The sequence below is a fragment of the Drosophila albomicans genome, chromosome 2R (assembly GCF_009650485.2).
Source record: "Drosophila albomicans strain 15112-1751.03 chromosome 2R, ASM965048v2, whole genome shotgun sequence".
NCBI lineage: Eukaryota > Metazoa > Arthropoda > Insecta > Diptera > Drosophilidae > Drosophila > Drosophila albomicans.
The window spans coordinates 1,428,892-1,499,940 of record NC_047631.2 but is presented as its reverse complement, the minus strand read 5'-3'; the positions used below and the strand labels follow the sequence as shown (position 1 = coordinate 1,499,940).

Sequence of the window (71,049 nt, the reverse complement as noted above, 5' to 3'; positions counted from 1 at the left end):
GGCGAAGATAATACTTATTAAAACATTCAATTTTTTTTAGCGATTATTAATGCACATAAATGAAGCTTTTCATAACGCTTCCGAAAGTATGACAACTCTATAAAAAAAACTCTATACCCGTGGTTTATTTTAAAAATCAATATTATTATATATTATTATTATTGTTTATTCTCAGAGGATACTTTACTTACATTTCGTATACTTAAATTGTAAAAACACAGCGTCATCAACACAATAAAATTCATTTTGATCAAATATTTTTTTATTGAATTTAGCAAATGTATATAAAATTCAAGGGATCCAAAACACAAACAGCTATTCGTGGTGGCCAAAAATAATGATCATATATTATGTTTAACATGCTAAATGTTGATCGGAAACTTTTTTATATAAATATTTTTTAATACATTTATTAATATGCATTGAATAGTGTGGGGCAGCTTTACCTATCGCACTACTGGTATTAATATTTATGTATTTATGATAATGGTATTTAACCCTATAAATCGAGCTTTCAGTATTTAAAGTCCATAAGATTAATAACACATTTAAGAGCCTCTTTCTCAATGTCTAGCTAAAGCGATAGTAAAAAACTAATTCGATGCTCAAAATTTTTTAAATGAAGAATTTATCTTCGTTGACGTTTTGAAAATCGTCAAAAATATTTATAATAATCATAAAAAAGAAACGCTACAGTGACTTGGAGAAAAAAATAAAATTCTGCAGCTGACTTCTGTCTCAATTTCGTCAGCTTCAAACCAATAGTTTAGAGGAAGAAAATTGTTAACTAAAGATAGCGAAAGCAGCCCAAAGTTTTTTAGACATCGATAATTCTCGGTTACTAAAATTTACCAAACTTGCACAATTTTATCAAGTTCCATTATTCCTGCATGTTAATACATTTTGTTGTGAAGTAAAGCTCGCGTATTGATTTGTGATCGTTTGCTTGTCTTTATTTTTTTCTAAGTTTAATCTACTTTCGATAGAAATTTAGACAAGATACAACATATTCCTTTAATTTTAGAATGGTTTTTAATTTCGCGTTTTAATATTCGTAACCAATAGATACTATTAAAAAATAACAACGTAACTAATTGTTTGGGATACTGGACTGCGACAAAAGTACATATACACTTAAGTGTTTCGCTCTTTTTAATGAACTGTTTTCTGGTTGTATAAGTTAAGCTTACCGGCAAAAATAGTCGTTGAGCAGCACATGGTTTGAAAAGCGTTTTCCATTCCGACTCACTTTGGTTTGGAAACTTTAAGGGTAAAAGCTGGAAGTCAAACGTTTGTGGTACAATCTCACTCCAGTCTGACAATTTTTCCTTAAGGGTATCAGTTAATGGATCCTCGGTGAAAATTATGAACCTAAGATATTCCTGATAATAATTGAAAAGTATAGCTGACTTTATCATAATTAGAGTTTCTTGAGATCGCTGACCGCAGGTAACAACAACAATATGAATTATTCCCTTTTCATTATTTCTAAAAAAGATAAGGGACATTTTAGTTATTAATACACACAAAGGTAATAACATTTTTTTTAATAATAATATATATTTTATTGACCTGACTAAACTTACTTATTGACTGCCTAAAATCAATATATTCGTTTATATTTTAACATACACACCAAGCAAATGAATTACATTGATAGACGCTGCCGGTGCTGGATTTGCATCAAATAACCATTCATTCTAATTAACATACGTATATACATACATATGTATGTAATTCAATTTCCGAAATGTTTTTACGTGTGTGTTTAATGATTTGATTAAAACAAAGAATTTAAGTAAAGCTGTTGTGAAGGATATAAAAAAAAATATAAAAAAAAGTAAGAAAGCTACAGCGTTTTTGCCCATTCAAAAGTATTTCTTTAATAACTTAAACAATTTCGTGACTCTAGCTTCAAAACTACGCTTGTTATTCGATTTGTGTTGATCTGCGGGGGCGGAAGTGGGCGCGGCAAAAATTTGAAACAAACTTGATCTGCGTGCAAACATAACAAATGCTGCCGAAAAAAAATTATAGCTTTATCTCTTAAAGTCTCTAAGAGCCAGTGTTTCATACGGACAGACTCGGCGGCTGTTGATGTTGATCAAGAATATAGATACTTTATAGGGTCGGACATGCCTCCTTCTACCCGTTACATACATTTCCTGCCGGCAGAAAGTTATAATACCCCTCTACCCTATGGGTAGCGGTTATAAAAATAAAAATGATAACGTCTCGCCTAATATCACATTATATTCAGGCAACAGATACATTTAATCGTGCCGATTTTGTCTATCCGTCTGCAAGTATGAACACCTATGTAGATCCCACAGATAGATAAAAGACAGTTAAAAACTTTGTTTTCTAACTGTAGGTTTTTGTGTGGTGTTGGCAATAAATTATTTTTAAAATATTTTAAAGTTTTTAAATTTTGTTTAAAATTTTTTTTTTTTTAAGATAAAAATGAGTAAACGATAGGCGATTACCATTAAACAATTATGATTGGCAGTAAACTACAGTCGCTGCACTATTTCTAACATTCACAACTTCAATTCAAGAACTTACATTTTATTAGTCTGCTTTAAAGGCTCTAAATAATCCCAACGAGGTCTCTCGTTGAATATGTAAAAGAGCGTTAATAGTGCTGTCATACATAAGAAGCACATATGTAAGTGCCGCTAAAATAGAAACAGCATATTAAATTCTTTTATTAATAAAACCGATTTTTATTACCATTTTGTATACATATATTTGAAAATTAATCTTCCAATTACACATGCTCAAATGCTAAAGTATAAAATTCCATCATATTGTACAAACAAGATGTTCACCCGCAGAAAATGCAGCCATACATGCATAAATACACATATGCATGTACACACATGCATAGATATAAGGACATTGATATAAAACGAGATTTTTGGAAAAAACAGAAACTCTTGTACGCATTAGAAAGAACACACAATTGCAATTAAACTTTTTAATAAACTCTGTATGTTGATTTACTGAAATGGTGGATGGACCTCCTAAGTGAAATTCGCAACAATAATGTAAACAACATCAATGACAACATTTGAGAAGATCAAAACACCAGATACATATGAATATTAAATGAAACTATCGACAATGTTTTAGTAGTTGCTGTTGCTAAGCCTTTTCCAGCAATGTGCGTCCACAGTCTCGAAATGTTTTTTTCACAATAACTGGTAACTCCAATTTATCTTGTTAAAAATATAGAATTTTATTTTATTTTTTTTTTTTTAATAAAAAAATTGATATGGCTATGAAAATTGTTTGCGACGTAATTTCGTTCCGTTGTATCGATATTCCGATACTGGATGTCAAGTCAGCTGTTCCACAGACAAAAATATACAGGCATGCTCCGGTTTTCACTTTCAGTTTTCGTTTTCGTTTTGAAAACGAAAACGAAAAAATTGGTGCTCTCGTTTTCACTTTCACAAGATTTTTTCGAATTGCAAAACGAGAAAATTTGACTTGCCGAAATGAAAAGTAAATGCCTTTTTCTATATTAAATCGGATCTTATTTGCAAAATGAAAAAAAGTAGTTGACTCATTGGTTTATTGTCGTTCTTTTAAGACCGCCAGCAGATCAATTAGACTTGTAATTATTTTTAAAACGACTAATATCTGACCCCACCTCAAATTTGGATATCAAATTTTGCCGTCGGCAACAACAATTTTCGTTTTGGTGAGCGACCGATAAGTCCGACAGCAAGTTAAAAATACTTGTGTAATCAAACGGATGGCGATAAATTTGTTAAAGTTGGGTAAACTATGTTTTTTAAAAATTAATTAATTTAATTTAATTAGTTATGTGCTAAAAGTGTATAAAAAAATTGTTGAAAACACCCGAATGAAATACATTGAAAATGTGGCATCCCCATTTTTTGTGGGAAACAGCTGATTGCCGTTCAACTGATTTTTTTTAAAGAAAGTTTCAAATCTTTCTTTGCAAAAAAGACAAAAGCAAATATATTTCATTCAGGAGAAGCATAAATAAACAATGCAGGATAAAAATATCCTTATGTGAGTTCAATCCACGCACGAAATTGGACATACAAAAGACATTTTTTCGCGTTGTTTACTTTTAACCAAAACACAAGTCAGCTGTTTTAGCAGTAAAAAATGAAACGTTCCGATAGCAAAACGATGACCAAAAACGTGTGAAAACCGGAGCACCTAAAAACGAAAATCTCGGTTTTGGTCCCAAGACGAAAACGAAAACCGAAAGTGAAAACCGGGGCATGCCTGATAGACAACCTATTATTCCGCACTCATATCTACAAAACAAAGAGATTAATAATTTAAACAAAAATTAAAGAGGAAGCATGTTAGGCATTTTCTCGTGCTGAGACGTAGCATTAATTAAAATTGCGAAGTCGCAAAACTGCAATTGAAAAAAAATGTGTTTGTTTGAATAATTGCATTTTTTAATAAATGCTTGAGTGGTGTATCTAAAACTTCTTGTTTTTTTTACCAAATTTAATGTCATTTAATGTCAAAACGGACACTGTAAAAATTTTGTTATTTGGGAACAGCGCTTAAAAAAAAAACAATAGAAGAAGCTACTAAATGGAAATGGATATAAGAATTATATATAAGAATTATATTTTATATGTGTGGTTAATTTATTTATATAAGCTTTTGTGTTCTATTGATTTTCAGCTGTTCTAATGTTGGGTGTACAAATTTGCATCATAGAATTGTATTATTCAAGCAGATGCACTTCGAGTATACGGTTATAAGGTTAACCAACATATAAGCGAAAACTATACAGTAACAAATGTATATGTATATCGATATATTTTAAGATGATCGAAAATACAACCTCAGAGCATCTGTGTGTAGGAAAATATCAAAGCAAATGACAATATTTAATTATAATTGTAGACGGTTTCATTAGTACTGTTTAGGTAGCTTTATTAATTGTTTTAAAAACGTTTGACTTTACAAGTATTAACGATTTGGTAGTTAAGATAATATAAAATCTTTATTCTAGTTTAACGAAAATATTGGTGAAATAATTTTACTATGGGAAGTATTGAGAAGGCTTGCATTTCCGGATTTCTTTGCCGCCTATGCTCAGAAATGCACAGAACCGTCATTCACATCTATGGAGATCATGGTCAGCGGTTATGTCTTGTTGAGAAAATCAATGGATACTTGCCAATCACCGTAAATAAAATTATAAATTCATGCACATATACGAAACAGTTTGCAAGTGTTACTTTTAATTTAATAGATATCACCAACTGATCCATTACCTAAAACAATCTGTAAAACTTGCTTATATCGGGTTGAACAGCATTATACACTTTTAATGAGACTTACACGCATGAGAGAAGAACGCAAGCTAAAGTTGTTGGGCTACAAACCGCAAAGGGAAACAGTAAGATTTAAATATTTGCTGTTTGCTTGATTGTATGTTTAATTATATTCAAATTTTATTTTCAGGATAATTTTTCAATATCTAGTGTCGAATGTTCTGATGACGAGGAACCCTCATCCACGGGAAATAACGATTCTTCCAACTCAGCAGCTAGTAAATCGAGCTCTACAACTAAGTCCACAACTTCAAATAGAAATAGAACTACAAACAGTAGTAGTTTAGTTAGCGCAAGTACAAGTTATGATCAGGGTTTATCCAGCGTTACTACCATTGCATCCAGTGCTGCAGAACTTGGACCTCAAGAGCTATATCCAACGACTTAAAACCCAAGTACATTTAATTTGTTAACCTAATCAAACATAATATTCATATGTACGTATAATTCATAAATTAATTTAAATAATGTATACAAGTATGGCATCTATGTACGTCTAGGATAAACACTTTTTTACATACACATATGTTTATGTATTTTATCTGATTTGGAAAAGATTAGTTGTGACACGCTAAAGCCATCGTCAAATGTTTTTTTTTTTTTAGTTTTTGACTTAGCACCGGTTCTTTAATTTTAAGTTTTAGCCTCTTAAATTGAATTGTGATATCAAATGATTCTAAATGTTTTAAAACTATTAAAATCAGAGGGCATATTAAAAAATCGTGTTTTATTTTAGTTTTTTTTTAAGAACAATATGAATGTCGCGACAATGTGAATGCTAATTGCAAACTACATATGTATGTATGTACGTACATTATAGATTATGTTCAACCACATAATCTATAAATATATACTAGCAAGCAAATACATACATACATAAGTATCTGAAGCGATTTTATATGAACTGACCCTGTGTGATGTAAATACTGCACAATTAAATTAAATTCCGCATGGCTAAAATTCTTTGAGACAAATGAATAGGTAGCTACTATTATTCAATAAAATATATTACATGATGGCTAGTGGTAGAATCAGACATTAGCCTCAGCAAGTCCTCTTAACTTTGATATGCATCGTTTGACATACATAGTATCTCAATTTTACTCAAAGATCATCAATTATCATTGATTATCATTAATAATTTAAATTTATTGTCGGTTTTGTTGAAAACCTAGCTGAAAACATAAATGCTCTCATTTTGTGCGGTCAGAGGGAACGCTTTCCGATTGGTTAACATATGGTATAATGTACCAGAGTGATCATGAAATTATTTCGAGCAGAATCAGTCGCGACGGAATCAGTTTGTTTAGTTGTACCAGACTTCAGAACTTCGCCATCAATAACGACATGCCATCAAACAAATTCTATTGTGATCCAAGAAAGATATGCGTCGTGTGCTTTACGTTTGGCAACATTGACTCCGATTATATTGTTCATATTAACGCACATTTAAATCTTCTACGAACGTAATTAAATGGTGACGCTGACTAACTCTAAAACGTATTTTCAGAGGCCCACATTCGAAAAATACCGTGACTAACAATAGGCTAAAAACTAGGGTATTAGATTCATGGATTCTAAGGGCTTCGAACTACTTAAAAACAATATTCCCTATGGAGTTAATTACCTAATTCAGTATCCATTTAATTTTTTCATAACAGAGCTCAAATGATAAACTTGTTTTTGTATTTCCTAATTTTTTTTATTCACAATCTTTCAATACTTGTTTTTTTGACCGGATTCATTGGAAATAAAAATTACATTGGACTGATGTAGGCAAAAAAAAAGGCAGGGTGAGATCTTTAGGAGAAAAACAATTTTTATTTAACTTTCAATTTTTGCAGAATTCTTGCAAAACATTTCAGAATTTCAAAATTTTGGAAAATCTAAAGTTTTTCAACTTTTTTTGATTGCTCATTTTTATCGTTTGGCCGCCCTTTGGAATTTCAAAATTTTGACAAATTTCAAAAATGTTAAAACTGTATTGACTGCGTTTTCCGTTTGCCCACCTCTTAAAGTTTCAAAATTTTGTCAAACTCCAAAAAATATTTTTACTTTTTTAGATTTCCAAAAAAAAAAATTGATCTTTTTTGACTGTTTCTGTTTGCTCATACATATTCATCGTTTGCCCAGCCTTAGTCTTAAAATTTTGTCTTATTCCAATAATATTTGTTTTTTCAGATATCGTCATCGTTACACCCACTACCCATAGGGTAGAAGGATATTATAACATTATGCCAGCAGGAAATGCATATATAAAACAATATAATAATATTATATTTATATATAATATATTATAGTATATTCTTGATGACGACATAGCTGTCTGTCTTTCCTTATGAACACCAATGTTATATCTCAAAAACCATAAGAGAAATATATTTTCGACAGCACTTGTTGTCTGCCCGCAGATCAAATTTTTTGGAACACACACTTTCGCCCCGCAAATTCACAAAAATCGAATAGCAAGCGTAATTTTGAAGTATTTGGTACATAAATAAAAAACTACAGTATTTATGATCTCTAGTTTATTTGGTTGCGGGTCGGATAAAAATTGTCGAAGTTATTGAGGAAATACTGGCACAAAACGAATGCAATCGGGTCTTAGTGCCTTTGGCTGACAATCTCAAATACTTTGTACTATGTCTTAAATTTTCAATGGAAGGTCCCCAGGGAAAATCTCTGCAGAGCGGTGACGGTTGATCCACAGTAGGCTGATCGACGCACTGTTGTCAGGATGGATAATGCGCCAGACAGCCAAATACCCATCTTTGAAGGTGCGGGCTGGATAAACGGCGTCAAGATCCTGATATGCAAGGACGACACAATGTTGCTTTGGTTGAAATCGCTGACGATCTAACAGTACTGGAGAGCTGTGAAGGATGTATGCTGCTAGCATCCTACGACGGACCCGCTTCACGGCAAGAGATGCGGAGATTGATGGATATGGTCTGCTCCTTCAACAAGCAAATAATTATTGGTACGAACGCCAACGCCCACCATAGCGTTTGGAAGTCCTGACATTAGTGAAGGAGAGACTGTGATTAACAAACAGAGATCTACATTTGTAGGTTGCACTTCTCGCAACGAGCTAGATCTTAGTTTTGAGACTGATTGCACCCATGTAGGAGAGTGGAGAGTCCAGAGCAGACCCTTCTTTGATCATAAGTACATTCAGTTTAATATTCCATTTAACAGAGTCTCAACGGCTGAGCTGTTCAGAAACCCCTGTAACACGAACTGGCTGAAATTCTCCAGTCTGACTCGCCAGGTCTGCCGAGTACAATCAACTTGGTACAGGACAATATCTGTAAACGCCCTCTTAGAAGGGCTACATCCTGCGTTTCGCCAATCCTGCAAGCTCTCCAGACCGACGAGAAGATCGAAGTCACCCTAGTGAAATCCAGATCTCTCATCGATTCGAGGTGTGGTTACTAGTTTGATTCAACTTACTAAGAGGACGAACAACGTCTATGTCTGGGACGATTATATGTTTCTCCTAAAGACCAACAAGCAGGTGATCCGCTCATCCAAAAGGACCTCATGGAGAGTCTTCTGCTCAGATCTGGACAACATTAAAGACACCTCCAGACAGAGGAAGCTGCTGTCCAAGCAGGATGCTAGCCCAAGTCTGCTCAAGACGGGCGACTAAGTGTGGACGGAGAGCAGTGCTGAAACTCTTGAGGCACTGCTCAAAGCCAATTTCCCGGAATGTATTGGACCAGAGTCATGTTACCCCCCGCCGGTCTAATTAGCCCAACAAAATAAATTGAGTTAGTCAAACACTCGACTGTAGCTTTCATACTTGTTTATTTGAATATAACAAAACATTTTAAAAATACAAAAGCAATTTTATATTTATTATTTTTTTGGGTTATTTGAAATAATAACTTAATGTGTAATTTCTTCCTTTAAATAGGTAAATCGGTCTCTGTGGCGTTTTTGATTTAAAGTGCTGACTATCCCAATTCAGAATGTATTGAGTTGGCATTGGGTTTTCTTTTATTGAGTTAAGTTTTTGGAAAGAAACGATAGTTGAAACTGAATTTTTTGAGAAGTGTGGGTAACAACAATATGGTTTTTAGTGTCGAGTGTGTTTTCCCCATGGACAGTGCTACCTCTGATTCTCTTTTCCCAGACTTACTCCTAATCAAAGTTCTTAGAAACTTACAGCTCAATATTTTAGTGAACATTTAAAAATTACATTTTTGGAAAAAATTAACATTTAAATATAACAATACACAAATATAAAATTTAACTAGGTCAAGGGCGCGCTTAAAAATAACATTTTCAGATTCACTTAAGCGGTGCACCAAACAAAATAATATAAAAATTACATTGTGTTTCCTTCTGCTATACAGATACGGGCAGGACATTTCTGGTAGGCTTAATATATTCGATTTATTGAAGTTACAGTTAAAGAACAAGTAATTTAAAAGTGAAGCCCGATAACTGCATATATCTTATGTTATAGTATATATTTCATGAATATGAAAGGTCTACTTGACTGCACTTTTTATTTCAGCAACGTATTCTTATTAGTGTGCAATTCATCTCATTACGCGTACCTTCCATTTTGCAAAAGACCTGTGACGTGATGGTTTGAATTGTCTGTTCTTTAATGCGATACACTTTAGTTTTAGTGTAGACATGAAGTCGTTCAACATACTCGAAAATATATTTATAAATACCTTCTCCTTACTTATATACAACAAATTTAGTTGTGTTACTGTTGGTGCCTGTTTTTCAAAATAAGTTACGATATTTTATTAGTACTATACTCAAACTCTAACTTTATTGACGGCGGCGAGTATTACGTTGTTTATCAAACCGCATTTCCATTTCTTCAAGAACTTTCGGAGTATAACGTACTACAAGCTTTACGGATCCACTTGCTTGTTTAAGCAATTCAACAGCTCTCTCATGATTTTCACCTTCAACGGACTGAAAGAATAGTTGTAAAACAAGAATTAGAATTGGCCCTTAAACAACACCTTTCCTTATTATAAGGCGCTTAAAACTTCGGGTGAATACGTGTAAACATATATTCTGGAAAAAGAAAAATATTCTTATAATTATTTAGAGAAAATAAATACATCATTGGACAAAGGTTGAAAAGGATTTTTTGGACTTTCTTTAATTTTTATCAAGTTTTTATATTTCTTTCTTAATAAAACGATTATTGCATGGTCAAAAGAAAGTACATGTTGGAAATTCCAAACAAAAAAGGATGAAAACGTCTGCTAACTGAAAATATTTTGATATATACTCATATACATATATAAATCAACCGCCTTATTTGCTTTAATGTTTGACGCAGTTTGATCTATTTCCACAAATTAATTTGAAAAAACAATGTGTAGATACATATTCCAGTACATACAACAAGAAAATAAAACAATCTAGTGAATACCTATGAGAAAATTTAAAAAAAATTGTTTTTAATTGCAAAATAACATACCACGCCATTTACTGAAAGTAACTGATCTCCCCTTTTTAGTCCTCCATGTCTATCTGCTACTCCACCAGGTATAATTCGTGATATATATATGGGAGAATTTTGCTCCTTACCTCCCATAACATTGAATCCTAGACCTGCAACGAAACATGACATTTACATATACATACATATATAATGTAATTATATAATAATGTAATTTTTATAACATTTTACACTTTTTTTAGAATTAATTTTAGCCGTGCCTTCTTTTTCAGTGACTTGTAAACGAAAAATAAAAAAAATCTCAATTAGAGTAATTACTTCCTGGTTGTTCTTGTGGAAAGTGTCAAATATATTGTAGGTCGTCGAAGGTCTGCCGCAGATTCGCAATTTCATAAACAAGCGGCGTATCTTCTCCATTATTAGACAACTGCTCACTGCTGTCTCGTCTACTTCATCTCCTTCCTTAGCTGATAACTTTTAACAGGTTAACTTAATTTGTTTATCAGATAACCAATCAAGCCATAGTTATCATACCCCCTACCTATCAGATAGAAGGATATTATAACTTTGTCTGTAGGTAGTAGTCACCTCCGACCCCATAAAATATATAAATTCTTGATAAGCAGAGATGATGGTATAGCCATGTCCGTCGGTTCTTCTATCCTTGTGAACATATACATAGATCTCAGAGTATATTGTTATATATATAACAAACGGTTAGTAGATAGCTTTTTTACTTGTTAATATCAATTAAAATACAAATTAATACTTCAACACACTTGCTGTATCAATAATTAAATGTTTCCCACGATAAATTTACATTGTTTGGACATATTTTAGTTTTAGGTATTATTTCCAAAAGCTATATTCAACATACCTTCTTCAGTTTTTGGCAATTCGACGACTCGTGGATGAGCATGCCCTTCACTAGCAGCAAAAGCGGCTACGGTTGCTTTCGCTGTCGCGGATGCACGAACATCATGAGAGCCTTGGATATCAACTGTTTCGTAAACGTGTTCATAGACTTCACGAACAGAATTTAAGAAATCAGAGTTGAGGACCTTTTGCAGTGCAGCTAACTTTGTAGTCGGAAAATCTCCACTGGACTGAAGCTTTTCTAACAACTCAATGGATCTTTTTACATCTGCAAATTATTTTGATAATGATAGTCTGTACTAAGGAAGATCAATGTAGATTTACCTCTGGCCAACGTCAGTGGTTCAGAAACTTCGGCCATTTTAACTATGAACTCTTCTATTTCAATAGAAAAATGTGTTTGCTTTTCCAAAACCTTCAGCTGTCTATATTGTGGTAGGGATGAAAGTAAAATCAATATTTTCGATAAATTTAGAAAATTCTTAAATATCCTCAACATACAAAGCTCTGCAACTTATATGCGTCAAGATAGCTCCGCAACTTCTGCGTTACCTATCGATACACAAATATCGGATGCAAAAACATTTTTATTTTTACCTTTTTAACAGATATTTAGTCTTTAAATTTAGTTTAAATGCGAATCAATAAAATAAGATTCTCCTTCTATTAAATCCGTGTTCGTGAATGAAAAATTGGGGTAGTAACATTTTTGATAATGTCTTATCTTTCTTAACCGATAAAGGAGCGTACAATGCGTTTGTCGATTCATATACATATATGGAAGATAGACAGCAATTTTAGTTGAAATCCTCATATTTTCTCAAAAACCGGAAAATATACTTTTTTTAACCTGCCAAAACAAGTTAATTTCGCATCGAGTAACCCGATCTAGTGCAGAACCAGCTCCGCAGAGCCGACTCAAAGCGGAGTACAATACTGTTAAATAAGACACTTTGGGTTTTGGCGGAACTTTAAATACTTGCAGAATAGTCAAAATGTTGAAAACGGATCTAACGGGCATGCTCCGGTTTTCACTTTCGGTGCTCCCGTTTTCACTTTCACAAGATTCTTTCGAATTGCAAAACGAGAAAATTTGTCTTGCCTAAATAAAAGTAAATGCCTTTTTCTATATTAAATCGGATCTTATTTGCAAAAGGAAAAAAAGTAGTTGACTCATTGGTTTATTGTCGTTCTTTTAAGACCTCTAGAAGATCAATTGGGCATGTAATTATTTTTAAAACGACTAATTTCTGACCCCACCTCAAATTTGGAAATAAAATTTTGCCGTCGGCAACAACAATTTTCGTTTTGGTGAGCGACCGATAAGTCCGACACCATGAGTTATCGCCTAAGTTCAACTGATTTTTTCAAAGAAAGTTTCAAATATCTCTTTGCAAAAAAGACAAAAGGCAAATATATTTCATTCAGGGGAAGCATAAATAAACTATGCAGGATAAAAATATTCTTATGAGAGTTCTATCTACGCAAAAAATTGGACATACAAAAGACATTTTTTCGCGTTGTTTACTTTTGACCAAAACACAAGTCAGTTGTTTCAGCAGTAAAAATGAAACGTTCCGAGAGCAAAACGATGACAAAAACGTGTGAAAACCGGAGCACCTAAAACGAAAATCTCGGTTTTGATCCCAAAACGAAAACCAAAAGTGAAAACCGGAGCATGCCTGTAAGTATTTGAATAAAACAAAAAGCAAAACTTATGTATATATGATTCGAATGGAACATGGTCGACTAGTTGGGAAAATAAAAAGAATAATTTATTAATAAAAATTTAATATACATTTAAATTAGTTTAAATTTATTTTTTCATTTTGCATACAACATGTCGGGTGAAGCAGACAGCTAATGTTATTGTAATGCTGTGACAGCGTCTGCCAGCAGCATGATACAATAGGGAAAAAATCGTCCGCATACAACCTTTCCCTTCAACAAGCACGAGCGCACTGACGATACCGGCTCGAAGCCGAACGTTAAGGCACGCGACGAGACTACCTTGTATTATTGTATCATGGCTATGGAATGGCCAGCAGCGTCGCTTCTGTCGGCAGCACTGCATGCTCTCTGACACTGTTCACGATCGCTGGCATTTCGACCGGCTAATTGCTTTCTTACTTGTATTCTTACTATTATTGAAATAGTGTCGGTGTCGAAGCTTGATAATTGTTCAAGTCACAGGCAAAATTACATGTGATTACATATACAAACATATGTACCACGAAAATAAACCTTAAATTTTATAAACAATAGTTTAACGCGTGAAAGCTAGAAAAAAAGCTTAGTAGCTTTTGCCGACGAGACTATTATAATTGTATCATGAGACTACCTTCTATAATTGTATCATGGCTCAGAGTACTTCACACTCTCAGTTCAGTTGCAGATCGGTTGCGGAACGATGAGCGTGAGCTATTTCGTTGCGCTGTGGTTTCGTTTGTATATATGCGTTTATGTATCTACATGCTCGCCTTTATTGAAATGTATGTACATGCATGTGAAGTTTTGCTACGCCCAGTTGCCGCGCAGATAAGCAACTAACGAACGTAAATTTTGTTCAGACAAGACGAAAGTCTCGAAAGATGACAGCAATTGCTTGTGTCTTAAATTTTTGCAGAACACAAGAACTGCGTTGTTTCTGCTGATAGTTTGTGGTGTGCGAGTTTAATTCGCGATCGTGAATATGTATTTACATAGCTTAAAAATGCGATTTAGCTTAGTGACAGAATTAATAACTAATTGCGCCTTGATTTTTGATGATTAAAAATTTGGCTTACATTTAAATGTGAAAGAATAGCCGGTAATTTTTTTGCAAACACTACTTAAAACGTTTCTTCTTCAGGACTTGAAGTATCTATGTATATAAGTATATATAAGTATGTATATAAGTATATATATATAGTTAGTAAGTGCACTTACTCAGAGTAATGCCCCTTTCTCACCGTACCAAAAAAACTCGGTTTTTCTCGGTTCCTTACCGAGCAGTTCGAATGTTACGTTCGTCCCATGTAAAGAAACTTATAAGAAAAAAACCGATATTCTTTTTAGAACAAATTTCGTGCAATATCGTGTAGACTATTCACGAAGAAATGTTGTATGAGTTTTGGGAGGAAAATTTAACGACATTGAGGTTTTCATTTCAGAAATACGCAGTTTTGTAAATTTTTCGCCATCTTGTTTACATTTTCCCATTATTTTCGGTTCGTGGCGGTGGAAGCGCGAAAACAGGACTTGGACGAACGTAAAAGAGCTGAATGTGGAAAGTTATAGCCTATTTCCACTGCACCCAAAACCTCGGTTTTCTTTGGTTTTTTGCCGTTCAGGCCGAATGTTACGTTCGCCCCATGTAAAAACCCATAAGAAAAAAAGTCAATTTTTCTACGTTCGCGAGCTACGTAGAAACAGCGAACGCACTTTTTGGGTAATTACGCGATATTTTGATCGATAAGACAACGAAAAAAAGCTTACCACTAACAAGTGCGCCAAGGTATGAAAATAGGAAAATAAAAATTTTATTTTGCTTTTTAAAGCAAATTTGTTATATTTTAGATGAGCCAAAAAACTCGAAAGCCGTCAATATCGTGGAGTGGCATCCACGAGGCTATGTTGCTCGAGTTATGGGAGGAGAAATGTAGTGGCTTTTTTGGCCAATCCACAAAGGCGCACAAGGGTGCCAAACTCCTCCCTATTAATTCGAAAATTATCTTCAAAAAATGATTCGTTTCAAAAAACATCGCGATCCCAAAAACACCCATGCCGTTGCTAAAAGTAAATGTATTTATGTAAATATTACATTGCTGCCCGCAAATCTACTTATGTACATAGCCCCAAACTGATGGCGATTTCTTTACTATTGGCAATGGCCTATACTCTATACTCCGTTAATTTTCCCTCCACTTCGTCAAAATCCTCATAAAAATCCTGCAATTTAAGAACATTTTCCATTTTAGATATGCGCGTGCTGTTTTTTGAATTGTTCGCCAACTCGTGTTTACATTTGAACAGCTGACATTTCAGAGCGGCCATATTGAGAATTTTACCGTTGCCGATATTTCTCGGTTCGTGCCATTGGAAACCCCGAAACGGGACTTTAAAAAACGTAAAAAAACTAAGTGAAGTGGAAATAGGCTATTAATCTTTTGGCACATTTTTGAATAGTTTTCGATATTGGCCAAAAACATCGATGCATTGATGTTGATATTACTGAAAACATCGAATATTTTTTAGTTTTTCTGAAATATCGATACATTGATGTATCGTAAAGGCTCTAATAGCCACCTCATCTCAGTTACAATTTTCATTCTTCTTTCATTCATTGTGAATTTAATATATTAGGAAAATGATAAAAGTATTGCTTGGTTTTTTAACAATCGTGGGTTGTTTTTGGTCACTCGAGAGTGTCATGTTTCATTTGACACCAAACACACAAAAGTGTCTTAAAGAAGATATACAGGCAAATCAATTGGTAATGGGTGAATACGAAGTCTCTGACGTTCCCGGCCAAGTTATAGATTATGTTGTAAGTACAACTTGTAAGAAAATGCACATATGTACATACATCATGTATAACATTTCTAATTTAAAAAGGCTCGCGATACGAAAGGACATATATTGTCCCAAAAAGAACACATCACCAAAGGGAAATTTAGTTTTATGTCGGAAATTTATGACACGTACGAGATTTGCTTTATTTCCAAAGTGCCACCTCGTAAGTGAACCATAAATAAACAAATATTATATTACATATTTTCTATTCAATATTGAATGATTATTATAGATCAACGTGGAATCGGTCAGGAAGTCTCTCTTGTCACAAAAAAAGGAGTTGAAACAAAGAGCTATGAAGGAGTAAGTCTTACTACCACATATCAATATTCATATATATAATTATATTTTGACACTATCCCTGCATTTTATGTGGGGTTAAAATAAATACTGAATTTGTTTTGTAAATTTGAATGAATTGACGTAAACTGCCTCTTTGCAGATTGGCGAGGCTTCCAAATTGAAGCCCTTAGAAGTTGATCTTAAACGCCTTGAGGACCTTTCCGATTCAATTGTGCGAGACTTTGCGCTAATGCGTAAGCGAGAGGAGGAAATGCGAGATACTAATGGTGATAACATAATGACATCCACTCATAGTTAAAATATACTAAAGGTTGTAAATCTTGTCTATGTTTCAGAAAAAACTAATAGCAGGGTGCTATTCTTTAGCATTTTTAGTATGTGCTGTCTTCTTGGATTGGCGACATGGCAGGTTTTGTACCTAAGAAGATATTTCAAAGCCAAAAAACTTATCGAATAATTTAAATTGCTGTACGAAAAGTGTCTGTTGGGCTTCAAAATTAATATCAGCCTCATACTTAACTTTCCAACTCAATTTACAATAAATTAAAATAAATATTTTTTGTTTATTGCATTGCTTTGGGTTATATTAAAAATTTGTGGAATTGTGATCATATTTCAAGGTATACTATTAATTTAATCAACACACAATAGCTATTTTATAACCTTAGATAATAATTGAGATGTATTAAACACGGTTAACAATTTGTATCTGATATTGGCATTGGCGACATTTTGAACTGCTTGTTTAGACGGTTGTCTCTTTTAATAGTACTCCTGAATGATCTGTATTTAGCTTTTCAGGGCAAATACTTTCATCCTTTCCCACTTTACTGATGTTAGGAGATATAGCCTTTACCATTATGTATTGAGAATTAAAAATCGATTTCGCTGAAGTACTGGCGTCCTCCACATTTGACTGTTCCATCCAAAGACTATCGTCTACCATTGTGTTTTCCATTAAAGTCTTCAATAAATTCGGTGCCTTTCGAGGGCTCATGGAACCTATAATAATATTGTAAAATTATTAACAATCTCACATTATATACTAAAATATAGTAAAGCATTATACGAGTAATCTGAAATATGTAGAAACGCAATATTCAGGCATAACATTCTATGTAAATATTGAATAATCATAATTTAATTAATAATTCATAAATTTTGAAACAATATTAAATGTTAGCAAATTAAAAATAAAATCTCTAAATATGTGATTGACAGAAACCCATTTGAAAAGACATACATCTACAAAAAACTGCTGGGATATATTTCTTTTCAAATATAAAATACGGTATTTGCAGTTTTTTTTTCTTTTCTTGAACAACTAAAGAGTTATTCGATCGTTAGATAACTTTCGATGTAACTATTGTTTACAATAAAAATCATAATTCTTTTTCTTAATTGAAGATTAAGTAGTTTTTGATTTTACTTATTGTTTCCCACATCTTCCTGAGTTTTCTTAAAGGGTCTTTTACAAGACTTATACTTTGTTACTTAATATTAGATATTTTCACGATATTAAAAAAATTTGGTGTGAACACAAAATAAAAGTAAAACAAAATCTTTAGTTTAAATGTGTGTTTTTTATTAAAAAGAAATTCTAGAAAATAAATGAAAGAAATAACAGAAATTAATATATAATTATAAAGAAAAAATTTGATCATATTCAGAAGATTCATGCCATTAATAAACATTGATTCAAATAATGATATAATATGTTATGAAAGATTTATAACTCGGGGTGACCAGAAAATCAATTATCATAACAAAATAAATTTTGTATTTTACATTTATTTACAGCTTTAAGCATTTTTATCATTATCTTAGTAGAAAATTAAAATGCGTAAAAAATTTAAAAAATAAATTTTACATCTCCAAATATTGGGTGTATGAATGAGTTCGTGAAGAATAAGTCTTAGAGACACCACTAAATTATCATTTGAATGAACATACTGTAAGCCAGTCTGTCAAAATCTGCAGCGCGGAAGCCAGTTTTTTCATGTAATTATAATTTCAGTATTTTAATCAGAAATTATTAAATTCGTCACCAATGACATCACGGTTCTGTTCTTAAAATGTCTAATCATTATCGATAATAATGGAACATATTTGATTTAAATAAATTCATTTTCACATTGTAAAAGCATAAAGTTCAATTAAAAGATAAAGTTCTCACATGATTTTTTAAAACGAAAACGATTACAAATTTTTATAAAAATGTATGTATGTCAATCGAGCAGATTCATACGTTGCTTAAATGCATACAAAGAGATATCAACCATTAAGTAAATACAGGAATTTATTTGTCGAAGCAATATTAATACTTAATAACATTCTTATATTAATTTAATAACAAAAGAACTTAAGCATATAAATTTACAATAAAAATTACAACATTTAACTTAAATTAGTGAATGCTACAACACATATGAAAATTACTTGTGCTACGATTTTGTCTATTTAAAATTTTCTTAGATGAGCAAACAGCTACAACAGGATGAACATCGTCCTCTCTTATTGTATTTTTATCCCTATCTTCGTTATGCTTTCGTTGTAGATCTTCTAGTCGCGATTGCAATTGAATAGGTGTTACAGTTGTTCTTGATTGTTTTTCAGATCTTAAACACAAAAGATCCTTCATGCAAACTTGCTTAGAATTATGATTACAAATTTTGTTGTTCAAACAAAATTCACATTGTATAAGCTCGACATTACAACTACTGCTTGAGGTAGAAGTGGTAGAGCACAGTTCTGGATATGGTGAACGAGACTCATAACTTTCAGGGGTGTATGGATCGACATGTACGTTACACACATTAATAGTTGATAAGTGCTGCAAATCCATTTGATTTACTAGCATAGTTTCTGTTATATTATTTGATGTTTTTTTTTTTATATTTTTGCAGATAGGACAGATATTTTGTGTAGTTTGAGTTGCATACTGGGTATTCAAAGACTCACTTATAGATGATGGAGTGCATTGGCACACATATGGATCGTCAGTATCAACTATATTTATGCTAATGTTTGGGAAGGTAGAGGTTTCATACTCAAATGTACTTTTGTCTTTTTTATGTAGCTCGTAAGCGGATTGATTGTAGTCAGTTAAATTTTTTCCACAATAGAAAGTAGAGTCTGGGGTTACGTTATTGTGGTTAATATAACGATCTTCTTTTATGATCTTTTTATAAAGATTATTCGAATACTGACAAAAGTTGCACTGAGTGGGCGATGTCAAATTGTTGTTGATGTTGTTTGCTTGAGAGTATGAACAGCTGCAATCACATGATCTATAAGTACCTTTATTTTGCTTTAGTCGAACAGTTAAGTAAATAGGCTACATGATAAAGAGAGAAGAAAAAATATTAGCAATATAAGAAAATAAATAATAATTATCACACAGACATATAATGAGCTATATTAAACAATTGCCTATTGTTGTTGTAAGTATTTGTCGGCAAAAAGTACACATACATATGGCTGGAGAATATGTGGAGTGTAGTAAGTGTATTAGTTGTACTGCTGTAAAAACATTGTTCGCGATCAGATTTCAGTAATAATAAAAATGGCTAAATTCCGCTACCTTTTTACTCGCCATTAATATGCTAAATAAAATTACTAAAATTTAAACAACAAAAATCTCCTTCCTGAGACTGAATGCCACAATTTTAACATACATAATATTATACCCGACAATTAATCACATTAATTTGAGTTTCGCAAAAGCATAGAACTATTAAGTAAGTCGCGAAATATCAACAATAAGAAACGCTGTCGAAAAACAACCACATTTTTTGATCTCTCTCAAGAGAGTTCGGTTAAAAAGTTTTTGTACGAGGCAAAACAAGGTAAATAACACTTACAATATTTTCTAGTCTTATCTCTAAGATATGAAATTTACAGTGAGATTCAACTCCGGTGATTATACGATTGTAACTGGAGTTTCACAAGGCAGCAGCTTAGGACCAACATTACCACTACATACCAACAACTAGAAAACTAAGAATATAATTATTTGAACACAAACACAACTGAAACTAAAAGCAAACAACCTCCATTGTATAATCAACAATAAGTGTTTCACATCCGTACTGCAAAACCTGTACTATCAAACCCATACAGCCGTAGGACCGATAAAGATCTGAAGATGCAACCTGTCAGAGATGGTTGGCATACTAACCATTGTGAAGGAACGCACAAGGTTGTTGTCTCAATTTCATCGTACTGATGTCATTTCTGCGATAGTATTTTATTTTATTGAATTTAGTTCAGATTATGTTAAATAAATATGTGAATAAAATAAAGTGAACCCGATGCGTACCATATCTTATCAATTAATTTTAACTTTCCCTCATTTGATTGCTAAATTCTATTATTTTTGGCGTAAATATGTGTACGAGTATCTTACCGAATAGAGATTATGTATGACTCGTTTTAATAACAATTCAGGCTTACATATATTTGAGTATTATTTCGAGTCATAATTAAAAAAAAAACTTTTTTTTGTTGTAAAAATTTAATTTATTAAATTTATTACAATCATTTTTTTAGGTTACAAAATTTTTTTATGTTTTAACTTGATTTCCATTTGCAATCAGTTGCCAGATAATATTCTTCAAAATTGCTTCTCTTAGGAATAGCGCTGGTCTTAATATGTATCCAAACATTTGATCTAAATTAGCTTAATTGAATGGTTTTGGATGAGTGTATTTAAAATATTTTAATTATGTTCATACTTACAAATTTATGTTGTCTTTAATTTTTCTGGATCACATTTCACCAAATATAAAAAATTAAAAAAAAACACCAAGGTTTATAGTATGTCGGTCAGTCAACTACGAAGCTGACAATTTTTAAACAGACACAAAATTTGACAAGTTTATAAAAGTGAAAAGAAAAAAAGAGAAACTAGAAGCATCGCAAAATAAACGGAAGAATCTCAGTCATTCTATAGACAGTGCGAGATAAAGCAAACGCTGATCAAAAATATATTTACTTTATAGCGTCGAAGATACCTCTTTCTACCTGTTACATACATTTGCTGCCGGCACAAAGTTAGAATAACCTTTTACCCTATGGGTAGCGGGTTTAAAAATACTAAACGTAATTATTCGTTATTTGTGAATTTGGCTGCATTCAAATAAAAGAATTGAATTGTGTTCAGAAATCATTACTATCCACATTAATACTGTAGAAATCTAACATAACAAGCCAAGCTACAAATATTAACATAACCATAATTCGCTTTTCTTGTGCTTTTTTGCAAGTTTATTTATCCAAAAATGTGTAAGGCAAAATAGTAGTTCTATTTCTTATATTCTCTGAACACCCCAATTTTATAGAGATTATAAAGTCACCGATTGATGCTGGGCATCAATTATGCCTCACCAGAGTCGGCACTGTTTTACTAATGGTCTCCTTTTAGTCAATTAAAACAGAATAGGAAAAAATTGAATCGTAAGAAAACAGAAATACAAATCCTCAGAGGAAAAAGTGAAGTGGTAAGAGTAATTCAGCTGAAAGTCATTCACATTTGAGATTAGATTTATAAATAATGTCAGTTTATATAAAAAAAAAAAATTGTTGTATATTATACATATGTTTAATGATATAAATAAAACAAATAAAATTAGACTAATCAGTGTTGCATCTGCATATCGTGTTTTGATAAAAATAAACACATACAAATTGAGTAAATAAAGATATATACCCCGATTCGTTTACTATATACTGCTCCGTGCTCTTAAATTGCAAAGCGATCGATAAGCAGAGTAAAACCCATTTGTTAAAAAAAATTGTGCTCAGAAAGTCACTCAATGAAATTTATACGCTTATAGTATGCACTGCTTTGATATGTGTGTTCGTCAATCGTATTATGATGACATAATAAAGAGCATAGAGTCGAGCAAACTTGCTTAGAGCGTGATTACAAATTTTCCAAAGTTTGGCTTAAAAATACACTGCCCTTCACAAACTTTAATATATATGTAATTGTAAGTTAGTTTTTTTGGTGAAAGAGAAATATAATATTATATCTCAAAATTGCCAAAATAAATATAAATTAAATCGAACTAAAATAGATTTTAAATATTTTCAAATGATCTCTAATGATAGCAGCTGTGTATACATATCTCGAATTTATCTTGCATTACTACTTTTGAATGTTTCATTATAAATTATGCTATATAAAAAAGAAACCAATTATAAAAGCTTGACCCGAGTGAATTACATGAATATTCATATACGAAATGAAAAATTAAAAACCCACATTTTTTATAAAATCAATCTAAAAAGAATGGTTTAATACTAAAAACGAGTTAATTTAAATAAAATAACCCCAAAAAATAAAAGCAATTTTATTGTCATTTACGCTATGTTTGTGTGTTTTGTGACATTGGAAATGAAAATTTAAATTCCATTATTAAGATTTGTTGCTAATTGGCACATATACATATGTATATAAGGTTCGGCTGGTTTGATTTAGCTTGTGCAAAGTTTCAACAATATTGCCTTAAATCTACGAGGCTAATAAAAACCTTCTATGTCACTCAGTGATTTACTATTAATATATTCTAACAAAAATAAATATTTGCATTTGCATTACATTACCTTGTGGTCTCCCATGCAGACAGATTCTCCAATTATATCATATTTCCATTCATTGCATGCAATAATGTCGTTAACTTGCGGAGTCATCAAAATACGATCGCACCACGATGGACATCTTGTTGACATATAATCGGTGGGCATTTCGGGATCTTCTTCAAAGGGATATGAAGGAATAAAGTTTATTGGATATTCAATCAAAATTTCCGTGAGTGGCTCCAATTCCTTATCAAAATTTTTTAACTAAAAGTCAAGAGCAACAACTATAAATATTTTTGACAAAAAACACAATATACATTCATTACCCAATATTCTTTAAATTTAAGCTGATGATCAGCGTGACTAAACTCTTTTTTTCCCAATGTAAGTATGTTATTGCCAATGGAATTGCGATAGTGGATTTTAGTATTATCCGTTTTAATACTTTGTACGCGATGGGCAACCAAATTTGCAGTCAGTTCCTGAATCATAAAATTTATATACATAAATATTAAGCATTATAACAGTCATGACATTATTATGAGTTAATGACAGTTACTTACTTTTACAACGCCTGCAGTATCACATCGAAAATTAAAATCTCCAAAGCAAAAAAAGGGGACGGATCCATTTTTGTCATCCAAGTGAAACCTGATTTAGTACAAGAAAATTAAATGGTAATATACACCAGATAATAACAAAACAAGTAAGAAAACTATAATCGAGTGTACTCGACTGTGAGATACCCATTTTGAGTAAAAGCAAAATATTGCGGTATTATTTTCAAATAATACCGATAATACTAGAAAAATACAAAAATATACCAAATTGTATATTTGGTATATCGACATAGTACCACATTCAAAATATACCATAGACGGCACAATATACCAGATTGTCAGCCAAAGCAACTAAGACCCATAGTAAGTAGGCGGTTTTGCCCATACAAAAGTATTTCTTTAATAAATTCCACAATTATTATCTGATCGCAACCAAATTTTCAGGAATCATAAATATTATTGTTATAATTGTATACACCAAAAATACGCAGCTCTAGCTTTAAAATTACGCTTGTTACTTGATTTTTTGATGTGTGGAGGCGGAAGTGGACGTGCCAAAAATTTGAAACAAACTTGATCTGCGTGCAAATTAGCAAATTCTGTCGAAAAAAAATAATAGCTCTATATCTTATAGTCTCTGAGATCCAGTGTTTCATATTGACAGACGGACAGGCAGACAGACGGACATTGCTAGATCATCTCGGCTATTGATGCTGATCAGGAATATATATACTTTATAGGGTCGGAGATGCCTCCTTCTACCTGTTATATACATTTCCTGCCGGTACAAAGTTATAATACCCTTTTATCCTATGGGTAGCGGGTATAAATATGAAATATGGTATAGTTGGTTTTCATTTAGATAGTTTGGTACTTAGGGTACTCTATGAATAAATAAGCACCATGCACAATAAATGAACAACCACTATTAGCATATTTCTCATTAACATTGGCAAAAAGAACTTTTGACTAACAAAATAAAATGGTCGCATTTATATTTACCTCTCAATTGTATGTATCAGAGCTCGTCTTCTTGTTTTACAATAGACTGATGGAAAATCTGCACAAGCTACTAAATTAGATGCATCGTGGAAAAGATGTATGTTTACCAACTCAATGACTGTGCCGTTAATTTCCCAACGCGTCCGCATAAATCCTTTTCGCGACCATTTGCACTAAAATAAAATTAAAAAAAGACACCTTTAATTAAGTCACATTGCCTATGAGAATGTCAACTTAAAGATTTATGTTTAATATAATGTTAAACAAGAAAGCTACCGTCGAGTGTGCCCGACTGTGATACCCATTTTGAATAATATACCACAAAAATACTTTAAAAATATTCCAAATGGTATATTTGGTGCAAAATATGCGAGATTGTCAGCCAAAGCAACTGACACCCCTAGTAATCAGGCGTTTTTATCTTTAAATTTAAGCTTGTTCTTCCAGTTTTGTCAATTTTGTGGTGGCGGTTGTGGGCGTAGTAAGAATTTGAAGCAATCTTGATCTGCGTGCAAACTTACCAAACACTAACGAAACAAAAATTATAGCTCTATATCTTATAGATGGACACGGCTAGATCGACTGTTGACGCTGATCAATAATATACCATATATACTTTATAGGAGATGCCTCGATCTTCCTGTTACATACATTCATTTCCTGCCGGCACAAAATTATAATACCCATCTACCCTATGGGTAGCGGGTATAAAAACATACATTTCTAGTTGCGTACTTTAATTAACAATAATATTGGAACACATTTAATGCAAATGTGAAATTTAGAATTCGCTACTTCAATTCAATTTAGACAGATTTATCAAATTATTTACATGAAATCGTAATCATGGATCTTAAAAGTATTGTATACGATCAAATCCGTATTTTCAGGAGATAATTACCTTAAAACGTACCGTAAATATCAGAATTTATTTAATTATAGTTATTTGTTTGGTTGGTAGAATAGACCGATATGGCAATAACCGCAAATTGTGCTGATTTCGAAATCATATACTTTATTAATGGAAAAAAATACTTGCTTCAGGAAAAAAATGTTGAGGAAACTTTGACTTCTCCTTGGTTGCAACTGCTTCAATGTTACCAGTGTATATTTGATTCTCATTAAGTTTGTCTTCCCAGCCGTGCTTTAAAAAATTCCAAATCCTTAGGGTACAAATATTTTTATGTCCGAAGTAAATGTTGCCAAGTGCCTTTAGAATAAATAGAATAAAATGGTAGACGATATAGAAAATGCAAATTATAGTCATAATTTGTACATATGTACATAAATTCTTTCACTAATGGCAACAAAAACTTTTGTAAACATGCGGTCACTCAAAAAATTCTAAAACCCTGCTTTTTTCTTCATATTATTATTTTCTTAAAATTTACATATGTATTTTACATTATCAATGAAAACATACTTTTTTTAACTACGTATAGTTTCCCCTATAATACTATTCTTCATTAATTATTATTATTATCGTTTTTATCAGAATCCTCTTGTATGTCTGCCTACATACATATGTATGTATATAAACAATTTGTAAAGCCGTTTTAAGACGAAACTTTAGTTGCTAGTTTTAATTTATATTAGTGAGAAATTTACGGCCCTGTTTCATTTTACACTTCTGAAAGATTCACACTGGTTTTAATTTTCCATGTCTGTTATAGTATTCACTTTCTAACAAAGGTTCCGGCATCTTTGTTTCCTCTGTTATTTCGCAATTTTTTTTCTTAGCAACACTGCCTTAATTGACTGCAATTTAAAAGTACCTTTATTTGTTATATTATATTATATATATATTATGAGATAGTTTTTTTTGTTCATCAAAGTAGTACCTTTGGAATTATGAACACTATGCTAACGGATATGTAAATTCAAATTAAAAACTGTACAAGAAAGCGATTACATGAAATCGACTTCTATTTATACGCTATCTGATGAAGTAACGTCTGGAAGCCTTAGAATCGAAGCCCTATATTATATTAATTTGCATATGTACATACATATGCATATAGCGTTCAAGTAAATAAATGGGAGATACAAAAAAAAAAAAAAAAAAAAAATGTATTACGTTTGTACTCAGAACACCATCGCTTAACATACTCACAGTAAAATTCTCAACGGATTTGTAATCTTCATCCATATAAATGCGAACGTAAGTATAATCCATTGATCCCATTGTTTCATTTAAGTATTTAATAAACTCCTGTACGTGATCCATCGAATTTTCATATGTCTTTCCTCCAACTTCTTGAAGATGTAATGCTAAAAATTGTGGCTTCAATTCCGTAATCTTGGCAATAAACTCTTCTAACCATATTGAAAGAAGTCTTTTTGGCTGCACAGCAAAGGCAAAATCATACAATATATTTACATTCAAATTTTTATTTATTTACATATGAATATACATACATACATACGTATGTAGTGCGTATGAATAATATGCAGCGACCCTTACAGCTGCAATTTTACTATATTCTCTACGTACTTACATCTTCAAACAAACTTCCAACATTGGCTGTTACTAGCATTAATTCAGTATCTATCACTTCCTTACTTATGGATTCCATTTTTTAATTTAACCCGAAATTTATGTATCTTTTGATGGACTAGAGCAGAGCTCTCACATAATCGATTTCAATTTCTCATATATCGATAACTCATACAAATTATCGTAAGTATCACCATAACAATATATATATATCAGTATGTATATTTTTGTTATTATAAATTGAATTTTTATTTTTATTCAATGACTTTTCTGCTAGTTTAAAATTAAATTTGTGGTCTTTAATAATGTTATGGGAATTATAATTTGATATACGGATTAGAATTTTCTACTTGAGGCTTCTTGAAGAAAATCTTAAGTTTTCATTATATGTACATATGTTGTCCAGTTGACTACTATTTTTTCTCTATGTCTTTTATCCGGTGGTGGTGAATTATTTATTAATGCTTAAAAAGCTTAGGCACCTTTTTGTTTAGATGTGGACAGTCCCATACCTATGGGAATTGTTTTTATTTCACATGAGCTATTACTGCTGGTTGGCAGTACACGAAATTTAACCTTATCGACCATGATTACAATCCTTTGAGTTTGAGATAATCTACTGGTTTAATGGATTAATTCATAAATAGCGGGGTTCCGGTTTTCACATTCACATTTCGGTTTCGTTTTGAAAACGCAAAAATTGATGCTCCCGTTTTCACTTTCAAAAGTTGCTTTCGATTTACAAAACGAGCAAGCTTGTCTTCCCGAAATGCAGAGCCTTTTTCTACATTAAATCAGATCTTATTTGCAAAAAGAAAAAATAAAAGGCAATAAAATTTTGCCGTCGGCAACAACAATTTCGTTTTGGTGAGCGAGGCAATTGAAAATACGAAAGGCACTTCTCGCTATGTTTACTTCTGATCAAAACACACGTTAGCTGTTTCATCCATGATACAATTATACAAGGTAGTCCCGTCGGAAAAAGCTGTCCGACTTTAAACATAACAATGAGTGCGAGTGAAAGAGATTCAGCAAAGCAAGCAGTGTGAGCGGGCGAGAATGAAATGCGCATTAACCCTTAGACGATGATATTAATATTTACATAATTTGAAGCTAATACTAATGTCTTTTCGACATATTTCTAAAATGTAAGTTGTTTATGAGAGAATGGGGGGAAGCATACAGGTCAAAGTGTCTGATTGCATTCAACTTGGTGAATGCCAGCACGATTCCTGTCACTGCTTTCTTCAAGCCGACGCACTACCTCCACGTGGTTCTCCCTGGATTGTCGCTCGACAACCGTTGAGTGGCAAACTAAAGCGCGCGACGAGAGTCCTAACTCTACAAACTAGGTTTTGGCGTAGGACTTGGAATCCACCCATGCAAAACACAATTCCAGTGAAGGAAGCAAGAGAAGCCTCGGAAAGGAACCGATCTAACGTTGACGACCATAGCAAACGTAAAAAGGACAATGATTTGAGAGTATGCACTTGGAACGTACGAACTTTGTACAGACCTGGTGCTGCTCAACAACTAGCAGATACCCTCAACAAATGTAGGGCTGACATCACTGCTATCCAGGAGATGCGATGGATAGGACAAGGCTGCATAAAGAGGAAGAACTGTGACATTTACTACAGCTGCCATCCAGAACGGCATGAATTTGGTTGTGGTTTCGTTGTAGGTGCCAGGCTGCGGCGCCGAGTCTCTCACTTTCGGCCAATAAACGAGAGAATTGCAACGATCCGAATTACTGCCAAATTCTTTAACATCAGCCTGATATGCGCACATGCCCCAACGGAGGAAAAGGACGATGCCACCAAGGACGCTTTCTATGCGGAGCTCGACCGAGCTTATGGCCGGTGTCCTTCCCATGACATTAAAATTCTCCTCGGGGATTTTAATGCCAAGGTAGGACGAGAAGACATCTTTGGTGCCACCGTCGGGCGATTTAGTCTACATGAGACCACCTCGAGCAATGGTCTCAGATTAATAGGCTTTGCAGCTGCGCATAATATGGTAGTTCGTAGTACCGGATTCCGTCATTTGGACATCCATAAGGCATCTTGGCTCTCTCCCGATCGACTGACCAGAAATCAGATCGATCATGTTGTGATCGATGCAAGGCACGCATCTAACATACTCGACGTACGATCCTGTCGGGGTCCCAACATCGACTCCGACCATTATCTAGTTGCAGCTAAGATTCGCACACGGCTATGTGTGGCGAAGATTGCACGTCGAAGTGCGTTAAAAAGGCTGGACATCGGAAAGCTGCAATCACAACAGGCGAAGAATGCATTCTCCACTCACGTCTCGGGGCTATTAAGCCGAGCACCTTCAATACCTCAAGACATAAGCGATATGTGGGCGCTCATATCTCACTCCCTGCGAGCTTCGGCAGAAGAGGTGCTTGGATTCCAGCGTCCTATAACAAGGAATCCATGGTACGATCAGGAGTGTCGTGACGCAACAGCTGCAAAGGACGCCGCCTACAGAAGAACACTGCAGGCTGGGGCGACACGAGCTATTGTGGACGTCTACAGGTTGAGAAGAAGATACGAAAAACGCCTTTTCAGACGCAAGAAGAAAGAGCAGGAAAGGCGAGAGTGTGAGAGCATAGAGAGCAGCAGATGCAGAAATGAAGCACGTAACTTCTACCAGAGGGTCAAGCGTCTGACCCAAGGATTTAAGTCTGGTGCAGTGGCGTGCAGGGACGATGATGGAAACCTTGTCACAGAAGCAGAGGTCGTGCTGAGGTTATGGAGGGATCATTTTTCGAGTCTGTTATCTGGCTCAAGCACAGACTCTGAAGATTATGATCCACGAACCCCAATCTATGGCACTGATATTGAAGTGCCAATCCCAAGTCATATCGAAGTCAAGGATGCAATCCAACGGCTTAAGAACAACAAGTCTGCAGGTGCTGACGGCCTGCCGGCAGAACTGTTTAAGGCAGCTGGTGATATGTTGGTAGGGAGCATGCACCAACTAATCAGCAAGATATGGCTCACGGAGAGCATGCCCGAAGATTGGAATCTCAGCATGATCTGTCCCATCCTGAAGAAGGGTGATGCCACGGTGCGCACCAACTACCGCGGAATTAGTCTTCTTCCAGTTGCGTACAAGGTCCTAACGAGCGTATTGTGTGAAAGACTGAAACCCCATGCTGAAGCACTGATTGGACCTTATCAGTGTGGGTTCAGGCCTGGCAAGTCCACTGTTGACCAGATTTTCACCTTGCGCCAAATCCTGGAGAAGTCTTACGAAAACCAGATCGACACGTACCATCTCTTCGTCGACTACAAAGCTGCATTTGATAGCCCCCGGCGAGATCGCCTATATGCCGCCATGTCTGAGCTTGGTATACCAGCAAAGCTGACTAGACTTTGCAGAATGACATTGAGCAACACCATCAGCTCTGTCAAGGTAGGATGTGGCCAATCCGAAACCTTTACTACCAAGTGTGGCCTCAGACAAGGTGACTCGCTGTCTTGTATACTCTTCAATATTTTAATGGAGAGTATTATAAGAAAGGCTGGTGTACATCGGACGGGCACGATATTAACCAACAGATGTGTCCAGCTCCTTGGTTACGCTGATGATATTGATATCATTGGCCGCACCAAGCGTGATGTCACAGGAGCCTTCGGGGCTATTGAAAAGGAATCAGCAAAAGTAGGACTAGCAGTTAACATGGAAAAAACAAAGTTTATGGTGTGCTCTAGCAGAGAATCGCGGCGTCTTGATTCTCAGCTGACTGCAGAAAACTATAGCTTTGGGTCCGTCAAGGAGTTTATTTACCTAGGCACTGCTATAACAAGCACAAATGATGTCAGTCTGGAGATTAAGCGGAGAATAACACTTGCCAACAGGTGTTACTTTGGGCTCAGTAGGCAGTTTAATAGTAGAGCTCTCTCTCGACGCACAAAAACCACACTCTACAAGACGCTCATTCTTCCAGTACTCTTATATGGTGCGGAGTGCTGGACTGTGACGCAGTCAGATGCAGCTGCTCTTGGAGTGTTCGAGAGGAAAATTCTTCGCAAAATCTTTGGTCCAATCTGCGTGGACGATGTTTATCGCATCCGATACAACCACGAGCTGTATGAGCTATACGGCGATGTTGACGTGGCCAGTCGAGTGAAATCTCAAAGACTTCGCTGGCTGGGCCACGTTGCCCGTATGGATGAAGATGCTCCGGCTCGTAAGGTGTTTGATGCGATGATTGTTGGGACACGAAGGAGAGGACGACCCCGAACGCGTTGGCAGGACCAGGTGATGGATACCCTGTCCACACTTGGTGTTACCAACTGGCGAAGGCGCGCTCAGGACAGAGCCGCGTGGAGGCACATCGCGCTTCAGGCTGAGACCCGATAAAAGGGTTGTAATGGCCACATAATAATAATAAGTTGTTTATGAATAATATTAACAATATATATGAGAATTCTCTAATTTTCGAAATGTTTTAATTCTATCCGTATCTACGGCATACATTGCAAAATGTCATTTAGCGCAAGGGTTAATTGCAGAAAAAATTCGTCCGCAGACAACCTCTTGCGTGGAAATACGAATGCGTACTGACGGAAGCTTTTTCCGACGGCACTACCTTGTATAATTGTATCATGGTTTCATCTGTAAGAAATGAAATGTTCTGATAGCATAACGATGACCAAAAGGTTGCCAAAATCGAAGCACCTAAAAACGAAAGTTACGTTTTGGTCCCAAAACGAAAGTGAAAACCGCAGCACGCCTGAGAATCACACGTTCTTCTTTTTCCTTGTATTAGTCTAATAATTAGACTCTAATTATACACGCTATCCATAGGGTAGAAGGGTATTATAACTTAGTGAATTGAAGCAATGTACGAGAGTGGGCTGATAAATAGTCAGCCTAACAAAGAAAAAAAATGTTTAAAAATTCGTAAATATTTTATTCGATTAGTGTTTTCTATCAGCTGATTACTGTGAAAGTTTCAGGCGGTTTTATCAACACTGGTAATTTTGGCAGGACTTTTAGCGCATTCACTTTTGCATTGTCCTCAACATGATTAAAATCGAATATCGTGCTGTCATAAGATTTCTGTTTTTAAAAGGGAAATCCAACGACGATATTAAAAAGGAGTTAGACAAAGTTTATAAGGATTCAACTCCATCGTTTTCAACAATAAAATATTGGACTGCTGAATTTAAACGCGGGCGGACAAGCATTTTTGACGATGATCGCCCGGGTCGTCCCAGAGAGGTGACAACACCAGAAATTGTGGATAAAGTCCATGGAATGATATTGGATGATAGCCGAATCAAGCTGCGAGAGATTGCAAATGCTCTAAACATTTCTCGGGAACGCGTTGGAAACATTTTACACGAATTTTTACACATGAGTAAGCTTTCGTCAATGGAAAATAAACGCAACCGCTTGCACATTGCGAAGGAGAGTTTGGCATTGCTTAACGCAAACAAAAACGAATTTTTTCGTCGTTTTGTGATTGTTGACGAAACCTGGATTCATCACCATACACCAGAGAGTAAGGAACAGTCAAAGCAATGGATTTAAACTGGAGAAACGGCACCGATAAAGCCAAAGATCTGTTTGTCGGCCAACAAGGTGATGACAACGTTTTTCTGGGATGCCCGAGGTGTATTTCATGTGGATTATCTGGAAAAGGCAGAAAAATTACGGGAAAATACTATTTCAATCTCTTGGGACGATTTGATTCGGAGCTAAAGAAAAAAAGGCCGCACATGGCGAAGAAAAAAGTTTTGTTTCACCAGGACAATGCTCCCGCTCACAAGAGCGTTGCGGCCATGTCGAAATTGTGTGAATTGCACTATGAAATTCTAACCCATCCACCCTATTCTCCAGATTTAGCACCCTGTGACTATTATTTATTTCCAAACTCCAAAAAATGGCTTGTGGGTAAGAAATTTCAGTCAAATGAACAGGTAATCTGTGAAACAAACGCCAATTTTGAGGACCTGGACAAATCCTATTTAATGGAAGGTATTGGGAAAATGGAGGATCGGTGGTCAAAGTGCATACGTCCAAAAGGAGATTATGTTGAGAAATAAAATATCTTTATAGTCTTTCTGATTCCCGAAAAGTTATTCAAATGAAAAAATACTTTTTTTAAGTTGGGGGAAAATGGCATTAACTATGCAGTTCAGAAATGTTTTTCTACGATAGGCACAATAGAAAGGCAATGAGTTGTAAAATTTGGTGAAGCGCTTTTGGGAAACGTAAGACTCTCTTTGTACACAAAGAGTCATGTGACAGTGTTTTAGGGCAATTAAAATTAAAATTTAAAGCATTTGCATAGCTTAGAAGTCCTGGCTGCTGTTAAGAAGATGACTTCGGGGACAGTTTTTGTAGTTCTGTACACAGTTTTCATACTGTGAAATTCTCTTTTTGAAGCAATCTGAAACACTGGACGAATCGTGTTGTCAGAGCCTTAGTTTCTAATGGAATTTCCACATTAAACAAAGGTTGCGGCTTTATATCACTGTATAATATACTGATTTCATTTTTAACGTTAAATCCATTCTTTCTTAGCGTATCAGGATCTTCAGATGGAGTTACATCAGGCCTTATGCCTCTTAGTAGTGCTTACTGGTCCTTGCTAGTTGATACGAGAAATATAAATGCTAGAATATATTATTACATGGAAAGAATTCTATAGTTTACTCAATTTTTATGTAAACTTTTGTTTCCTGAATATTTTTCTTATTAAAGAAGCTATTCTTTTAGGTGTCTCCATTGCAAATACCATAGAGATGTTGTTTTGATTGCTGGCTCAGCAAATACATGGTGGTATTGCGAAAACTGTTAGTACTGTTGACGATAACTGGTATTTCACAGTAGAGGAAATACATTTATTATTGTTGTTGCCTGCTGCAAATACAAATAAAATTAATATATATATATATATATATATATATATATATATATATATATATATATATATATATAATCTTGTCTATTACAACTAAAATATTTTATAATATATATATATAAATATAAAAATATAAATATTTTAGTTGTAATAGACAAGATTACGTGAGACCTGCAGCCCTGTTCACGAAACACTGGATAACACCGTTTGTGCCAAACGGATCTAATCAACCAAACGATCTGAGAAGTCCATAGGCCTAGGACACGTTATGGTGCATGCAATATACCGTCATGGCATTTGTAGAGGTTCACGAGTTTGCCACAGCAACCACCCTGCCAGTGCAAGTGAAACTAAAACACACGAAATAATCAAACAATACCTTGTACATATGCGAATGCAGGCGTTAATCACAAAGATGCACTTATATATTTGGATAGATGTTTAACTGCATTTGTAATAGCATAGAGCACTAGTATTATGCGAAAACTTTTTCGGCTTGCGCTTACAACATTTGTGTTGAGATTGAGCGCTTCCAGATACCATACCTTGCCCTATTTCTACCGAACTCCATATAAAAAAAGTCCGCAATAAATTATTACAATGTCCAGATAAACTAAATCGCTTTATTTAGGCTTAACTTCATATAAGTTTTCGTAACTTCACAAAATAAAGAAATTCACAGACGAAATAATAGACAATAATTTAAAAACATTTAAAAGTGTTTTGAGGCATTTACTCAACATTTAAAATATCATTAATTAAAACTGTGGAGTGGATATGCAGGACTGCATATAAAATTTAAAATCAAATAAATAATGCGAATGCTTCAGCTAATGAATTTTTTGCTTATGCCGTTCCCGTGTCAAATTTAATTTCTCTAGTTTAATTTAATTTTTATTTTTCATTAATAGCTTCAAACATGTATCTGGTATTGTTTGGTATGGGCAATCGTTGGTACTGTATGTCGTGATTAATAATAATGAAAGAAAGCACTATCCACTTTCCTGTAGTTTGGCTAATTATTCTTAGAGCATGAAGAAGGCGAATATCAGAACTCAAATCCACTTCTAGAAGAAAATAATTTAGTTATTTTGTTATTAATTATTTTGTACCTGTTATACTTTTTAAATGAAAGACATTATATGAGTGAAATTATATTTATGAAATGAATCGTGTGTGAGATATGAGCCTATAACTAAATGGAACTAATTAAGCTCATAATGAATTTTCTTATAAGTGCTACCTACCATTTTGGGTTAGGATTCATTATTAAACTTTAATAGCACATAATGACAAAATAAAAAAAAACGTTATATATTCATATAAATTACTTAGTACACTTTTAGCGAAGATAGCTAATTTTTCATACATGTTGGGGCATTCAAAGACACTAATCTTATCCAACTAGATCGTTTACATAGAATTGTGATAGCATTCTTTAAAAATATGTGAAACAATTAGTGTTTTCAGGGCCCTGTTAAAAGATAAAATCTTATAAACAAGAAATGGTATTATATTTCGGATAATGGTTACCATTTAAGTTTTATTCCCTGGTTAATATACATATTTATATATTGTGTTACATCTTATATGAAAGTGATCGTAAAATTAGAAGCAAATTTGCCCTAGCATCTAAAGTTTTATCTTTGTTCTTTTTAACATTTTCCTAGTAATTTGTATCCAGTCGAACTGTATCCAGGAATGATCATATTTTTTTTTTCATTATAGACGGGGATCTTTAAACAAAAATAATAAAATTTGTATAAAAAGTGAAAAAATTGGGTAATGGATATAGAACATACATAAGTTATTGGTCACAAATGCGGAATAGTCATATTTCAAATACTCATAATATTCAAATTATCAACATAAATTGGGAAATGTTAATTTGCTCAAACGAATCCAAAGTTTTTAGATTTAATGGCCATCAGCAATTTACTACGTAATATTGATTTGCTGGAATATAATGGTATATAAAGACGAGATATACAAGTATTTGCAGTAGGAAGATGTGAGTCATCTGCGGGTCGTATAGTAACTGACGGTAAAGGTTGGAACCCTTCTTCAGATGCTGGTAGTGCCGGGGACCCAGTCCAGAAGTATACCTAAAAATCATATATTCATATTAATATAAGACAGAAACTCAGAGAGTAAAAATAATATTACAGTAATGAAAATTATGAACTACATATTATTTGTCGGACTCGTTTAAGCGCTGTTTCCAGATACCCTATATTTTCTGCTATTCATTCATACAAAAACCCACAAATTTCCTGAATTTGACACGGAAAATTATATAAAAAATAACATTTTAAGGTCTCACTATTTAAAAATATTTTTCTAATGGCATGAAAACTTGCAATGTCAGAGAAATTGACTAAATTAACAAAATCATTATTATTTTTATTACAATAATTACAGTCCGCAAATTAACATGTGTATACATACACATATCGCCACAAAAATATCTTTTTATTCAAATAATCGGCTGTCCTGGGGATTATTTAATGTAAATATAATTTATAACGTAATCTAGAAATAGACAACCGCGACAAAATAAGAATACAACCAATTATTTATTCCAAAACCTTCTAATATTGAGTTCTTGTCTAAATATATGTAAAATATTTTTTATTTTCTTAAGGACGGATACACAAATATAGAAAAACGCCATTTTGTACGCAACATATCGGACGGATTTAAATTACATTTTTCAGAATTATATTGGCTTTCATTTTTTGCTAAAATAGAAAAATAGGTTCATTAAATAAAAAGAGAAACGAGTAAATAATAGCTATCTGCTTTAAATTCTATGTTAACAATAAAGTTGTAATATGATAGCCGAATCATTAACGGAGGCCCATAAATCCATTTTACAATTACTTTGAAATCTATTTTTTTTTTGGTTCTTAGATATTAAAAACTAAAAAAAACCCATGCGTTTTGCTTGTATATATATCCTTTCTCATAAATTCTATAGTACCACGTTGGGATAAAATCGCAATAGTTTCCACTTATTAGCTCATAAGTCCATCAAGCTGGTTATCTTTAATGTCAAAATAATGAAATTTTGTAAATTGCGCATGATTCAAAAGAACTCGAAAAAATTAATGAATAAAACAACACTTAAAGAAATCCTCGATAGAAATAGCAATAATTTTGTAATTTTTCACAGTGCAACCTGGGGTGAGATTGTGTTTTTTTTTATATACCAGTGATTTTGAAAAGACAGATTTCCAATTTAGACTTACCAAATCTTGACGCTCCAAAGTATTCATTTTTTCCACAATACTCCAGAACCATCTCTTAAATTTTAAAAGTTTGTCAGGTCCTTCACTGGACTCATCATTAAAAGTGGTATAAGAAATCAATGTTGATACATTGATATCGCCGACTCCATTCAAAAGCAATCGAAGATCTTCTGCTGTTAAGCTGTTCATGCAATTGTCTGGCAAAACATCGAATATACCGTCTTTTAAAGCCTGTGAATTTAGTGGTTAATGACCGTTTGGGTTAATAGTTTTTATCTTTTACCTCGAGTGCTTTTTCTTGTGATTTAATAAGCCTATACTCTGTATAACGCCTTACATAGTCAAATATATTACTTGAGCTTACGGGTACATCGCGACCTCCTGGGATTAATTCACGGTTGCCACAACCTTCCTCCTTCATTAAATCAATGCTGAAATACAAAAGTTATATGAGTACATTAATTGAAAAAAAAAAAAAAATAGAAAACTAGAACACTTACACAAAACTAAGCTCCATTCGGTTAATATTTTCTTCACCTTCTCTTGTTGATGCGTTTTGGATGATTTGTCTAAATGATTCATACAATGCGGGATCAAAAAATGCCAGGTCATGAAATTTGATTTTCCGTCCTAACACGTATTTCAAAACATGTCTTTGAAGAAACAATGGGAGCAATTCATTTTGCAATAAACAAAGTCCAATAAGTCTAAAAGGAAAAACATATTAAATATGTATGGATTATTCATAATATTATTATTATTTTCACCTGCCGATATTTCTAAATGCGTTTATGCGTTCAAAAGATGCCAGTCCCTGCCTTGGAGTATAAAAGCCACGCTTACCCGGCGAGTAAAACAGTGGCTCATTGTCATCTTCAATTGAATCAATAAGTCCTGCAGATGGTGACTTTTTTTGTTGATTTTGCATATGCATATCCGACTTCTGCTTGAACGAAATTATTTCAACTGCCTCATTGACTTTTTGCCTTAGTGTTTCATCTGAAGATAATACCGAAAGCAGTTGGGGAGTTGGTATTTCTAGAAGCATGCCGGTTACCTTCGATGCATGCGTTAAGTTTATCGATTGGATCTAATACATATTTTAATTCAAAAAATATTAGTAAAACGTTAACTGCAATAGTATTTAAATATCTACCTTGGGAAATAAACGTTCTCCTAACTGTTGTAGATGTACGGACAAATGATCATTTGGGCTTTCAGTTGTGTTATCTGATTTAAAATATGTAAAATGTTAATAATCAGGACTAATCTTCAAATATCAGAAATTTACCTGTGTTGCCTGCTGGCACGTATGGCCTAGCATCAATGTTTAAAGATTTTCGTTCACGTGCAGTGCGCCATAATATTTTGCTGCCGGTACCACGCCGCTGCAAAGAGGGAGGATCACGGCTAGACCCCGATACAGTTCGACTTCGGAGAATACTTGAAAATGGAACACCGTATTTACTTTGCGTACTACTTCCGACTTGCACTGAATCCAAATTTGGCAATTTTGCGCTTGCTAATAAAGCTTCTGAAATAGACGTATAGAAACTACGGGCTACACCGGATCCTTCACCTGGTTCATCCTTGAATGTAACTTTAACTCGGTTGAATGTTATGGGTGGCTGAGTCCGACGGTTTTGTGTACCAAATTGAGCATTTAATTCCTTAAAAGTTTGAACTATTAAATTCTCACGGTTTCGTTCGAGCTTACAGAGTACCAAATCACGCTGTTGCCCGTTACGAAGTTTTTCCATATGACGTCGGAATCGCATTTCCTTAACTGGAAAGCCTCTCAATTCGGGCAAAACAGAACCGTGTTCCATACCAACATCATCCATAAACACTCGACCGAAAAGATCAAGTGCTAGCTTCCAACGGCTCAGCAGAAAGTTCCATGATGGCAGTTCTGAAGAATTGCTCTTGTAAAATAATGATCCACGAAATGGAAACATTACTGTTTGATTTTGTATTTTCTCACGACTATTATCACATTTGTGTTTTTGAGCCATTTGATTTTCGGAAGATGATGCACAAAGTTCGGATTCATTATTTTCATCCGTTTCCGATTTTAAAATCGAAGCTCCAGCTCTGACGATTACGCTGCGAACCGCAGATACTGACATAGAATTGTGTAATGGTGCGACTTCCTCTCGAACTCCACTACGGATTTGTCCTTTTGTAGGTGCGATAATAACCTCGGGACGAGTTGTTAGCAAAAGATCCGATTTACTGGGTCCCGCGGTATCATCGCTCATTTGAATATCTCCTCCATCTGAATCGCCAATGTACTTATTGCCTAATTTTACGAGAAATCGATGATTAACCATATGTTATCATATTTAACATTATAAAATAGAGTACAAATAATTGTCGTGCATAACAATTTGCAATATAAACGATTTACCTTTAACTTCATGTGATTTAGAGTCGTCTAAGCACTGTTTTTTCTTTAACTGTATGTATATATTTGAATCTGCAGTATCACCATCCATGTACGATGAGGAAGTATCCTCCTTCGGTTCCGTAATTTCTGTACTCAAATCGGACATAGTAGATGTCATTTCTACATTATTTCTATTTTGAGCATCTATTTTCATAAAATTCGAAAATCCCAGACGTGTGGGTGGTTGATCAATGGAACGCTGATGGGATATGTTACATTTAGTATGGCTTTTTGAACCAGTAACGGAACTATGTAATGGCAGATTAGCAAACAGCTCTTGTCGTTTTGAATTTGGTTGTAACAAGTGTGGCTTATCAGCAAGAGGCATTGCCATGTCAAGAGGTAAATCAAATCCATCAGGCGCCGAGCAACCCAAGCTGAGAGTTGAGTCAGATCTGGTAAAAAATGCATGCTTTCGTGTGTTTACATTTAAATGACATTGTCTGTTATCAACATTTGAATCGTCTAGATTACTTAGTTCTTCATCAGTATCATAATTTTCAACTGAATTCGCCAAATTGTTAACGCGTCCAGAAATAGAATCGTTTTTATCATAAAAGCTAGTGTCGTTACGCATATAAAAGACAAATGCATCAAGCACGTAAGCAATATGCCGCAATGCGGTTATATCTAAAACGGGAAGAGCATCTCTATGCTCTGAAGTGTGAGCGCGCATTAATGAAAGACAATAAGTAAAGAAATCGCGTCGGGAACTTGATCCTACGAAAGGAAAATAAGCATTCATAATTTAGTAAAGACAATCGATACAAATAGTTTTAAATGGCCTCACCAATTACATTAACTCCCACGTTTGCGGTATTTGGAGTAGAAGGTGATTGATTTGATGTAGCTTGTGCACTTAGATTAAGCGGATGTAATGGATGATTTGGATCTGTGTAGTTCGCCAAATAGGCTCCGAATTTCAGCTGTGCCTCTGTACCGTCCATGACTGTAAACATCCAGTCCCAAGTTGGTTTCAACCGCTTTTCAACAAATGCCTTTTATAACAAAAATAGTTAGACATTACACTTTCTTATTAAACATGTAAGCTTACCTGAACGGCTATGGCTTCCCCAATATGGATTTTGAGTGAAGTTTCTATATCATTCATCATATTGAATGTCATAATACCCAAGAGTTCGGAAATTTGACGAATTGTAATACCAAAAGCTCGTCCCAAGTTGCTTGCCGTTGTTGCCATTGTATGAGACTCGGTTGTCGGTGTATTAACAGTAGTACTACTGGCTGGCACCGTTGTCCGTCGTAATGCCATAGGATCAATGAATACGAGATTGGATCCTGTTGGAACGCGAACGGATGGTCGAGTATTTTCGCGACTTCTAATTGCCCATTGCATTGTTTGTGGGGTGAGATCATTGCGTGCATTCGAGTTTATGTTGCGACGTTCGAGCTGTTGATCATTGAAACTAAATTCATCCGACTGTTCATCCGATTCGCCATCTTCTGACCCTTCTTCTTCTTGAGCTGAGGAATCGCCAGACTCGTCTTCCAAGAAAAGAACTCCAATATCTATAATAAATATTTAAACAAAATAAAAACACATTTTGTGAAAACATTTTTTAGACATAAAAATAGAAGTCTCACTTAGTATTGTTAGTGTAAAGTAATGCACTGTGCATAGTTTAAAATTTACCTGTTTCTGATCCAACAGTGGTACCAGTTTGACCACTTCTTTGAGCATCTTGATTGCTCTGGTTGTCATCGGAGTCCGACTCTGTCTCTGCATCATTAAATGTAAAATCGTTGTCGCTTTCATCATCCTGCATAGCTTCTTCATTTCTTTGACTCTCTATTAAGTCTTCGTCTTGGCTACTTAAGTTGTTTTCTCGATTAGGAATTTCTTCCGATTCTGATGGGTCTCTAAGGGCTAAGGCAGTTTTGTAAATTAACGAGTTTCATTTATACATATATAGAAAAAAAAATTATCTACTTACTATCAATGGCAACTATATCGTAATTTTGTTGCCCACTAAAATTCGAATTCTGAGCATTGATTGCATCGTGCACAATTTGTTCGGAATTAATTTCAATATTGGAGGGAGCTAATGGCTCAACAGTAAATAAATCATCAGAATTCTGAAAATATAAAAATTAACTTGAGTTGGAATATAAAAATTTATAAAGATATGTGTCAATCTTCCTAAAAAAAAAAATTTTAATTTTTGTGTTAATTAACTAAAATAAAAATAGGAATGAATAAAATAATAAAAATCGTGAATTCCTGCTTTTTTTTTAACATTTTGATTATGTGGACGTCGCTTTCTATCCAAATTTAAAGCAAGTAAGAAAGCTACAGTCGAGTGTGCTCGACTGTAAGATACACGCTACTTATTTTGAATAAAAGCAAAAATAATATACCGCAAAAATGCTATAAGAATATGCCATGTGGTACATTTGGTACTACATGCGAGATATACTATAGAGTGCAAAATATATAAGATTATCAGCCAAAGCAACTAAGACCCCTAGTAAGTATGCGTTTTTGCCTATACAAAAATATTTCTTTAATAACTTGTACAACTTTTATCTGATCGCAACCAACTTTTCAGGAATCACAAAGACTATAGGTATTATTATATATACAAAATATATTATATTAGCGACTGTAGCTTTAAAATTAAGCTTGTTATTCGAGTTTTGTCAATATATGGGGTAAGAGTGGGATTGGCATAAATTTGAAACAAGCTTAATCTGCGTGCAAACATAAACATTGACGAAACAAGTAAGAAACCTACAGTCGAGTGTACTCGACTGTGAGATACCCGCTACCCATTTTGAATAAAAGAAATATATTTTGCGGTATTTTTCTCAAAATATACCGAATATACTACAAAAATACTTAAAATATACTAAATGGTATATTTGGTATATCGATATAATACCGCATTTAAAATATACCATAGACGGCACAATATACCAGATTGTCAGCCAAAGCAACTAAGACCCCAAGTAAGTAGGCGTTTTTGCCCATATTTCTTTAATAACTTCGACAATTTTTATCTGATCGCATCCAAATTTTCAGGAATTCGCAACTCTAGCTTTAAAATTACGCTTGTTATTCGATTATTTTGATTTGCTGGGGCGGAAGTGGGCGTGGCAAAATTTGAAACAAACTTGATCTGCGTGCAAACATAAATGCTGTCGAAAATTATAGCTCTATCTCTTATAGCCTCTGAGATCCAGTTTTTCATACGAACGGACATGGCTAGATCGTCTCGGCTGTTGACGCTGATCAAGAATATATATACTTTATAGGGTCGGAGATGCCTCCTTCGACCTGTTACATACATTTCCTGTCGGCACAAAGTTATAATACCCTTCTACCCTATGGGTAGCGGGTATAAAAAGTATAGCTCTATCTCTTATAGTCTCTAAAATCTAGGTGTTCATACGGACAGACGGACAGGTTAGATCGTCTTGGCTGTTGACGCTGATAAAGAATATAAATACTTTCTAGGGTCGGAGATACCTTCTTATGCCCGTTCCAAAAAATTCCTGCCGGTACAAAGTTATAATACCCATTTTTCTTATGGGTAGCGGGTATAAAAAAATCAATATTTATATAATATAATATTTATATATTATAATATCTATAATATACAATAACTTACATCAAGATTAGATGAGGACATGGCAAATGGGGCAGTAGGACGAACGACACCAAGTCTCACTGGTGCAATTAGAGCCTCGGATACTTCACACAATTCTTCAATAGAAATTTTATGGAGCGTTTGAAACACCTTAACGCAACTTTGAACATATTTATTGCAAGACGTGTGACTTTTGCGTTTCTCTGGATTTGGCTGTTTTTCTAAATTAAAAATAACAAAAACTCTGGCCACTGATCGTACAAAACGTCGTGCAACTTCCTCGGCATCTTTACAGCGATCGGCAATAACATAGTTTTGTAGTTCGCGCACTAAAGTCAGCAACAGCGTATCTAGATGATCATTGGTACATTTTACAATCAAATTATGTGTAAACTTGTCTAGTAATGTGGATCCTTGCTGAGACTGCATAAAAACGTTAAAGGAATCCGAGTTCGTGCTGTCATTTTGTAAATTAGATGGAGGATCGTTTCTTTCGGCTCCACTCATTATCATAGAGCGCACAGCTTGCCAATCGATTAATAGCCGCTCTAGCGCTTTTCTTGCGAATTTCGGAGGCTCAAGATCATGGTCTGGCATATCACTATCGACGTCTAGAGATGAAGATTTTCGGTTTGTTATGACAGTGTTGGTACCATTTGCATTTCCAGTATTATTAGCAACAACATTATTGCGCACTCTAACGTTAAAACGATATTGACGTTGCTCTATTATCTGACGACCTACTGTCTGTATGAGGAATAATAATATCGATTCGCCTTTGGAATTAAATTTGGTAACCAAATCAGTGCAAGAGACCAGTTTACAAAGCAATGCAAAACGCTTAGTAAGATTACCAGCTATTAGAGCCTTGCATTTGCATTTTTCCCAGCAATCACAGTATGCTGTCGGCGCTGTGCGTTTAAGTTTACAATCATGACCTTTGTGGCAAACGCGGGCGCATTCAGTACAGCAACATAGAGAACCAGTTAGTCCACATGTTTTACATTCAAAAATATTTTGATTGATATGATCCGCTCCTGTCCAAGTGAAAGAACATGTATCATTGTAACATATCACATGTAACGGTGATTGATCTGGGGGAGACCCAGTTGGGAAAATCATGGCATCTTTCAACTGCGATTCTTGATCCGCAACACTCAGAATTGTATTCAAAAGAATTATACCAGCTTCGTACGCACGAGATGAAACGGCTAACATAAACGCCGTTTGACCCTGAGCATCCTTCGCACTTAACATCTGATAGAGATAGGGGCGCATCGCAGAACTCGAGCACATATGCTGAAGTATAACGATGGCGTATTCGCGTCGTTGTATAACATCAAATGTATAATTTGGACTTGCCATTTTACTCTGCGATGACGAAGGTAAGATTTTCGAAAGATCACCATCATCACCAATATCAGTTATACTCTGAGGTGCTGCTGTGGTGCTGAGGTTGCTGGCAGTTCCGCCGGAGTCAACTGTCCAGGGCATTGGGATATAGGCATGATCCTCCCCAGCACTTGTTGACGGATGTTGATTGTTTTGGTCCGACTGCTGTTCAGTATTGATGAGACGTTGCATCATGTCACGCAGACTGATTCGATTTTCCCTAGACGTAGACGTAGACGGTGAGCTAATACCGCCAGCTGATACTGTCGCAAAACTGGAAGTCTCGTTAAAGTTACTTCCATTTCCTGCAAAAGCGCTGCCGTAGGCTAACGATGACCCCGTTCGTGGTACCGAAGCCCCGGACCCAGAACCAAAGCTTTTTTTTTCGGAATTAGTAGTGGCGAAATCTTGTGAAGAATATTGAGAATCCTTATTGGATGTTGGCGAACACATTATGACGCATGCATGAAATATGTTCCTATTCCCATCGCAATGTTCTTCTACAACAGATAATGCTTCTTTACGGTCTTCTTGTTCAAGACGTTTTAGCACAGCTATGCAGTTTTTCACATCACATCGCAATATATGCGGCATTAATTTTTGGCTTACAAAAAGTAGCGCCGTCATGCAAACTTTTGATTTTAAATTGTTGCATGATGGTGATGGGGGTAACGAAATAGTTGCCATAGTAACAGCTTTAACAGGTGGCAAATCAAACCATTGAGGATCTTTAATTGAACCAATGCAGTCCTTTGCTAGTGGATAAAGTGCACCGTTTCCATCTTGGAGCACTATTGTACTACTGTTGCCGTTGCAATCATTATTGCATGACATTGCAATGTTACTAACAGATGTACCCAAAAATGACATGCAGTCTGTAGGAAATTGACAGTTTTGTTCTTGTTTGCTATTATACAGATTATATAGACTGTAATGAATTTTGCCAAATACTTTTTTGATGACATGAATGCCACGCGTATCGACCGCTATTGTAAGCAGTTGCGAGTTAGATAAATCAGCGCTAATATTAATTTTCTTCGGTTGCTTTTGGAGCCAATCTGGACCACGTGATGATGCTGCTGACCTAAACACTTGCACGTCTTCACGTCGCAGTAGTCGACATAGTTGCCAATCATCCTCTTTTCCTTCTTCCTTTGTAGCAGTTCCCATCACCATGTTATTGGAGGAATTTAGTTGAGGAAATCTGACTGCTACATACTCGCCATCAACTTTAAGAACTTTTCCAATCGGGCCCACTTTGTCCTCCACGAAAACAACATCTTTTAGTTGCCATATTTCCTCATCCTTTCTGCCTTCTTGACAATTGGTACTATCCTCCTTAGCTGTCATTCGCTTAGTTCGCTTGTGTGATGAGACACTACCTGTATCGCTGCAAGTACTAGATGCTGGTGAAGGCGGGGGCGGCATATCGATACGATCTGTTGTTTCCTTGCTTGATGAACATAATTGTCCACTCTTGCTGGAAGTTGTAGATTGCACAGGCTGAGCAGGCTTTGATGTATCCTTATCTGTGTTGGATATAACCGCTGCTGCCTGACTTTTATCCGATGCCAAATTTGTACCGATGTTTAGAATCTTCATTCGGCAAACATCTGAGAAATCCCACACTGAATTTAATAACTGTCCAACTTTTGGAACACCATTTGTGGAGGTGAATCCAATTGATCCAGTTTGGTAAATGGGACACTTCTTCATTATAACTTGTGAGCCTACGTTTATATCAGCTGCAACCACTTTGAATGGTTTTTTGGTTTTTGTTCGGAACTTATCCCACAAATATCGCCGTTGATCAAATGGTAGTACTCCCCACCAATAAATGTTGTTATTATCGGTTCGAACCGCAGTGTATAAGGAACACACGTGGATTGTTGAAATCGGATCGATGTTGAACTCATTAAAAGCTGTTGCAGTGTGCTCTAATTTTGCTCCTAAATAACCCAGTTGTTCATCCATCCAAGTGGCGACTCGATTTGTTTCAGTTACAATCGAACATCTTATGAAATTCGCAGATATAAGCTCAACTTTTTCAACAATGTTAAGTGACATGGACTTTGGATGAAATACGTTTTCCGCCTAAGGTAAGATAAAAACAAAGGTGAATATCAGTATTAATTATTAAACAACTAACGTTGCATTTTCTAAATATCATATGGAAATGAAAAATTTCGTTCAACTTTGCACTCAAATAAATAAGAGTCCTACTTTGAGAAATCAATACATATAAACTTTATTACTCATCTCATTATAAATTTTTGGTAAAATATTCAGCATTTTACCGTTCATATATATAACTTTATAATGCAAATAAAGACACACCGATCAGAAGCCATTTCCTTTAAATATGTGTACTCATGATGTGCAAGAAGATCACATACAATGGCTGTCATTTTTATGAATAACTTATATGTACATATGTAAATATGCTTTAAAAATACGATGAACAAACACAACGAAAGTTTGGTAAATTTGTGACTTGTGTTTAATAAATGCAAAAGTATAGAAAATTTCGTAATCAAAGTTATAGTCAAATAAATGAAGGTTTCATAGATGAAATTCCGCAAACTTCATATTTCTGTAGGGAACAAAAATCTTCAAGGTGCGCGAGAAAAGTTACGTCGAAACTTGATGTGACTTGAGAATGAATGCCAGGACCTTTAAAAAGGAGTGTTTAATTTTAATGAAGCTTTTTGATGAAACTTGGTGAAACAAATATGACCCGAAAATAAACCAACAGTTCATGGTATGGAGAACAACAACATGAGTTATCGTATTAGCTGCTATACCCTTGGAAAGTCGAACTTTTACCTCAAGTGATATTCAGCAGTATTTACTAATAGCTTCAGAAACTTATTGGAACTCTGAAAAAATTAAGAATTGCGCTACTTTTTACCCTAACTTAATTTTCTATCTATTTCTATCTGTAGCATTGAAGAGATTTTGTATAGATCAGAAATTTGAAGATTAAGATTATCAACAAAAAAGGTTTTTTTAAATTTACGGTCATTTTTTTGGTTAAGCCCTTTGTAAGATGTGGGTATCTTTAGGCTAGTCATATGACTCATTCCTACTTATATATTTAAAAATTCTTTTAAGCCACGTGTATTGGCATTTTCTATACTACCGATTGCTGTTCAATTTCTTAATATGGTGTCAATGACTTTGGATATTTATCTGATTTGTGAAACAATTTTATGTAGATCAGATCTGTTTCAATATGAATTTGATGTAAGAGACCATAATGTTACATTGATCAAAATATATATTAATAATCAACATATCAGAAATTAGTGCACAGTTACTTACATCACATTTATAAGGTTCCACATCTGACCAGCGCCATTGATGTAATTCTCCATTTTCCGAAAGTGCAATAAACTCGGAATATAAAGCGCCAATTGTTTTAAAACGAACTGAGTTTTTATCAGGCCATGGCTGCCATTCTTCAGATATCCAAATTGGTGATGGCATCGTTGAAGGTTCTTTCTTTTTTTGATCTGCAAAAGTGTTCTCGTAATGAAAAATTAAAAACAAATTTGCACATTGAAAATTAACCTGTCTCCTTATCCCATGTGTAATCATCTTTATTAATCCATCGTCTTGGTCCATAATACTGTCGATCCCGCCAACGGCTAAACGCTTCTCGATCAGCATTAGCGGAAGACATTTGTCCAGAAAGGTTTCCGCTTCCCGTTATAACACCACTTGATGAAGATGAGCGATTAGATTGATTGTTGTCTGCTCCAGATGAGTTGGCGTTAGTCCGTTCACTTCTAATACGATCGAAAAGCAAACTGGAAAAACGAAAGTAAATAATCATTGATTATGGTCGAAAATCCAATTGGGCATGTCTTTTCTTACAGATTAAAATTAGAATTAAATTAATAGTACCGATTTAGACAATTCTCAAAAATAGTTGACTCATTGGTTTATTGACGTAAATTTCATCAGAAGATTAAACATTAATTTTTGACCCAACCTTTGCACCTTTATTTGGGGAAAAGAGATAAGGAAAATATATTGCTTTCAGGGGAAAGAATAAATCATCAATGCAAGTTGAAATTATGCCTTTGTGAGTACTTTGTGCGCAGGAAATTGAAAATATGAGGCATTTTATCACCGAAAGTTATAATGTTAATTAAATTTATCATCAGCATAATATATATTGATGATGATTACTGGTCACTAACAACATGTACAACATCATTAACCAATAAAGACTATACGCTAATGAAGAGTAGACTAGGTCAAAATACAATGTAATAATAATTTTAAATATTGGGCAACGAACTAAATAAGTTTGGTCTGTTTGCTCATTTTGAAAATAACGAAAGCAACATCAAAATGGTATGCATATAAAGTACAATATGAACACGAATTTCATTTTGAATTGGGAAATAAAAAATAATAATAAAAATAAATAAATCGAGCCTCATTGCTACTATTTACATCAGTTAGTTTCATTTTTAAAATGTAAATTGTTACATAAAGGAGTGCCACAGAAATACTTATCATCAAAAATGAATTTATTGTTTTTCAAAGAATTCTCCAGCAAGGTTTATACACTTTTGCATGCGCTCAAACCAATTGTCGAAGCACTTTTTCCACTCCTTTTGAGGCACCTCTAAAACATGGTTTTGGCATGTTTTTTCAACAGCATCTTCTAGCGTCAAAGATCGCTGACGGGAATAAAAAAACATCATTGGATGCCAAGTCAGGGCTGTACGGTGGGTGACCCATCAATTCCACGTTTTGGCCGGTGAAAAAGGCGCGGGTTTGAGCTGATGTGTGAGAGTTTGCCATGACAACAGTGCAGAATGATGCGAATTTTCTTGTTCGTTTTTCGAATTTCTCTAAGGACTTCAGACAAACAAATTGTGGTGTACCCCTCAGAATTGACCTACCTACATTGCTCAAGCGGAACAGTCGCCACATGACCAGTTTTACCGAAGAAACAAGCGACCTTTTGCTGGAAGTGCTTCTTCCACGAACAACTTTCGTTGGATTTGGCTCGTCTTCAAAGACCCACACGATCGATTGCTGTTTTGTTTCGGGCTCATAAGCATAGATCCATGATTCGTCATTTATAAATGGTCTTTTGAAGCAACGCGAATGTATTATTTAAAAATTTCTTGGAACGAATCCTCACAAGCCTTTTTTTGGGCAATTGTCAAATTGTGCGGGATCCAACGAGAACAGACTTTTTTTACGACCACGTGTTTATGCCACATCGAATGCATTCTGGTGGAAGAAATATCCAAGGATGCCTCTATCTCACGATATATTACATGACGATCTTGCATTATTAGTTCACGTACGGCATCAACGTTCTCTGGCATAACGACTGCTTCTGGACGACCTTCGTCTTCGAGCAAGCATCGGCCACGGAATTGCGCGGTGCCACAGATAAACGACTCTGCTCTAAATCGACTTTAATTCCAATGCTTCAATGCTGCCACATAGATCAAATATAATTTTTGAGTTCACCAAAAACCAAGATGACATTGCCATGTTTATCTGTCAGTCTGTTCGTAAGAACGCCTATATCTTAGAAAGCCTATGTGATTGCACGCAGATCAAATTTAGTTTATCAGTTCGTCAGCACACGATGAGCCCGCTCCAAGGCGCGGAAAAACTCTACAGTCGGCTGTCAAGGTTCTCACGTCTCTTTTTTGGGCTGCGAATTGCTTCTGCATTCACCGTATTCACTAGATCTTACCCCAGCGTATTCACTGCTAGAAAAATGAGGTGATCAGCAACAAGTAAGAAAGCTACATCGAAACTCGACTGTGAGATACCCGCTACCCATTTTGAATAAAAGCAATATATTTTGCGGTATTATTCTCAAAATACCGAATATACTGCAAATTGTATATGTGGTATATCGATATAGTACCGCATTCAAAATTACCATAGACGGCACAATATACCAGATTGTCGGCCAAAGCAACTCAGACCCCTAGTAAGTAGGCGTTTTTGCCCATACAAAAGTATTTCTTTAATAACTTCCACAATTTTTGTCTGATCGCAACCAAATTTTCAGGGATCATAACTACTATAGTTATTACTGTATATACTAAAATTCGTAACTCTAGCTTTAAAATTACGCTTGTTATTCGATTTTTTTGATTTGCAGGGGCGGAAGTGGGCGTGGCAAAAATTTAAAACAAACTTGATCTGCGTGCAAACATAACAAATGCTGTCGAAAAAAAATTATAGCTCTATCTCTTATAGTCTCTGAGATCTAGGTGTTCATACGGACAGACGGACATGGCTATATCGTCTCGGCTGTTGACGCTGATCAAGAATATATATACTTTATAGGGTCGGAGATGCCTCCTTCTACCTGTTACATACATTTCCTGCCGGCACAAAGTTATAATACCCTTCTACCCTATGGGTAGCGGGTATAAAAATGGTGCGCGTTTTGAAGCAAACGACATATCGTACTAAAAAATTCTATCGAAAAATTGGAGGTAATAATCGCTATAATCAGCGTATCACTCTTGAATGGAACTATGTTGAGCAAAGAAAACACATTTGCAAAAAAAGTGTTTTACTATAGTAGGCCGCGTTTCTTTCAATTTTCCTGCTATGTGGTTGGTGCAGTCAGGTCTTGCTTGCTTTGGTTGACAATCTTGAATATTTTGTACTTAATGGTAGATTTTGAATGCAATAGTATATCGAAATACCAAATATAGCTTTTGTATTTGGTATATTTAATGAATAATGCCGCACCACTGTTGTGTATTTATTGAAAATAGATAGCGAGTGTCACAATTGAACACATTTGAATATATTTTTGTGACTTGTTCACAATAACCATTCTTCCGTTTTTCTTATCAACAATTTATCTTCTGTTTTATATAATAGCATTTATTTTAAATAAAATTGCAAATCAATTTATTGTTTTGCTATATTGGATAAAAAAATTCCTATTAAACACTTAGATACCTTTATATGGTATGGTATACCCCTAAGTAGTTAAGCTCGAAAAAGTTGGTGAAACTGCTAAGAACTAGAGCACGCACTATCACTATTTGCAGACTGTCAACAAAAGAACTGTGACTTTCGGCTTATGAGAGAGATGCACACCGTACGAAGACGTACAAGTGAAAGAAATACGAGTAATCTGATTTTAGATGAAAATATTCCAGGTTCAGTGGCTGAAAATTTCCATCAGAATTGCTATTAAGGGAATGTGAATTTTCTCTTATAATTAATGTGAAACAGAAATTATATAAATGCATGCATTCAAATCTTTAGAATTTCATATGTTATAACTTACTTTCTGATACTGGAATAATTACTGAAAATTTCCTCTGAGAAAAGACCGTCAGAGGGATCTATTATAACACTGCTATTGTCGCCTGAAAATCCATTGTCTAATAGGGAAATAAGGTCTTCAGGAACATAATTATCCCCTCCTTCTTCAGTATCTTCAGCTTCTTCGTCGTCACGTGAAAGTAAATTGTTGACAGCTAAATTCACATCAAGATTTGTGCGCTATAAAGGTAAACATTAAACGTGCATACCAAGTTTATATAAGTTCATTTGTTACCTGAAGTTCTCTTATAATGAGATTTCGACTTTTTCCTTGAAGGACAACTTCTGCTTGAGATATAAGTTCTTCAGGCACATATGTGGTTGGGACAGTCACTAGTGGTCGACTGGATGAACTACCACCAATTATTACACCAGTACTTCTTGATCCTGATCCTTGTCCACTTGAGCCTGTCCTTCCTGTTGCTCGAAGAAGCCGAGCTCTGGACCGAGGCATTGGACGTGATGAAGATGGCACTTTTGGTCCATTGGACGCTGCGACTCCACCCGATGCGGCACTTTTAATTATAAAATATTTGTATAGGAAAGTTATGAAAAAATTAAATGTAGAAACTCACCATTTATTATCCGATTTAGTCAAATCAAGTTTTTCAGAGTTTATTGAAAACGCTACTCGAAATGCCTTTCCATCTTCCAAAAGAACTCCAATATGATTGGGACCAATCACCACTTCTTTCACTGGTATTTTCAGCTGCTCAAAAATCCGATGAGTGCCAGAACCGAAGCGGTTGACTTTATCAGATACCTCTCGTATTCTATATAAAAAATTTTAAAGAATATCCATTAAAAAAATACGTAAATTTCATAAAAGAACACATAACTACTGGCATCACATAACAGCATTGCATAACTATTCAAGGTAGTAACGTTACCAACAAATTCAATGACAATGTTATTTTAACAACAAACTGCGTAGACATTATATATTAGCAAGATCGGCTTCGTCAGGTCCTTAGGTGTTTTCGAAATCAAATTAGAGGTCAACTATGAGATATTTTTAATTGTTTTTGAAAATGTAACACTGATGAATAAAACATTTTTTATTCAATTACACACTCTAAAAATATGGCACTATTATTATAATCAAAGAGAAATTCCAACACAAATTACAACTGTAATCCACAGTCCCGGCTTTTTTGAAGTATATCTTAACAATCATAGTCGATTCTAAATAAAATCATGGGGCACATGCACTTATATATATGTTCACATATAGGTTAATTGATCGTACATAGATCAGTCGTTTATTGCGAAATCCTGACATATTGGACTAAATTGGTCCAATATTGTCCAAATGTCTTATTAAATTTAGTTGACAGATGCCATTTGGTTTGGAATTGTCATATTGAAAATGATAAAGAATTTTGACAACTTGAATATCACAAAAAGCAAATGCATGTATGGTATGAACCTGTCATAAGATGTATTAAAGTTTTGGCACACGTCGATTATTTCAATAATCTCTAAACAAAATACTATGCATATATGTACGTAATAATTTTTATATATACATAAGCGCACGTTACACACAGGCATGTGTGTATATATGTACATATGTATGTCAGAGTACAAACATATGTAAAAACAATTTATGAAAAACTAATGTACCGAATTAAATAATGGAATCTTTATAAAATAATTACCAGTTTTAAAAAGTGTATTTTACGTGTATGAAAATACAAAATTATTATTAATGGAACACATGACATAGGCATATACATATGTACATATATTGTTAAAATATTGCAAATGCACAAAATTTACATGTCCATGTATGTATGTACATACATGCATACATACTTGTACATGTGTTTCACATGTGCAAAAGCCATAGGCACATATGGATTTCCCTACATACATACAAAATATTTTTGTAATTTATTACTATTCTTACCTATCAATAAATTGTTCATCAGTTCCTGGAAGTGGTTGCAAAACAAATTGCATAGAAACCATTGTAAATTTCTTTTACTATACGAAACACACTACTTCCTCAATTTTCATTTCAGCTTGGAAAATGTAGCTAAAAATAGAGATGCTACAAAAAACTCAAGAAATACATTAACAACCGATTGTTGAGATATATCGATAGAATGGGGTTCATCTCAAACCTAAATTTTGAAATGTCGCTTTGAGCACAATAATCGGTTCATTGTAACTCCACATTCATTAGACCAAGCGCATCTACTTGAATAATGCGATCCTATTGTGTTAATGTTCAAAAAAATCTCATGAACATCAGTTTGCAGGTACAAAAGTTACTAAACATGAAGAAAAGGTTTTAGTAACATTTCAACTGAAAATAAGCAATTTTATAAATATTGAATTATTGATTAGATTAAACCAATGAGATTTAAGAATCAAATATATTTCAGTGTCGAAATTTTAATTTCCTGAGTGGATAAAGCTCACATAAGGATGATTTCGTCCTTCATAAGTCATTTATGCTTTCTCCTGAAAGCAATATATTTGCCTTTTCTCTATTTCGAGAATAAAGCTTTGTAACTTACATTTTCAATAAATAGTGGAGCGGCAATCAGCTGTTTCCTACAAAAAAAAGGGGATGCCACCCTTTTAAGCGATTTCATTCCGGTGATTTCAACTACTTTTTTTTAGCATTTAAGTAATTATATTTAACAGATTATTATGCCATCCCTTTAAGTATTTTTACATGTTTTTCCATTCTAACAATAGTATGGCAGCTTAGGCGATAACTAATGGTGAATGACTTATCGGTTGCTCACAAAAACGAAAATTGTTGCTACCCGAATTTGAGGTGGGGTCAGATATACATATATTGTTTTAAAAATAATTAAATGGTTAATTGATCTTCTGGCGGTCTTAAATTAACACAGTTTTTAACATTCGCACGCAGCATATCTCGAATATTCAATATTTTTCTTGAAATGTCGACCATATGTTTAGGTCGCGAAAATGAATTTAGACCTTTTGGTACAAAAATTTAATTTGAGTGCTTGCAAAAAGAATTACAGCTTTATTTTATTATTTAAAATTACAAAATTGTAAGTCATCAAAAATCATTAGAAAGGGAATGAAAAAATTTAAATGTCATTAAAAAAAAAACAAAATATGCATATATTCTCGATCGGGAGTTGAACCCGGACCCACAACATGTTGGGCTTGCAAACCACCAGCAGAGCCAACGCGGTCCTTTGTGCAAGTGCCATTTAACTGCAAACATATAGAACGCGAGCAATTGTTGTTGTCTTCATCTTCAAGACTTTCGTCGCGGCAAAACAAAATTGACGTGAGCTAGCTGCTTGTCAGTGAGACAACTGCACGTTGTAAAACTTCACACGCATACACATACTGATATAGGCGAGCATGTAGATACATACACGCATACATAGAAACGAAAGCAGAGCGCAACGAAATACGCATATGCTCATCGCTACGCATTTGATCTGCGACTGAACTCAACGCTGCGCGCTGCGTTAGAGCTTCGAATTTTCGAATGAGCCGAAGAGGCTCGGTGTTCGAATCGCAGCGCACGGCCCGACTGGGGCTGCAATAATACTGTTTTTAATGATACGTTTTGGTTGTATGACTTGACGCATCTATGTATTGTATGGTTAGTGCTTATACTTTTTGAATCTCCATCGTGCTTATTAAATTGCTTATTTTCGGGTGATTTGTTTCTATTGCTTTTGTTATTCTTCTTTTTTCTGCCTGAATTTTTTTCTTACCCCTAGGCAGCTGTTCGCGTGATGCTCTGTTAACACTTGCATCATAGAACTGCATTATTAAAGCAGATGCACTTGGTCTAAATCGAGTGTTAATTAAATGCACTTATTAAGAAAAACAAAAACAACAAATAACAAAAAAAAAAAAATAGATGAAAAAACAATCATTGTCTATTTCTAAGGCGACAATATTCCAAGAAGAAATTATATTGCAAATTGGTTGGTTGCAGTACTTTTTTTATTTTAATTTTTATATAAATATTAATTCTATTTTCTGTATTAGAAAGTGGTTTTAGATGCTTTATTATTTTTGAAATTATCCATTTTGATACTTCTCTTTGATATGAGTGCAAAATACTAGGTTGACTATTTTTTCTATTTTGGAACTGCTGATTCGATATTCACATACGGTCCAGTATCGGAGTATCCTAGTTTTCCTGTCTATCTATTTTCGGAGTTCCAATATGCAATACCAGCACATATAAGTGTGTAAGCATCGACAATATTCTTACGACTGTCGGTACGACAGTCTTTCATTATCCGATTGAATAATATCTAATTCGCTAACTCAAAAACGTCTGTCTAATATTTGTTTTTATTTTACCACTGGACCTTCCACTGCACTTTCAGCAAAAGAGTAGTTACCTTCAACTTCAAAGCACTCTATTAACCAGTAATATGCATTCTCTATTTTGAGAAATCTTAACACAGATTACTCCAGTTAGTTGGTCACTCAACGCATTCGAAAATCAGCAGAATTTTTCGCCTACCGCACTGGCTGGCTTGGGTGGTACATGTTAGTTTATTCCTCGCTTCCAGCGATGTTCCGCAATTTTTAATATACATATACTGTTGATGCCAGATGATGGCAGGAGTGACCACTCAAAACAGCTGACAGTGTGGTCGCGATCGATTGATATCGATAGCGACAAAGTTAGTATACTGTGCGTGTGACCTTGTCACACGCGCAGTCACACTGATCTAGTTTATCCTCATGTTGGTCACCCTGCCCACTTTTAGTGCTTTTTCATATTACATATGTTCTACTATTCTGACCGGCACAACAATTCGAAAAGTTAAAGTGTTATTATTATTCTGAAGACGCCCCCCCTACACATATACATAAATTAAAATCCTGCGTTTAAATAAAGTTAATACCTCTTTTAGTTTGGCCAGTATACTGACTCAAAGTTGACGGTTGGTGCTGGTTGAAATAAGCTGTGACCTACTGTACATATACCAACTCCGAAGTCGTGACCCTCGCCTGAGCCTTGCTGTGAGTCCAATTGTAGTAGGCTGTTGTATCCTTTCCCCTATTCCACGATTCAGTTGCGAGCACACTCGAGTAGCTTTCATACTGGTTTAGCTTGCCCTGTCCACTTTTTAGTTATTTAGACCAAAAGCATCTGGTAAGTGATTACCGCAAAGCTAAAATTTAACAGCTATTATAATATATATATAAGTCTATAAATTCAGTTAGGAAAAAGAAGAATATTAAGGGTAACAGAAACAAATCAAATAAAAATTAGTACTTTAATGAATAGAGCGGCACTGGGTGCATTCAAAAAGTATATGTTAGTAATACAAACTTTGTATTACATATTTAATTTGCTATTAATAATTTGACTTTACATATTTCATTGCAGGCAACTTCTCCTGAAATTATTTTTGTCACTTCGGAAATTTTTGCCAAGTATTTTCTCATATTATTTTCTATTCCCTTATCTTTGTTTGCACTATTTGCTCTTTTTAATTAAGAATTGTAAAGCCATTCGAAATATAAATGATAAATAATAACACACTTTGCGTTGAGTAGAATTTGTAACTTTTTGAAATCATGTTTATTTTTTCACTTTGACACTATCGATATCAATCGATCGCGATCACGCTGTCAGCTGTTTTGAGAGGTAACACCTGCCTTCATCTGCCATCAACATCCTCCCCTCCTTGCAATGACCGGACAGAATCCAGCCATTGCCAGTCCGTTGGTACTCGGCAGGATGCCAGGTTGAATGATGTGAGGATACACATCAGTGCCGAGCACCAGGGACACCATCGATGGCTGGAACCAGCGTTCGTCGCCAAGCGTGATGCTGCGGAACTTTTCCAAGTTCTCGCCATCGACAGGTCGGAGGGGGGTGCGGCGGCAAAGTTGGGGATCAACCTTTCGACGAAAGTCGAAATCGCCGTGCACACGCCCTCCGTACCAACACGGGTGACGGATAGCCGATAGGTCGTTGCCAATGATGCGCTAATATGGCTGGTCGCAGTGCACTGGTCGATCAGTTCTCGCATCTTGAACGTTTTACATCCGGTGTCGATAAGGATGTTGGCCGTCGGTAGGATGCTCACAGCCTTTTCTTTCAAGGATGTGAGCGACGTCGGAGACGCCCCTTCATGCGGAGGTGATGCCGGTCGACGGTGAGCCGGCGGAGACCGATCCGGGTCTGGTTGTTCGTTGCGTCGTCGCTGACGGCTGGGGCGAACGCTGTGTGCCTCTTTGAAATGCAGGAACGTGACACACCCTGCGGCTTCCCGCGGTGCGGCAAGAGTGCCAGGAATGCTGGTGGGCCAGACAGTTAGAGCACTACTTGTTAATAAGTACTGATCTTAACCGTTTCTCAGCTGTCAGCCTAAGAAAGCGCTGACACTTCCGTAGTGGGTGGATCCCACGGCGCACGCGACACCATAAGTAAGCCGTCAGCGGGTCGTCTCTGGTCGGCGGTTACATGGAATGAAACAAAACAATGATTATTATATATTATATATATATATGATATATTATTATACATACATACATTATTACATTGTCAATGAAACATGGAACAGGATAGCATAGGACAGCACAGGACGTCAAATATTCGTCCGTCAGTCCTTCCGATGGAGAGGGGTCAGTTTTGCTGTCCTCCATCGGGAGTAGAATCAGTTTGGTGACGGGTCTTCGAATAGTACCCCGCACCGTGAGCAAGTCTACAACTCGAACCTTTGTATCGGTGCCTGGACACGTCGTCAGCACCCGTCCTAGGCGCCACTCTTTGGAGAGAAGGTTTTCTTCCTTAACGACGACCATGTCACCGATCAAAAGGTTCCGTGTAGGGGATTGCCATTTCGTTCGTTTATGTAGCTCATCCTTCCAACGGAAAGAAAATTGTTGGAGAAGAGCCTTCAGTCGCTGTCATCGAGTTAGGATTGGGGTGGCCAGTTGGTTAATTTGTGGTTCCAACACCGAAATAATCGGGCCACCTATAAGGAAATGGCTATGAGTTAAGGCTAGTAGGTCCTTAGGGTCTTCGGACATCGGAGAGATCGGCCTCGAATTCAGGCAGGCTTCGTCTTAGACAAAAGAGTGGATAACTCTTCACACGTATATTTTATGGTGGAGGTCGCCTTGTAAAAGAGTGCCTTAAAACTCTTTACGCCGGCTACCCATAATCCATCTATATGTGGGGCATCGGGCGGGTTGAAGCAGTCTCTCGTCGCTTCCAAAAAGTCGGTGGAAATCACTTTGCCAGCTCTAACGAAATTCTTCTCGTTGTCCGAGTGCATTTGCTGTGGGTACCCGCGCCGTGCTATGAAATGGGAAAATGCCGCCAGGAATTTCTCCGTCGTGAGATTCGACGTCGCCTCCAAGTGGATCGCCTTCGTGCTGAAGCACACGAACAGACATATGAGGCAGACTCGGCCGGTGTAGTTCTTGACTTCCAATCGGCCAGCGAAGTCAACCCCCGTGTACGTGAACGGTCTTGAGTAGGATGTCCTTTCCTTGGGCAGGTCCCCCATCATTTAGGTCTGCAATCTCTTTTTGTAGATCACACAAACCTTACAGGAACTGATGGTGGATTTCACGGATTGGAATCCAAAATCTGGAGCGGATCAGATGCATGACTACTTGGTTACCCCCATGTAAGGATATACCATGGGTGAACAAAACCAATCGTCGCGCAAAGGACGAAGAATATGAGAGTATAATTGGATGACTCTCATCATAACGTAGCGTGTGGGACGCCTTCAGACGCCCACAGGCCCATAGAATCCCCTTGCCATCAAGAAATGGATTCAAGTTTAAACTTGAAGAAGGAACCTGTTGCTTGGATTGCAGACAGTGGTATTCCTTTGGAAAGGTTTGTCGTTGAGTCATGATGATTAGTCGCTCTTGGGCCCATGTCAGCTCATCAGCATTGACCATGGTCGAGCATGGAACTGCCAATTTCCGACTTTTATCAATCAATCTGAAAACGTAGGCGGAAGTGCGAAGTGCTCTGCCAAAATCAGAAAACTTGCTCAAGAAATCAGGAGTAGGAGGTAACTTGGCGATGTTACACCTAATCCGCTGCTCCAGCAGAGTCTCCGGAATTGGACTTGAAGATGTTGGCCATTGATCCGGTTGGAGATGGAGCCACTCGGTCCATGCCACCTCAAAGGGTCATGAATCAGCTTTTGTGGCAGGACACCTCAGCTTGCGAGATCTGCCGGATTGTGTTTGCACGTGCGACCAACTCTTGGAATTGCTGGTTTGGTCTATTTTGGCAACACGATTGGCCACAAAGGCTGTTCAACCAAGCTAGAACAATTGTTGAATCAGTCCAAAAGAATGTCTGGAAACTCTCTGCTGGAACTCAGCCAACAGGACTGCACCGCAAAGTTCGAAACGTGGCACTGAGAGTGACTTGACAGGAGCCACTCTTGTCTTCGCAGTGTGGAGATGCGTGGTCACCTTGTTCGCCGTCTCAGCGCGGACATAGATCGCCGCTCCATACGCCCTTTCTGAAGCTCCCGAAATATTCCTTTCATTGGAGTAGAAGATCCGCGGGTGGCTGGCCGAAGAGTTTGGCAATCTGCGATAGTACTTCCCTCTTCGTATAGGAGTCCTGAAGGGTCATTTTTGGTGGCATGAAGAAGAACTCGTCGTCGTGAGCTTGCCACCCAATGCCCAGAGTTTTCGCCATACTCGAGTCCTCGAGTTCTAGGAAGTCCTCTCGGAGTAGGTGGTCCTTTGGGATGTTCTTCAGCACGCTCTTGTTGTTCGACGTCCACTTCCTCACCGGGAAGCCAGCGCTGTCAGGGGTGCATACACTTTCGTAATGGTCCGGATGGCCTCTTCCTTAGTGCGTGTTCCTGCCAGAACGTCGTCCTCGTACATGCTGCTGGAGATGACTCGGCTTGCGAGAGGATACTGCAAGCGTATGTCTTCAGCGAGTAGTGTGAGAATAGGTGCGCAGTTGACACCGAATGTGGTGTTTAACTCGAATTCACTGATCTCATCGTTTCTGGACAAACGATTCTCGTTCTCGAGAAACTGAGCCAGCGCTATGGATCTGGAATGACCCAATTCAATGCCATCGGGCTTCCGGTATAGAAGAGTCACCCGATATCTGCCACATGCTACGAGAAGTTGTGTTTACGAAGTTTTCTTTGCAAACGAAATCGGACTTCTTTATCAGCTTTGCTGGAATATCCTCCACCTCCCAAAATTTGGAAATGAGTTTGTCGAACTGATCGTCTGCTTGGATGGCGACAGACAGCTTTCGACACATTCTGGAAAACGGGGCCAGTGAGAATCCAGCCAAATACGGTTTTTTGCGCAAGAAGTGAGCCACAAATGTTTGGCCGGGAGCCGCTCAAAATGACTGACGGAAGGATATCCGCGCCAATTAAAATGTCAATCTGAGCACTTTTGTAGAAATATGGATCTGCCAGTTCGATCGCTGGTAGATCCCTTAGGATACTTTGCGGCATATGAATTGAAGGCAGCTTGCCTGACAACTGTGGAATGACGAACGCTGGATCTCGATATGGAGCCTCGGCTTCATTGGAGAACCAATGCTGAAGTGACATAACTTCTGTACTTGGGACGCATCTGCGTGATTCAGCCCAGATACTTGAGCTTGCACGGACTGGAATGGCAACTTTATGCTATAAAATAAACGTTTAGAATCGATTAGTTCACGCGTGTATGTAGTACCCAAATGGCATACATTGATGACCGCCATGCCGAGAAGAATATTCTGAGCATGATTCTCTTTTGAGCTCAAGTCACACGATTTGCCTTTCTGAGTGATTCGGGCCTCAAAAGAGGTAACTCACTTTGAACTCTGCTGTGGAAGGGATGATCCAGCGGTAGCGTTCTGCGAGTTGTAAGTTTGTTTCATGTCCTCAATAGCCTCGAGTGTACGATAACGCTCGTTGAGGAACGTGCTCATGTCAACCATGCGATAGTCTTGGACTTGTCCACCAATGATTGCTCCCATAATGAGAGTATAAGCTTGGGGAGCTTGGATGAGCAAAGAAAAACCAGGATGCAGTCTGCGAAAGGACTAGAGACGGAATTGTTTGAATGCTCAAAAGCGATCAAGCACCGCTGAATCGTGCTCTGCAGCTCCTTAATCGCTGCCCCTGACTATTGTGAAACCGTGGACAGGTTGAAGAGTATTTTGAGCTGGATAGTGATCAGTAAGCGCTTGTTTTCAAAGCGCTTACAGAGAGCACTCCAAGTCGACACAAAACCATCGTTCGTGAGCGGAAACTTGGCAATGATCTCGTTGGCCTCATCTGCAGTTTAGGAATTAAGATGGAACAATTTCTCGACAGAAGTCAACCTTGGATTGTTGACGTAGATGGCCGTGAAAAGATCACGAAAGGTCGGCCAACGCAAGTAATCCCCATGGAAAACTTCGGTGTCTACTGAAGGGAGCCGGCAGCCACTAGAGTACACAGGAGGAGCGGATGCTTCACTCCTGGTTGACCCGGAAACTTAGGTAATTTGCCCCTTTACACGGGCGAGACACCGCTCCTACACTGAATAACAGTGATCGTATTTTACCTCCATGGCCTCTATGCCTTCGTTGTCGCCGTCTCGATAAAGTGCATCAGCGCACGTGGCATAAGCGACCTCGACATTATCCCAGACGACTTGCAGGTCACGACGGATCTCGTACGTATGTACGTTGTCGTCCTCGGCTACAGGCTCTCTGACCCGACTCTTGAACTGCACCAGTCTGTCAGAGACGGTGACGATATTTTTGAGAGCTATTGTACGGGTTCAGCAAATTCTCGAATGGATGGATCGTGACCTGACTATGCACAGCACTTAGAAGTTTCGAAGCGTCGCTGTGGCGTGTGGCAAATCGTTTCGGCAACGAGGGAGTTTTGGCAGACGGAGATGGACGATCAACTTTAATATGCAGTTGAGCTGGAAGAGTGGCCTTTTCTTTAACGGTTTTGGACCCAGAAGGAGCGGGCGAAGCGGACGACAGACGACAGACGACGAGCTGTGGCCGGCAGCTTGAGTGAGTGCTTGTAATCTTTCTCATCCTTTTGGCTTTCGGAAATTCATTTTAGAGCCTTTTTTCGACAAAGACTCAGAGTAAAGCAGACATCCGACAGCAAGCCCAAATAGTAGAGGAAATTCGGCTGTCACAGGATAGTGAACAAGGCCGACAGAAAGCAGACGTTATTGATTGGAGGAAATTGTTAAATAAAACACAAACAGCATCGAGAATCTTTATTATAATTGATTGATTACAAGTTGCTGCTCTTTATATATATATGTATATGTGATGTATATACGGAGTGTATATGTAGTATAAAGTAATGGATATATGTATTGGATGTGTGTAGTATATATACATATATATATAGAGTATGTATAATATATGAAGTATTTATGTCGTGTATATGTATGTAGTGGATGTGTATATATGTATATGTGGAGTTTATATACGTTGTGTATATACGCGCGTTTATAAATAAAAGTGCAAACTTTATTATTATTTAGAATAAAATAACATTAAGGGTTGCATACACATGGAGTGTGTTAATGACGGACAAAACGGAATGACAGAAAAATCACAACAAAGTACATACAAGTACGGCCAAACGGAAATATACACTGTGCAACATACATATACACAAAGTCGATAAGATGGCGGAAATTGCCGGTGGAACGCTTATGTACTTATATATATGCTGTGTAACATATATATAAGAAACAACATATATATAAGAACACGACACTTAGAAAGATGTATGGATAAAAAAAATGTATTACTTATTTTGATGCCAATTGCTGTTGCTGGGGTCGAGTGGTGGAGATGGATTCGGCTGGAAGGACCAAATGTTCGCCGGGGTGGCGATGATAAATAATAACACACTTTGCGTTGAGTATAATTTATAACTTTTAGAAATCACGTTTATCACGTTTTCCAATTTTAAATTACACTTGTAGTGCGGAGAATAGTGAGAAGGAAAAAACGCTAAAGGGGGGCAGGAAGAGCTAGATCAGTGTGACTGTGTGTGTGACCTTGTCACTAACTTTGTCACTATCGACATCGATCTATCGCGTCCTACCAGCTGTTTTCAGTGGTAACACATGCCATCATCTGGCATCAACAATTGTAAACTGCCAAATTTTGTAAGTATAATACAACTGATTGTCATCTATACCGCACTTTTTTTGATAAAAATACGAAAAAACGCAATATACAGCCACACTTTCAAAGCATTGTCGTATTTTCAGTTTTAAAATTTCTTTATATTTTTTCCACAGAACTTGCCAAATTTAACATGCATATAAGCTAGTGCTGCAAGTTACAACATTACATTCGCACACTTTTTTAGATCAAAACATAAAAATGTTGGTTGTTATTGAAACATTTGACTTGACTGATGAGACGGAGGAGGTGGGGGAGGAACTGTCCATGCAGACTGGCCCCCCGTGTGTGCTGAAACTCAACCTCCATAAGTCCAAAACGGCTTCGGCGGAGCTACTCCTTGCTCTGGAGGAAGTGTCCGCCTACGCGGTTTTGGTCCAAGAACCGTGGATAGCGTCGGGCAACACGGTTGCTGGGCTGAAGTCGCCTAACTACGATCTGTACGTCCCGACATTGGTAAGTAGATCGAGAACTGCCATCCTTGTAAAAAAGGGGCTAAAAGCTCATCTACCACCTAATTACAGCAATGACGATCTTACCGTGGTGGTGCTGGAGAGCCGTGAGGGATGTTTGATGCTGGCATCCTGCTACATGGTCCACGACATGCCGGCTCCACCTGACGAGCTGCGGAGGCTGGTGGACATGGTCTGCTCCTCCAAAAAACATCTCATAATCGGAACGGACGCCAACGCCCACCATAGCGTCTGGGGAAGTCCCGACATTAACGACAGGGGTGAGTCAGTTCTTGATTTTATCCTTAACTATAAGCTTAGACTAGCCAACAGAGGTGAGGTATCTAGCTATGTAGGTCCCACCTCTTGTAATGTGCTGCACTTAACGATTGCGACAGAGTGTACCAATGTAGAAGAGTGGAGGGTCCTGGATAGACCCTCCTTCTCGGATCATAAGTACATTCAATTTACCATTCCTTTTAACAGGGTACCTGCGGCTCAGCCGTTCAGAAATCCCCGCAATACTAACTGGGCGAAATTCTCTAGCCTTGTTTCCAAGTCTCTTGGTTCGCCGGGTAACATCAACTCGGTACAGGACCTAGAAACAAATGTCAATGTCCTCTCAGCAGGACTACTTTCCGCGTTTCGCCAATCCTGTAGGCTCTCAAGACCGACGAGAAGATCGAAGCCACCCTGGTGGAACCCAGATCTCTCTTCGCTTCGTGGGGAGCTTACTAGCATGTTTCAACTTGCTAAGAAGGCGGACAACGAATACGTCTGGGACGAGTACAGGTCTCTCGTAAAGTCTTACAAGAGGATGATCCGATCATCCAAAAGGTCTTCATGGAGAACCTTTTGCTCAAAACTGGACAACATTAAAGACACCTCCAGACTGAGGAAGCTGCTGTCCAAGCAGGCTTCCAGTCCTAGTCTGCTCAAATCGTGCGATGGAGTGTGGACGGAGAGTAGTGCTGAAACTCTTGAAGCACTGCTCTCAACTCATTTCCCGGGATGTATTGGAATGGAGAACAGTGACTGGCAGCTCCTTCCTAGTCTCCCAGTTATGAGACCCCCTGCCGGTCTAATTACAGTTAATAAAATAATTTGGGCTATCGACTCCTTTGTGAAGGTCAGGTCGCCCGGTCTCGATGGACTTTCGCCAGCAATGCTGCAAGCTAGCAAGCTCACGATTGTTCCGTGGCTATCGGGTATCTATTCGGCGTGCCTCGCATGGGGTCATATCCCCACTCTTTGGAGGACCTCAAAAGTCATTTTCCTGCCCAAGGCGGGCAAATGCAGTCATGTGGTTCCCAATGACTTCCGGCCTATCAGCCTAACCTCTTTCCTGCTAAAAACATTGGAAAAGCTACTTGATTTGCACATCAGAAGCAACTCAATGCATCTGTTGTCCCCAAATCAGCATGCGTATACAAAGGGCAAGTCCATTGAGACAGCTCTTCATGCCCTAGTAGCCTCCATCGAAAAAGCAGACCATTATAAAGAATATGCCTTGGGTGAATTTCTTGACATTTCAGGCGCCTTCAATAACGTTACTACTGATGCTATTATGAAGGGCCTTACCTCAGTTAACACGGCACCAGCGATCCACAGGGGGGTCAACCGCCTTCTTTGTGACAGGCGGGTGGTGGCTACGTGGGGCGATGCGGCCATTACAAAGGTAGTGCGAGGTGGCACTCCCCAGGGTGGGGTTCTCTCGCCTCTCCTTTGGAATTTGGTCGTAAATAGCCTACTTCAAAAATTCACTAGACGGGCCCCCAAGTTAATTGCCTATGCCGACGACATAAACATTTTAATAACTGGGAAATGCCCAACCACCCTTAGTTCCGTAATGGAACTTACTTTACGGGAAGTTAAAGCATGGGCCGAATCAGCCGGGCTCAGCATTAACGCGGACAAAACGGACCTTATGCTCTTGACGAAGAGGTATAAGGTACCTGCGTGGTCCCCCCCAAAAATAGGCTGCACCATGCTAAAGCCGAGCCTAGCAGTAAAATGCCTAGGTGTGGTCCTGGTCAGCAAACTGTCATGGAAGCTTAACGTGTTAGAATGGGTGAAGAAGGCCACCGGAGGCTTGTACATGGCGAAAAAGATGCTTAGTTGCACTTGGGGCCTCTCCTAATCTAATGCGGTGGATATACATCTCAGTTGTTCGCCCTATCCTCACCTATGGTGTTATAGTGTGGTGGAAGGCCACGGAAAAAAGGACGTACCTATCCATCATGGAAAGGACACAGCGTCAAGCGCTACTGTGTATCACAGGCGCTATCAGGTCGACGCCAACTAAAGCCCTCGAGGTAATAGCTGGCGTCGAACCGTTGAACTTATACGCGCAATCCATAGCCGCTAAATCGTCCCTAAGGATTGCCGCAACAGGCAAACTGGGTCTGCTAGGCTATGGTCACAGCGCCATTGGTAGGGAGACTAGTAGAGACTTGGACTATACTATCCCCCTTACCAGTACTGACCATATTAACACAATATTCTTGGAACCGGACTGCTGGCGGGAAGGGTTATGCATTCCCGAAGCCCTCAACTTCTTCACCGACGGGTCGAAGATGGATGAAGGAGTCGGTGCGGATGTATACTGCCCAGTCCCGGTCTCCAAACACTCTTATAAACTCCCTGACCATTACAGCATCTTCCAGGCGAAAGTTTTTTGCCATTGGCAAGGCTGCAGAAGTGGCTCGGGGTTTACAACACAATCACAACTCAATTAATATTTTTGTTGACAGCCAGGCTGCAATAAGATCAATGCACTCTGATGTTGTCAAGTCCAAAATCATCCTGGATAGCAGAAGAGCAATAGAGTCGCTGAACGCATCTGCGGTCGAGCGTATCTATTGGATCTCAAGCCACCAGGGCATCGCTGGCAACGAGATCGCAGACTCTCTCGCCAAAGAGGGAGTGGGGCTCGATGTCGGTAACATGTGCAATGTTCCGATATCTCTGCGAACTCTAGGTAGGGAAATTGAGGTGCGCTCTAGACTTCAGTGGGACGCTAGCTGGCGCAATGCCAACTCGTGCAAAACTGCAAGGCTGATGTGTGCCTCTACTAACAATAACTTAACCAATTTCGTCATGCAGCTTTCAAGGAAAGACTGCAGGCTAATGCTGCTATTGAAACATTTTTTAGTCTGATCCAGATTTTTCATTTTTCCGGGGTGACCTTACTAGCAAGTTTCAACTTTCTAAGAGTTTCAACAACTAAGACCCCTAGTAAATAGGCGTTTTTGCCCATACAAAAGTATTTCTTTAATAAATTCGACAATTTTTATCTGATCGTAACCAAATTTTCAGAAATCACAACTACTATAGTCATTATTATGTATTACGCTTTGCGGTGTGGAAGTGGGCGTGGCAAAAACTTGAAACAAACTTGATCTGCATGCAAATATAACAAATGCTGTAGAAGAAAATTATAGTCTTATGGTCTCTGAGATCCAGTGTTTCATACGGACAGACGGACATGGCTAGATCGTCTAGGTTGTTGACGCTAATCAAGAATATATATACTTTATGGGATCGGAGGTGTCTCCTTCTACCTGTGAGATATATTTCCTGCCGGCACAAAGTTATAAGTCTTGATAGACTTGCCTTTGCCAAGGAGATATCTGATATTTGCTGGATTACAGCATGGATGGCGATAATCTATCGAGGCAGGGCGACCTGACTCTCGAAAAGGAGTACATTGCCAAATTTATTGTATTATAATTTATTAAACTAGCGGGTGGTGTCATAGCTGAGAGGCTTGGAAAGCGTTGGCTTTCGCCATTTTTTGTTAAGTAACATCCTGGGAAATGACATGGGCAGCGTCTCAAGAGTTTTAGCGATGCTCTCGGTTCAGATCAGATTGCTCGTCCTGAGCAGATTTGAGCTGGAAGACTGCTTGGACAGCAGCTTCCATGGCATTGAGGAGTCTTTGACGTTGTTCAGACCTGAACAGATGAACTTTAGGAGAATCCTGCACTCATTCTAGACATATACGTTATCCACCCCCTTAGCAAATTGAAATGAGAGATCTGGGTTTCACCGAGGTGGTTTCAATCTTTTTGTCGGTCTGGAGAGTTTGCAGGATTTGCGGAACGAGGAGACTAGATCTTCTAAGAGGATATTCACAGATGTTTTCATGTTCTGCGCAAATTTGTTGTACTTGGCGAACATAGAGTATTCATAACAGTACTCGAGAACTTGACTCAGTCCGTATTAGAAGGGTGAATGGCTTGGCCGTGGAAACCCTGTTGAATTTGATTATAAGTATATTCCGTTTGAAATCAAATTCAACAGGGTTTCCACGGCCAAGCCATTCACCCTTCTAATTCGGACTGAGTCAAGTTCTCACACTGTCAACGACTCTTTAGTCTCCTGCAGAGGTACGTTCATTTGCAATTATCAAATCTAGCACAGAAGGAGAAGTGAAACTTTTAAGACTTATGGAGGTTGGGCTGGAGCACATTTATTAGGTGCTTTTAAGCTCGCGGGGTGGCATGTACATATGCATGAGCAGTTCCTCGTCCTGCTCCTCCGTCTTGTCAATAAAGTTGACGTGCACGGTATCATCGGAGACGCTCTTGAGACCTTCACTTGTGAGTGGTTTTGTCTACGGCTCACGGCATCAACCATGATAGCAACGGCATAACAGTTTCTGCAACCGTTGCTATTAAATTCTGTCTCTTCTTGTCTAACCAATGGGTTTGGAGGAACCAGGACGCAGTTGACCGTTGACGCCTATTTGGCATCGACTTCTCCTTTGGATTGGCAGGCCCGGTGAAACCGGATTACAGTTGCTTAACTTCAGAGGTGAGTGCGGTTGTCACCCAGCGAAGTATCAGGCCAGGGAAACTTCTTCTTTTCGTGACAGATTAACTCTGACGCCGCGCCGCGTCTAAATACAGATAGCCGCCTTGTACTTGAACTTATTTTTCAGGTCCTTAGAGTTGTTGGCGAATAGACGTAGCCAAATACCGATAAGAAGCGGGGACACTGTTGATGCACATTGTATGTTAATATAATTAATTACGGAAGCTGAGACAAGGCGCTTTTGAGTTTGAGTCAGTCTGCGAAGCGTCGAGATAGTGACCAGAACTTGCTGAGTTTATGTGAAGAAAAAATAAGAAATAAAAATGGAAAGTGTAGCAAATGAATGTCCAGGTTTACTCAAAGGTTTCAATCCAGCTCAACTCATTTAAAAACAAGTAAGAAAGCTACAGACCTACCCATTTTGAATAAAAGCAATATATTTTGCTGTATTATTCTCAAAATATACTTAAAATACACCAACTAGTATATTTGGTATATCGATATAGTACCACATTCAAAATATACCATAGACGGCACCAGATTGTCAGCCAAAGCAACTGTGACCCCTAGTAAGTAAGCGTTTTTGCCCATACAAAAAAATATTTCTTTAATAACTTCCACAATTTTTATCTGATCGCAATTAATTTTCAGGAATCATAAATACTATAGTTATTATTGTATACACCAAAATTCGTAGGTCTAGCTTTAAAATTACGGTTGTTATTTAAAAAGCGATCCATTTTAATTTAATTTATTTTTGTGTTTTACAATTTTTCCTCGTTCTTTGCCATTGACGCCGACATAGAAAATGCGCGAACAAATTTTTTAGGTATGTAAGAAGCGCACTATCGATAGTGAATGGGCCACTATCGAAGGTGTCTGCTGCCATCGATGGTGGCTCGTAAGTGCCAAACCATCGATAGTGGCGATAGTGCCATCGATAGTTCTCCATCTCTAATATGAAGTTCTGCAACTTGCAAGTTCGTCGCAAGCACGGAGAAATCAATTTTGTCAATTTTTTTTTGCCGCGACGAAAATCTCGAAATGAAGACAACAATTGCTCGTGTTCTAGATGTTTGAAGTTAACTAGCACGTGCATAAGGACTGCGTTGGCTCTGCTGATGGTTCGCAAGCCCAACATATTGTGGTGTTCGGGTTCAAATCCCAATGGAGAATACATGCATATTTCGTTTTTTTAGTAACATCTAATCACGCACTAATTTTTGATGACTTACAATTTTTTACATTTAAATATTCAAATGAAGCCGTAATTCTTCTTTGCAAGCACTATTTAAAACTCTATTTAAATAAGTTTGAACTTTAAAATTTTGTTTTGTACATTTTTTAGATAACAACAACATTTCAAAAAAGTTCAATCTTTTTTTAAAAGATAAATACATAATAAAGTTTAAGGATAAAATCAAAGATTGAAGTGTGAAATGCAATTGTGTTTGTGTAGGGGGGCGTCTTCAGATAAATAAACAACACTTTCACTTTGGAATTATTGTATATTTGTAAACTTTA

At 36.6% G+C, this 71,049-nt stretch overlaps 7 protein-coding genes across 15 annotated transcripts in view; 2 read left to right on the top strand and 5 right to left on the bottom strand.

Annotated features, from left to right (window-relative positions):
• LOC117573178 (glucoside xylosyltransferase 2) overlaps positions 1–3,311 on the bottom strand; it is a 4,474-nt gene extending 1,163 nt beyond the window's left edge. The window contains exons 1-4 of one of the 4 annotated variants that reach the window (XM_052006992.1): positions 3,007–3,310; positions 2,734–2,787; positions 2,566–2,678; positions 1,191–1,488 (exon numbers count right to left, since the gene is read on the bottom strand). In XM_052006992.1, the coding sequence (XP_051862952.1) occupies positions 1,191–1,488; positions 2,566–2,678; positions 2,734–2,778 (456 nt within the window). In that variant the 5' untranslated portion in view covers positions 2,779–2,787; positions 3,007–3,310. Of the gene's footprint in view, positions 1–1,190; positions 1,489–2,565; positions 2,679–2,733 lie in introns of all 4 variants that reach the window. The other 3 variants (XM_052006994.1, XM_034256148.2, XM_052006993.1) reach the window with 3 other exon arrangements.
• A 1,526-nt stretch (positions 3,312–4,837) lies between these two features.
• LOC117573075 (uncharacterized) lies at positions 4,838–6,061 on the top strand. The gene is made up of 4 exons (XM_034255954.2): positions 4,838–4,934; positions 5,021–5,196; positions 5,264–5,410; positions 5,476–6,061. Exons 2-4 carry the CDS (start codon positions 5,053–5,055, stop codon positions 5,731–5,733), a joined length of 549 nt encoding a protein of 182 aa, XP_034111845.1. The 5' UTR covers positions 4,838–4,934; positions 5,021–5,052; the 3' UTR covers positions 5,734–6,061.
• Positions 6,062–9,136: 3,075 nt separating this feature from the next.
• On the bottom strand, positions 9,137–12,184 carry LOC117573074 (protein lin-7 homolog C). Of its 4 annotated transcripts, XM_052007721.1 has the most exons (6): positions 12,166–12,184; positions 11,989–12,089; positions 11,666–11,932; positions 10,807–10,940; positions 10,163–10,289; positions 9,137–10,084 (listed from the first exon to the last, which is right to left on the bottom strand). In XM_052007721.1, the coding sequence occupies exons 2-6, from the start codon at positions 12,023–12,025 to the stop codon at positions 10,044–10,046; spliced, it is 606 nt and encodes a 201-aa protein (XP_051863681.1). In that variant the 5' UTR covers positions 12,026–12,089; positions 12,166–12,184; the 3' UTR covers positions 9,137–10,043. The 4 variants fall into 4 exon arrangements, with proteins under 4 accessions (XP_051863681.1, XP_051863680.1, XP_034111844.1 ...); XM_052007720.1 differs by lacking the exon at positions 12,166–12,184 and having other exon boundaries at positions 11,989–12,117; XM_034255953.2 differs by lacking the exon at positions 12,166–12,184 and having other exon boundaries at positions 9,137–10,289; positions 11,989–12,116.
• A 3,738-nt stretch (positions 12,185–15,922) lies between these two features.
• Positions 15,923–17,092, top strand: LOC117573073 (transmembrane emp24 domain-containing protein bai). The gene is made up of 5 exons (XM_034255952.2): positions 15,923–16,192; positions 16,261–16,381; positions 16,451–16,521; positions 16,661–16,787; positions 16,857–17,092. The coding sequence occupies exons 1-5, from the start codon at positions 16,013–16,015 to the stop codon at positions 16,976–16,978; spliced, it is 621 nt and encodes a 206-aa protein (XP_034111843.1). The 5' UTR covers positions 15,923–16,012; the 3' UTR covers positions 16,979–17,092.
• Positions 17,093–17,096: 4 nt separating this feature from the next.
• On the bottom strand, positions 17,097–27,324 carry LOC117573072 (inositol polyphosphate-5-phosphatase A). 3 transcript variants are annotated; one of them, XM_034255950.2, is made up of 9 exons: positions 27,167–27,321; positions 26,782–27,012; positions 25,708–25,878; positions 24,669–24,841; positions 23,670–23,757; positions 23,433–23,588; positions 23,131–23,370; positions 19,822–19,858; positions 17,097–17,523 (listed from the first exon to the last, which is right to left on the bottom strand). In XM_034255950.2, the coding sequence occupies exons 1-9, from the start codon at positions 27,242–27,244 to the stop codon at positions 17,267–17,269; spliced, it is 1,431 nt and encodes a 476-aa protein (XP_034111841.1). In that variant the 5' UTR covers positions 27,245–27,321; the 3' UTR covers positions 17,097–17,266. The 3 variants fall into 3 exon arrangements, with proteins under 3 accessions (XP_034111841.1, XP_034111842.1, XP_034111840.1); XM_034255951.2 differs by lacking the exon at positions 19,822–19,858 and having other exon boundaries at positions 17,398–17,523; positions 27,167–27,320; XM_034255949.2 differs by lacking the exon at positions 17,097–17,523 and having other exon boundaries at positions 18,237–19,858; positions 27,167–27,324.
• Positions 27,325–35,568: 8,244 nt separating this feature from the next.
• Positions 35,569–54,166, bottom strand: LOC117573208 (E3 ubiquitin-protein ligase hyd). The gene is made up of 19 exons (XM_034256207.2): positions 54,017–54,166; positions 52,680–52,877; positions 52,340–52,619; positions 52,067–52,284; positions 48,334–48,572; positions 48,085–48,275; positions 43,390–46,854; positions 41,713–41,854; positions 41,412–41,645; positions 40,812–41,287; positions 40,548–40,755; positions 39,719–40,477; positions 38,600–39,610; positions 38,465–38,538; positions 38,076–38,398; positions 37,809–38,015; positions 37,592–37,739; positions 37,309–37,539; positions 35,569–36,162 (listed from the first exon to the last, which is right to left on the bottom strand). The coding sequence occupies exons 1-19, from the start codon at positions 54,076–54,078 to the stop codon at positions 35,950–35,952; spliced, it is 8,679 nt and encodes a 2,892-aa protein (XP_034112098.1). The 5' UTR covers positions 54,079–54,166; the 3' UTR covers positions 35,569–35,949.
• A 4,978-nt stretch (positions 54,167–59,144) lies between these two features.
• Positions 59,145–59,606, bottom strand: LOC127565794 (uncharacterized). The gene has a single exon (XM_052006325.1). The coding sequence runs from the start codon at positions 59,604–59,606 to the stop codon at positions 59,145–59,147; it is 462 nt and encodes a 153-aa protein (XP_051862285.1).
• Positions 59,607–71,049: the final 11,443 nt, after the last annotated feature.

Coding starts and splice junctions, on each gene's coding strand:
- LOC127565794 (XM_052006325.1), bottom strand. CDS start 59,606: ATGGGGGACCTGCCCAAGGAAAGGACATCCTACTCAAGACCGTTCACG.
- LOC117573073 (XM_034255952.2), top strand. CDS start 16,013: ATGATAAAAGTATTGCTTGGTTTTTTAACAATCGTGGGTTGTTTTTGG. Junction 16,382..16,450: donor TATTTCCAAAGTGCCACCTC/GTAAGTGAACCA, acceptor TGATTATTATAG/ATCAACGTGGAATCGGTCAG. Junction 16,788..16,856: donor GGAAATGCGAGATACTAATG/GTGATAACATAA, acceptor TCTATGTTTCAG/AAAAAACTAATAGCAGGGTG.
- LOC117573075 (XM_034255954.2), top strand. CDS start 5,053: ATGGGAAGTATTGAGAAGGCTTGCATTTCCGGATTTCTTTGCCGCCTA. Junction 5,197..5,263: donor ATGGATACTTGCCAATCACC/GTAAATAAAATT, acceptor TTAATTTAATAG/ATATCACCAACTGATCCATT. Junction 5,411..5,475: donor ACAAACCGCAAAGGGAAACA/GTAAGATTTAAA, acceptor TTTTATTTTCAG/GATAATTTTTCAATATCTAG.
- LOC117573074 (XM_052007721.1), bottom strand. CDS start 12,025: ATGGCCGAAGTTTCTGAACCACTGACGTTGGCCAGAG. Junction 10,941..11,665: donor ATTGCCAAAAACTGAAGAAG/GTATGTTGAATA, acceptor GTTTCGTTGCAG/GTCTAGGATTCAATGTTATG. Junction 10,085..10,162: donor AATGCGGTTTGATAAACAAC/GTAATACTCGCC, acceptor TTTGAAAAACAG/GCACCAACAGTAACACAACT.
- LOC117573208 (XM_034256207.2), bottom strand. CDS start 54,078: ATGGTTTCTATGCAATTTGTTTTGCAACCACTTCCAGGAACTGATGAA. Junction 41,855..43,389: donor TGTCCTCATCTAATCTTGAT/GTAAGTTATTGT, acceptor TTATATTTTCAG/AATTCTGATGATTTATTTAC. Junction 41,646..41,712: donor CGATATAGTTGCCATTGATA/GTAAGTAGATAA, acceptor AAACTGCCTTAG/CCCTTAGAGACCCATCAGAA.
- LOC117573072 (XM_034255949.2), bottom strand. CDS start 27,244: ATGGAATCCATAAGTAAGGAAGTGATAGATACTGAATTAATGCTAGTA. Junction 23,758..24,668: donor CTGATACATACAATTGAGAG/GTAAATATAAAT, acceptor GTACTAAATCAG/GTTTCACTTGGATGACAAAA. Junction 23,371..23,432: donor TTAAATTTAAAGAATATTGG/GTAATGAATGTA, acceptor CTTGACTTTTAG/TTAAAAAATTTTGATAAGGA.